The sequence below is a fragment of the Varroa jacobsoni genome, unplaced genomic scaffold (genome assembly GCF_002532875.2).
Source record: "Varroa jacobsoni isolate VJ856 unplaced genomic scaffold, vjacob_1.0 contig01943, whole genome shotgun sequence".
Taxonomy (NCBI): domain Eukaryota; kingdom Metazoa; phylum Arthropoda; class Arachnida; order Mesostigmata; family Varroidae; genus Varroa; species Varroa jacobsoni.
Window position 1 is genome coordinate 1 of NW_019214725.1, and position 66999 is coordinate 66999.

Consider the following 66999-nt stretch of genomic DNA (forward strand, 5'->3'; position numbering starts at 1 on the left):
AATTTTCTACGAACGATTTTACTTGCTTTCTATCGAAAACTTACACAGACATTCAAACAAAATGTGCATATATATATATAATGCTGTTAACGGAGCTATTAGCAAAGCCCGTTCAATTTGTTTGTATACCTCATTGTTTGTCATATGTCGAGTCTTGTTAAATCAAAAAAGTTTATGGCATAACAGACAAAATACGGCAATGAAGTGTTATTCCGGACACTTCAATCGATATGCACAGTAGCTATAGCCTACTCACAAAAAGAACAAAGACAAAAGAATTATTTTCAACGATTCCGCTGATTTCGGTGTATGACTCCCAGCGGAGTTGATGTGCTGATTTCGCAAAGATACATCATTAACTGAGTTAAAAGATTACATTGAGGGTTGCTGCTGTCGATCGTTATGAAATGTTCTCACAGTTGTTTGTTGCTAACTTAAATTGTAGATTTTGGTATTTGTTTTAGCTCATATTTGGCCAATTCAATGGGGGACACTTATGCTTTCCATGAGTCTTTAACGAACGCGATTACCTTTTTTTTAAATAGTCAGAAATCCTGAGGTGTCTCGGCCCTCGCAAAGCAATTAACGTTAAAATGTAGATATTGATCCTTTGTAGCTTTGTCGTGGCATCGATGAATTAACATCGTGTGCTATGGTCTGTATCGATTCATCGTTAAAGTTTAATAGGGCTCGGTGCTTGAAGTTTTATAAAAATTGTGTAAGTTAGTATTTTTTTCGATTAATTATGTCGAATGGGTCTTCCTTCGGGTCTTAAGAGGCACGATTAGTCACTGCATGACCTATAATACCCTAGTTTTCTTTTTGCTTTTATGTATTCTTCCTTGTTATTCATTCCAGATTTAGCCTACTGAACGTAGCTTCTCTCAACCAATGACTACGCATTAGCATAATTACGGCCGGTCATGTGAACGTAATTTAGGTCTACATTGATGTTAACGGTACCTAATCCTTACCTGGCAACAGGCTTTACCGATGTGTCACAGTCACGCGTATCGGGCTTGATTTCTAGAATAGAACAATACAGCGAGTTCTATTCTGGTCATTATTATCATACTACCAAAGAGTTCATCTGTATGTATTATGTAGCCGAGAAACTATACGAAATACAACAGTGTACCCCACTCACTGGCAGCCTCATCCATAGACTAACTACTATTACGCTACGCTGATGCATCGCTAACCGAAAAACTGCCTCTCACAGTTGCAGCACTCCCGATGGGAACTGATGCCGATGTCTGCAAGGTGCTGTGTTGACCGGACGTAGGCGAAAACACCAGTGGAACTCAAGATGACAACGAAGAAGAAAAGGGCCCATTTAACCGATTCTGTTTGCTCGGGTTGATTTACTTACCTCGCTTATACGGCGCCGATAGATTTTCTGTAATTAGTCATCAGTTACACTAGCGGCGGCGGCGGCGGCGGCGGCGGCAGCAGCATCTACGAGAGCGCTAACTCCTCACTTCATCTGCGGGGCAGGAACCAAGCTCGTCAGACAAGAACGACTAAGTGACCATGTCGACCGACGCCGTTCGTAGGTCCACTTTCTTAAACCGCATACAACAAACAGATGAACATTGTCGTGCGTGGTCACTTGTGATGTCTATGAGCGCCCGAACAGAGAACAGACGAGAGAAAGCTAGTTTTACTATAATTTACCCGCCGAAAACTTCTACCGGATAGCGCCATTTCCGGTGATAGGTCGACCTGTCAGATAAAATGAGACGTAACACAGACCGATAAAATGCAAACATATATATATATATAGCACAGCAAACGCGGTAAGGGTTTAAACTCAGTAAATAAGAGGTAACATAAGCGAAATAGGCAGCGGAGATATTATCATTTGCTTAAAGGCCACCTAATCAAGGAGTCTACCTCAGCTTACTAGCATTTCTATTATATATGATATATGGATGGTCTGCATACCTTATATATTATAGGTGGCCTCAAGTAGAAAAGAGAAAGCTGCGCCAAGTTTGTATTCGCCTTGGCCTAAACATTTACAGTGAATCTGTGGTTAGAGCTCGCCAACGTGCACACATGCAGGCACGATATATGTCGACGAAGCACGATCATTTTTGGACAGAATATCCAGCGAAGAGTGTTTTCGTCATCTGGAAATTAGTGGACGGACATCACCGAACGCTCGGTAATAAATGCTTATAGAAGCATCGGAAAAATGGGTTGTTTCTCTGTTGTTTTTGGCGGGTGAATTAGCAAGGCTCATTTAAACAGCGAAACAGAAATTCCAACCATACAGCAATCAGGAACAGGTTTAAATCTGTTAAAAAGAAAAAAGAAACACAGTGCTACGAAGGAGAAAAGTAAAAATATTCTAGGAAAATATATGAATGAGATAAAGAAAAAGCTGAATTTCGGTGGCGGTATAATGCAAAACGCATCTATCAGAAAAGTCATTATCAATAGATATCTTTTCCTGCCACTAGCCGCGTCTATGGCGGGTCATCTTGACAGGTCACCTACGGAAGACCTGACGGAAAAAAGCCGAAGTTTGAATATCAGCACTCTTTGCTTTTATTTTTTATTTTTGCATTGTCAAATTTTACGCGTGCGAAAAAAAAAAAACATTTCATCTTGAGCAAGGTCAAAATAGCTTCATGTATTAAAGCTTAGTAACTCTACAGACCTGATGGTATAGGGGACGCATCGAGTTTTGTCAACGAAGGCCGGAATATTGCGGGCTCTGTTCAGCAGAAAATGCCACAACCCTAATTGTCAAGGTCATACTTTCTCTACGCTCCGCTCTTAATTTTTCTCATATAAGCGATAGAGAAAAAATATGATTCTGCGATGTTTAACAAACAACATCAGCAAAAATGGATTAAACCCGTGAGGGAATCGACTTTCAATGATCTTTTCTGGGGACGTTATTAGCGCCCCGTTCCGATGGGTAAATCATTTTAGACAGCATCCTGCGGCAAATATACTGTAACAAGCTGTTTTGAAGAACCTCCGCATACTTGATGATAGCAAGGTAATCCTTCCGATTGTAAGCAGGAGTGATTTCTACTGAAACCGACTGAATTAATTCGCGATGGCCACAAACACCGTTGTCTGAATTAGTGCTTTACCTGTAGAAACCTATCGGTAAGTCTGTTGATCGGCGCTTCGCTAGCTTAGCTCAATATCTAATCGGTAAAGCGTCAGTGAGCTCCACTGAGTCCTTTTTGCAAGTTTTTAAAGTTCTTCTGCTTCAACGACGCTAGCAACAACAACCATCAGACGTCAGTTGCATTGGCATTACTATTATAATAGCTAAATAGCGTTCCACGGCGAGGTGCATCCCTTTCCACATTTTGAGCTTATAGGTTTCACTATAAGAAAAATATGAGTCAAGTCAAAATGAGACCGCGCCACTGCGTCCACATTCTCATGAGATAGTGGACAATACGTCTATAACCATCTCTAGCTCTTCTTAAATAAAAAGTATTGTCAGCTCGAGAAGTTTTCAAAGTCAGACAGAATAAAAGGCGCGATCACGTGTTTCGTTACACACGCATTGTTTTTATGAGGACTTTTTCATTATTGATCTGTATTTTCAACAGTTGGTTAATGCTTATAGTTGTCCATTTTCATGATACAAACGCTTTTTCGTCACGTGAACAGTCGTGAATTCTATCCATGCTTCGGACCGACAAATATTGGCGCTTCATTGACTGTCGGGATTGAACTGTAGGTAGTTTATCCTACCCCGGCTTTTACTATATCCTTGACGAACCTTTGATAGGTGTTTAGAAGATTATTGCCGCGAATAGCACAATATATACATCACACATAGAATCCAATTAGGGGCGAAGAGCAAACACATATTTGTACGTTCAGCAGATCTTTGCCGTCACCTCTAGCAGACGTTCAAGCCTATACAGACGACATAGTTTACTGGCGATTACGCAACCTTTCGCTTATTACTTATTGACGCGCTTATCATTATTCTTCCAGTACTATGAGAAGTACTACTAATAATGCGCTTACCTATCGCGGCTGTTGTTATTGTCGCGATTGCTGTCATTGCGTTCACTTTTGATCACGAACTTTACTGTCGCTTGGGTAGTTCTCCCCAAGCTGACCCATCCCGCACAGCCATCACTTCTATTCATTTCTACTGTACCCTTGTTTAAGCTGACCCCCATCCCCCAACTGACCAACGCACTATATCCTGAGGAACAAAAGGCCTCGTTGTCAGTGCGTGTTACGACCATCATGTCGGTCTGATCGGCTCTTCGTGAAGTTTCAAATCTATTGCCACTGTCCTCGCTTGCTGCTGTTATTACTGCTGCTCGATGTTCGTCCATGTCGAATGACAATTATTACCAGTTGCTGTAAACAAAATTGCTTCTCTCTCTCGTCTCCCGTCTTTACTGCGAAATATCAAGCTAACCAGGCCAACCATCGCTGATTTTCGAATATTAGACGACGGCTGAGATAGATGCCGAGCTCGGACCGCATGCGGCTCTCTTCATCTACCAATATACTGCAGGTCTGACTGTTTGTACGCACGTCTGTGTGTATGGGCATCTGTTGCTGGGGTAGTTGTCAGCGTTTAACCGACTACTAGACAGCGACAGGAACGCCGGCTCGTAATGGCGACTTTTTATTCACCGTTTTAGCATCCCCGCCCTTTTCCCTGTCGCGTTCTGTTCTATCGACACCCTCAGATATTCCTTAAAGTTAACCAATCCATCATAGCCTTTCTAGATTAGACTCTCCAATCGTACCCTGACACAACACACACAACGAGCAAACTTGAACAAGAAATATACTGCTTTTTCGTAATACCTGTGGATATTGATCGACGTTTATTGGTTCGTTATTGCTCCTGTCAACTGTTTGTAGGCATAGATATAACACTTGAAAGCTACCGCGCTGGGTCGACAGCATTGCATAATCTGGGACCCACTGCCCCGCCCTCGTCGTCTGTGCTGGCACTTTTTTCTTGCTAGGACTACTGCGGCCATAACAGAAATCGCTCATCTATGCTTGGATCGATCAGACTAAAACAAATCCACCGTAAGCGACGTTGCCGTTCTGCACCTGCCTTAGATTAACTAATGCCACTAATACAGCTATAACACTCAATTCTTTTCGAGGACCTATACAATTAACGAGATTGAGCCCTGCCCAAAGTGAAGGCCGAGCATGACCTGCTTCGTCTTTGTTTTCGTCATCCTTAAACTTTGATCGATGGCAAAAAACTTACGGGGAACAAGTCCGCTCGGTTGTGCTGCCAGCCAATGGTTATTTGCCGAACACTTACTGGACATGTGGATGTCGATTGCTGGACTGACCCAGAGAAGCGACGGAATTGAAAATGATACGGGGCAAAGGTAGAGAGCGGCTGCTACAATAAGGCCGTTTCATAACCCGGAAACTTCGTCCACATCGTAGGAAAAGCACGCTTTATAAACGTGATCGGTAGAACCAGCTGAAATTGAAAAAAAAAGGTGCTAAGGTAAATTATCGTACATATTATTGTGCTCTAGCCGATGTTGTTCACCCGATTTCGATGTCAAGCTCAAAATCATAGCGGGAAGTACTGTATTCGGTAAATTGCTACCCTTGAAAACGATATAATAAACTTTTAGACCAGCTGCGATCTACCATGTCCCTGTAACGATTACTTAGTAGGGAACAATACGCATGTAGCTAATACAAAGGATTTTGGATTATACAAAGATCTTTAATTTGAACATCGTCGAAATTAAGTTATGTCTATGTGTAGCCAGAACTCGGCTACCAGCGTATGTTGATCAACTTAACATGGTATGATGAAGCTACTGCCTGGCAGATTCATATAGGTTAAGACATATTTTCATGAATCGTAAACCATTAAAAAGATGGCCCAAAATATGATTCAGTTTAAGATGACACCCACAAAACGGGATCATGATGATAGGTTATTGGAATACAGCCGGCTAACCTGCATGTCACCTGTATGACCTTCACGGGACACAGTGCAAGTTTTTAAACTTCCATTGCCAATGGTTTAAATCTTTACCGTCTTCTGACGGAACCAACAAAAATTAAACGAAGACCCGTATTTACTGCCGGTAATTATTACACCTGCACAATGGAAGACGATCAAACGTTCGTTCTCAATTGTGCTTAGCAAGGTTAATGTCTATTCCGTCAATTCGCGATATGCTATTTGAATTCAGCCTAAAGTCGATACTATATCAACAGAGCATTCGATATAAGGGGCTTAATTACGGAATGGCCTACTATAGCGTAATAAGATGTCAAGGGTCTATATAGATTTTTTTTTGTCCGTTAACTGGCCTCGGATCGTACAGCGGGGTCTGTTGCATTGTATGATGGATACAGGATTTGATTATTGTATCTGCAAATGTATATATGTACTATCTACAACATTCTATACTATTCGGTACTATCTACCTAGAAAGAAGCCAAACAGGTTATATATATAACGAAGTTTAACAAGTAATAGCATAGTCATGCCGACATCGGTGGAATAATACCGTGAGGAACCAGTACACAGCTCCATTTACGCTTTTCGTGACCAAATAGACTATACGAGTGATACAGATTATATCTACAGTTGATATAGTAAATGTCGATTACATTTTTACTAACGAAAGCGTCAAATACTGTAGTTGAAATGGCCAGCAATCGACATCGGGCCATAGCAATGTAAGCGTACGCTGAATACAAAAGTTTGAGAGTTGGTCTAATAGAATCTGTCTTTAGCCTAACGGACTGTAGCACATTAGATCGTCGACGCGTTCTAGCTCGTTTCGATCCGTCTGCATAAGAAGGATCCCGTCGAAAGCTGCACCGTGCAGCCTAATAGTGCAAGGTCGTCGTTTCACTTAATTACAATGCGATCTAATAATAAATAGCAACGGTGATCTTTATGGACAAGGCGAAAATTGGTTAGTGTCATTGCGGTGCTCTATTGTCGTTCCATATAATGATAGATAAGAACGATGATGCAAATGAACGCTAAAACAAAAAACAGAAACTGGATAAGAAGGACAAACAAATATGGCTGGTACATTTTATTTCGGTAATACAATGATGCGTTTGATGTAATAAATCCGTGCTCTGCTCACAGTATCAGGTGCATAACGAAAACATGTCCCCTGAAACAATACCAATACCATAAGTTAAAAAAAATAAAAATTGGCATGTCTGGCTAAACTTAAAGGGCCGTACTTTAATTTGATGAGAGACATAATCAGATAACTTCCTCAGTCTGAGGTTAAGGAAATTTTAATGGGCACGAATAATATTATTGCAGGGATCAATCGGCTTCTTCAGAACTGCAGTACTTCACTCTGAAAAGTTCATCTCATATATATATATATATGTATATATGAACTGGTAAATTTGGAAATAATAGCCCTAACATAAGATTTGAAAAGAGTCTCTTTATGTTTCCCTGGTTAACATATACATAATAATAGCAATAATGCACAAAAAGCAAATCTCAAGATTTGTCAATTTGTATAGCCATTTTTCCTATCACTTTTTGCGTACTGAAATAACGGTTGTCTCGTTTTTTCCTCAAAAACTTCCTTTAACTGTGAGTTGGAAAAAATGCAAAAGGCCAATATAGCAGGTATTTATAAAAATGCAATTTATATCTACTGATACTTAGTAAAGTGATATCTACAGACATATACAAACACTGTTCACAATGCACTTTATTCGTCAGCCAGAAAACAAGTTCAATCGTATCGTTATCAAATCGCCTCTGTCTCTAATAGAGATATGAAAATACCATTTAGAAATCTCATACCTTAAGATAACCAGCATCGGTTGGCAAGTTCGTTGTCACGTACATCGGAAATTGATTAAAAAAATATGCCTCTGATGAACGACTAGTAGCTCTTAAGCTGCTCTATACTCGCGCTGTAGAACATGTGATCAAAAGCTGCTCCTAACAAACAGAAAACAAATCAAAATTAGGCTTTTGTTAAGAAGGAGCTAAGGTCTTTTTGTGTGTGTCATCGAACATATTAATGAGTTAGGCGGAGGTGCACCGTAGGTATACCACGTAATGATGAAAACTCCCACATAATACCAAAATATGCCATTTAGATTTGCAAGATAATTTATACTGAAACTATTTACTCACCAAAAGTAACTTTCTTCAATTTAAAGACCGATCTATATCAGGCACTTGGCAAGGCGGCACCTAAATATTTATCCCTGTCAATCCTGTATCTTAAAGATCATTAGGCACGTTAGGTTAGGTTTATGTCACCGTAGCTATACAAAGTAACGATTAAGGTAATGAGAATAAGTTATATCTGAGGCCACCAATTACAATCGAATGGGTTAAGTAAGGTTACTGGCCACCACATATTTTAAATCTAGCCAAATCAAATTGTGTCCAGCAAAGAACGGCATAATTTCGAAGGACGATGCGCAGCACTAAGAGACATGATTTTACCAGTCAATGGAAATTCCCCGACTAGACAAGATCCATTCCCATCGTGCTACAAATTTACGTTTAACGTCTGATTCAGTGCTGCTCGAAGGTTTAGGTTTGGTCCTAATAGGGTATTGGCAAATAAGCTACATTTACGTACTGTTCAATTGCGGTATCTACATATACCGGATACGAATCAGCTTTGCTGTTGCACGTACCTTTACCAGATTCACTTGGACAACTATATTGGATAGTACGCTTGTGTCGGACAACGGAATAAAAAAATGTTTCAACTAAACCCAAGGTCGTAATGGCGCTAGTGACGAATTTCAGGCCACTGCAGTAGATCGAGGTGTAATAAATTACGATGCTATTTTTTCTTATATGAAAGTTATATCATCTTTTAGGATCGAGGACGTTTACGAAGAAGAGCTTCCTTGTGCTCTGGCTACCTTCACAGACCTGTTATATCTGATAGTAAAGGATGCCTCATCGATAAGCTGTTTAACCTTCATTCAACATAAAACCTTAGAAACTTGACATTAGTAGTATCCGCGAAACATAAAGTAAATGTGAAATCACGAAGCATCCAAATCCCAATGTAACGATGATGCCGTATATTTGACATATATACAGACGACTTTGATGGCCACCTGAGTCAGTGGGCAATACCCATTGAAACATACAAATTCAAGCATGTCTTCTAATAAATAATACCGAGTACGCCTACACAGATACCGTTCACAGATATCATTGAATACTTCGTGTTGAGCTTCCGTATTGACAGATGGCGCTAGCCGTTAAAACTGTTTACTTCCATTGAGTCGGTTGTCGATAATAAACAAAGCTGCGCGTCTGTCCTGTATATGGCGCTAAAAATTCGCAGATAAACGCTTAATGTTGTCTTATGGCGCTTGACGACATATTTGAAAATATATATATATATATAAGATATGTAAAACGAGCGCTGATGTACGATCAAATATTTAGAGCTTTACTTCAGATTCTGTATTGTATCAGACGACGAAACGAAATGTGTGTACGCAATATTTCAAATCTAAATCACCTCACAAGCAGATACTATATGTCATTAGGCTTAGGATATAAACATGTTGCTACTACATTGCTGGACTATCCTCGCGATGTGAAGTGCTTACCTATGGGCACTCTATTGAGTTCGTCCGTGAATTTAATGTCTCACTTTCTTTGTTCTGGAGTCACAACAACTTTATTATTGATCAGTTTGTATTTGCTGACAGAATATCCAGTTCTCATAACTGTCGTTATAATTAGTTACTTTAGGTTAGTTACTATGAGCAGCTGGCTCGTCGCATTCACTTCAAGCAAGTGTATATCGTTTGATAAAGTTAATGAATACCTGTGATTTTCCTCAGCGTTGTTTTTTAGTAATATTCTATGTTATATATATGTATATATATTCCTTAGTAAAGGCAAGCGAGTTCTTTAGCTTTCGTAAGGTCATAAATGAGGTTGATTTTACGTAGCAAAAAAATGCAGTCTTGTCGTTTTTTGCTTGAAACACGATGTTGGATTTTCAACAATACAGCATTAAATGTCACTGAAATTGTTTAGGTCACAAAAAGCTGTTTTAGGTTGTACAGCTAAGGTGAGGGTCATTTTTATGGTTGAGAAAGTATTTACAACAATTTAGAAAATGCACGTGGCACTAAAAACATCTGTCCATAGTCGTCGCATAGCTGGCCACACCTGTCTACAATACCCGCTACTATACCGTAGAGTATCATTTGTTCATGGACTTCACAATATGAGGTTCTAAAAATAAAGGTGGGTAAGTCACATTTAGTGGACCAGTTTACAATATGATGATTTATAATACACCTTTTATATTATCATTCTTCATCAAGTTAATTGGGCATCGAATTAATCTTACGACGCTCGCCATATTTGTCTTTGATCCTGTTTTACCTTTATTAGGTGCCGAAAATGTGCACATTGACAACGTAGCCGTAATGACATCGAGTAATTATACCCCTGTTTCGCACGCTGATTGTTAATCGATAAGCAAAAGCACAGTATTGTAACCGAGACCTCATGTGTATTTATCAAGTGTTTATAATAGGGAGCCATTTGATTCGTCGTCTTACTTGTATCGTCTGCTCTCTCTTTGTCTTATATATATATATATATATATATATATATATATATATAGAGAGAGAGAGAGAGAGAGAGAGAGAGGGGGAGGGAGGGAGGGAGGGAGAGAGAGAGAGAGAGAATTTTGTTTTGGTGACGGTAATGTCATCGCGTACCTGGTATGGATATACCAATATTTTAAGTTGAATATGTTTAACCAACTGTCTAAGCCGTAGCATCGACTTTGCCTTTGAAGAGTCGACAACAACGTTGTATTATGAACGGTTTATTAACGAGTGATGCGCCACATAAACGAAAAAATAAGTTGACCTTATCTTTGTTGCGGTGCTGCTACAAAAGAGCTAAGTTTGCCTGTTAAGCTGTCCAAGCGTCATTGGAGATAAATATCTGCATTACACTAACGTCAATTAAGCGTATGCAGTATGGGACGTTTTTTTATGGCATATCGGGACATACATGCTGCACAGTTTGTTCTCAAGTTATCTAACAGTATTCATGTCTTCATGTTCACATTTAAGATAGCAAGAACATTCTTCCCAATATAGTTAGTCCTCCCATCCCCCTGAATCAGCAAATCTTCATCCAGCGTTTATCCATGAAACCATTAGAAGCCATTTCCACCGCAATCGGCTCGCGTGGGAAGTAAGAAGCGGAGGCCAGACCTTATAACTTACCCGATTCGTCCCGAACCGCCTCTTTGTAATGATAATTGTTTCTGTCTTAGTTTCACTTAGTTCGTGGCACACAAAGCTGAAGTGCTGAGATCCTAGAGAAACAATGTTCTCTAAAAGTATGAGTAGTTTTAGAACTGGATATTATAAAGGCTTTAAATCATGCAGTAATTGAAAAGCTTGAGACGTCGAGGAGCTGTTCGTAACTTTCCAACAAAAAATACGAAATTTTAAGAATGATTTACGCTATCTGTCAGTAATAGGATGCCTGGCTTGATGAAATGCCGCAAGTTTGTGTAATTTATCAACTTCGCCATATATAGTAATGTTTTCATTAAAAACCATGACTTTTCTTTTAACTTATTACAGATGTGCTTTAATTAGTCGATATCGTATTGAAGCAAAATTTCGATTGCAGCATAGAGAAAAAAAGAAATTTCCGTCAATGTTGAATGTCGAACAGCCACCTTAACTGCTGTTAGTGTAGACATAATCGACGTTCCACAACATTACTTGTAACGTTTTATGACGTGAATTTTCGTGATTCATTATAGATATTTACAAAAAAAAAGATAGACTTTAATTGCTTTACATCAATAATAAAGCTATCACTAATTATAATCAAATCATCGTTACTTAGAGTTATAACCGAGCATTTTATCAAACCTTTCAAAAGCAAATTGATTCCCGCGGCATATAGCATAACTAAAACTTCCAAATTAAACTTCTTAAAACAATAGGTAAGCGAAGTGTCCTACGTGTATAGTAAGGGTATAACATTAGGGTATAAAAAAAGCGGCAGGCTATATTTCATTTTTTCTATATAACTAATGGTGTATTCCGGTTAGTTACGATAACGCTAGTCCTGGTTTCAACCAGTACCAGAACCAATTTGATCGAAAAAAGTATTGATATTATCGAAATGCCAGATGGTCCGACATTTGGTAAAATATCGTTCATTAATTGTATACCTTTACTGTTGGGTTGTCTCTATTTTAGACTAAAGGAAAGATATTCACATGCTTTGAGTGATAGCCAGACCGATGGCGTTCGATAATTACGCTGATCTGAACAAATCGATACTTTATTTTATGACTTGGTGATAGAACACGAAAAATGATTTACGATAAACTTTAATGTATAAAGCGCAATCGAGATACATCGTTGTGAATAAGTACAATAGTGATACTCCACAATGCGAATAAAGGATCAATATCTCAGACTTTTAGTTTTTTTACTTATGTTATCGTCGAAACATAACAAAAAAAAATATATATATAATCGCCAAAAAATTATTTTTTTTCAATCCTATTCAGAGTTTACAGTGTTATTTCACTTACTCACAATAATCGTCTATAAGATACTCTCAAATACTTGATTCCAACATCTTGCGGATCGAATGAAATCGTTGTATCAGTTATAAGAATGCCTACATTTTATTAACGTGCACCTAAGCTAGATCACTGGTACTTTTAACATTAAATGTAAGTATATTACAGAATTAATATTTTATTCGTATCGATTAAGCTCTACGATAGTTGCAATTAGGAATAGTAAAATTATGTATTTTTGTAGTTATTCAAGCTTTATCAATCCGGTGCTTATTATTATCACCATTTTACCAAACATAGCTCGGTTTAAAGACGACGATGATGGCCGCCCTGAGAGCTGTATAGCTCGCTTATTGAATCAGTTGTTTGGGCAATAATAGAAGCCCCTCACCCAAGCTTCGGTAGCGCAGTAGGCAGCGCGTCAGTCTCATAATCTGAAGGTCGTGAGTTCGATCCTCACCCGAGGCAAAAACTTTTTTCTGACAGATTATTTTAAAATCGTTCTTCATGTTCGAAAGACAGTAAGCACCGAAGGGTGTCAATCGTTTTGACTGTGGATTCCCTACTCCAGGGAATAGGATCTTTAGACTGAGATGTTTCTCACATACGCTCAAGAAGGTAGCTGAGTATTCCTATACTTACAGGTAATATACAATATGGGAAACTCCGTTTTGCCACAGTCAAATTGACACTTGAATTATAGAAATAAATTTTTCAAATAACTCAGTAAATGGTCTGATTATCTGCACGGGTCAGGTCTGTTTTCAGTGCCGCGGATTTCCCTTTCACCATACGTTTCACATATAAACCAACAACATTCAATAGATATGAACTCTGAATGAGAAAGAACATTATTTTCATGCATTTATACAATTTACTGAAACTCAAAAATTTCGTTAATATATTCTGGTTGGGTTCGTACACACCAACAAATGGCAGTAAAGAACATTCAGCGAAGCTGATGTAGGATCAAAGTTCAGCTTCAAATTTTTCCGTACCTATTTTAAATCATCAATAATAAAAGAATCAAGGGTGCGCTGCAGTAGCTATTCACTCGTATGTACGAACTATTTCTAAATTATTCCGTTATTGAATAACTAAGGTTTTTGCCTGAAGTGAATAACGTTTAGATTATGTTTATTGTTATTCATAATGAAACGATGTTAAATGCTCCTTTACAAACACTCTATGATGACTATGGAATACGAGTTTTGTTTCTATCTATATACTCCGTGTATTTACGTACACTCTATTCATTTTGTGGTACCGTATATTAATTACAGTAGCTTATAGCTGTACGGCCGAGAGTATCGTGCGCGCTAGCTGCAACGAATATAATTTTTGGGTCAGGACGTGGTCAGTAAAATGGCGTTGGTCGGATATCGATCGATCTCTGGCCATGGACATGGCAGGCTAGTAGTATCTTTCCACTAAAAGATCGAGGTTCAGGGAAGTTTGAGGCTGGTAATTATAGGCTTACATAGGTTCTTTTATCTAGCAGATTCATATAATAGGTGTAATTTTCTCATTTTATTGTATTATGAGATATTACTGATCAAACCTATTTCAAATAGGCACCTCACTGTGCGCAAAATAACGCGGTGTCATTTAGTCAATTGGAGCAAAGCGCTGTAAGCATAGAGCCCTATGGAGGCTTAACTAGCATCTGACAGATAACTAAAGTGAACACGTATTATATGCTGGTAGCGTGACTTGCGCCTTTTTTTTTCCCACTCCTCGATTGTTTTTTCAGTTGCAATTGTTATTCAGTCATAAAAGATCACTCATGCCTAAAATTGATGCCTGTCTTTGCTGTACATTTGGATCGTTAGTAATTTTAAGTCATTACATTGAAGGTACCAACCATTGAATCAGAAAACTAACTGAAACCGGCGTGTGGACTAATAAGTTCAGTGTGATATTTTCATATTAATACAACTGTGGATTTAGTTGGCTCCATTTAAAAAACCTCTATCAACCACCCTACCTTTCAGGTTTTCGCTAAGTATTAGTACACGATCACAGGCTTTCATAGCACACACACCATCGTAGAGCAAAGATCTGTTGGTCACTGGGTGTGATAATCCATTATGTACTGTATTTTTTCTTCATACTATTTTAGATGTGTTAATTGTAAAATAAGTCGAGACTAGTTATGCTATTGTTACACGTTTACGCACTTCGTTACCTGCATACATCATACGCGGCACTGAAAACCATCGGTTTACCCAAGCTGCTTTGACAACGGCGTCTAATCCTATTATAATATGGCTTTAGATATTATGAAAATCACCAGACGGCAATAAGCTCGACAGATCATTCCAATGAGCCTGTGAAGCCGTTAGGCAGAAATGTACTATTATTGTATGTAGTATTAGATGTAGAAATGTACAGATAATCACAGCTTACTGTTAGCAAGATAAGACCACTGTAACGCTGTCGTGGGCCTCGTCGTCTCCATGGGGAGAATTGGCGCGTTTGTCGTTTGGACTGAAATTGGTTGATGACCAACAAATGACCAGCAACAGACAATGTTCTGTACATGTTTTTTTTTTTCGAGCTGATGGCCGGTGCCTGATGCTTGCGCTATGTGAAGTGCTGAGCCGTGTTTGTGACGCTATAAAAACCCATTAGAAAGGGTCGTTGTCTTCGTACATTTATTATCATCAAATCTATTCAAGCCTATTTCGACAAGTTCTCTTGGAGAGGCTACTCAGGTGGAAGATTAACATAAACAGTTCGCAGCAACGATATATGAAGCCATAAAGTAATTGCTAGTACCCTATGTTAGTTATTTAAGGAATTTATTTATACATTTAATTTACCCGAATGCTGTTCTGTTTAAGGAATCATTCCGTACAAAGAGGACATATTTTAATCGCATGATCTGCCTATATTTGATCAACCAGCAACTACTGGGTCGCGGCACGTTATAACAATAGTTTCTGTAGCATACAGAAACGTTTCTATTTTACTCCTATAGGGAATATCAATGTTTTTCATGCACTTCGACTGTTTTCTCACTCTAATCGATATTATGTAATCCATCGATGTTCAACAATTGCCACCAAAATTATCTTGTTATCTAATAAATAAAAGTAATTCGTTTCTAAAGTTTTTTTCTAGTAGTCTTCATTGCATCAAACAGTTGCGGACCTTCGTTGGCTAACCCGAGAGAACGATAATTGCATAACCAAGTTAAAGCAGAAAAATTTAAATCTAAGAACCTCTATGATCTCACCAAATGTTTGCCATTATCAACACTGAAGACACATTTGATCGTTACATACATTTAAATCCCACGGAAAGTTAAGGGTAAGTTTCATTAACAAACTGAGACACGCTTTCCCTCAGCTTTCAGATATAACCCAACTCGCGCACTCTTCGCGCACCCAGCCGCATTAGCCAACATCCTACTGTCTTCTGCTAACGTCTATATGCACTTGTGTTCTGCGGTTGTGGTAAAGACGGGTGGGAAAGATAGTCGTGAAGCTGAACCGGACTGTGAGCGAATATCCAACGTTTTCATGTCGACGGACTTGTCCTGATAAATGTCACCAATTAGGAAGTGGCTCTAGTGACTGATCTGGTAATTGTTTTCGATGTAAGGAGGTTTCATTTACACTTGCTTAGATGGCATGCTATCAGAAACGCTTATCGTTGCATAAGAAGACAGTGACTTCGAAAGAATCCGATTCCAGGTGACAGTGATCAGTGGCGCTCATTCAACTATGGAACGTTTTATCTTCAAGTTCTGCCTTGAGCTATTTGCTCACTAGGTGTTATGTTAGGTAAGACGCTCGACAGGCGCAAATAACGATCGGACTTCATTAAGACAGTTGTTAAAAGATAAACGTACATCGATTCTATATTCGGTCAACAAAAAGATATCACTGGGACACTCAACTGTTACAACTGTCCGTTACACGGGTAACCTTGCCTCAATGTTGACATGTAATCTTAATGCTTTAATGTTAGTTGTTGTACTAAATATTCAGGTGCGTCTCTCTCTCTCTCTCTCTCTCTAAATTAAATCCGTTTGCCCCAAAGAAGTTTAATTTAGTCACTTACTTATTTTGTTATTGTTTATAATCCACGCTGAGATCAGGTATCTTGAATTCATGTAATGTTGTTTGAGACTTTTGCTTATAATATTAAATATACCTACCGTCCGCATAGGTTCGAGTCTAAATGCGGGACGTATATCCCGCCAGATGCTCTCGTTTCAAACTCGTATACTCGGTGCTAATAAATAAAGCACATGCTATCATGCCAGTGCTTATTGAAAAAACTACGCGCTCTATCCGCTATACTAATGAGGGATTCGCTAGTTTATATAAGCGATAGATTGAAACAAACATGTTCTTTCAAGTACATGTAGGAGTGCCATTTGTCATTAGACTTCTATAAGGCCCGAACAATTAGTGGATAAAAAAAATCAAATCATCCAAAAGATTGATGGATGTGAGCTCTAGTATGCAATTGCCCTTTATGGATCTAGATTTGATAAAAGTGTTGGTTTTCGTAGAAATAACGAACGTTTCACATTTTCATAAATTTATCTTGTGTTTTTGTGTATTTACATGGACCGTGAAAAATAAACGCGACTGAACATGTTTTGTATCATTGCATTTCACGGATAGCCGTGTTTTAATTATAGTATTATTAATTATTATTATATCAGTATTATTAATAATTATAGTATTATTAATTTTAAAAAAATTTCAAAAATATGTATGTAGATATATATATATATATATACATACATATATATATATAGTTACAGTGACACATAAAAAATGTAAGGCACATTTCTCGTTTTGCGCAATTCTCTCATATATGCACTTACTTGCATAGACCGTACTCATAAGCGGGTTAATCTATATAAGTTGTTTGCAGTAGTTTACCTTCTGTAATATCTTTATTAACAGGGTGATACATTTGCGAAATTAAATAGGTAGAATAATGGATTGCTAGTTTATTTGACTTATGTACAAGCTAATTCAAGTATGAAACAAAAGCACTGGTAACAAAAAAGAAATGGTAGCGAGTGTTTTTTCATTGTTTTGTTATTCCGAAACCTAGCCTATAAAAAAAGTGCTAACTTAGCTATGCGTTGCAAAGATCGTATAAGCAGTAATAATTTTTCTTATTAGTTATTGAGCAGTTGAATATTTTAAACCAAAATCAAACCTGTCACTGAGTGCAGCTTTTTTTTAAATAAATCAGACATCATTTACCTCAACTTGACTAGAAGATTTTTAAATAGAAATCGACTACGTTTATTTTTCGTATTGATTGGAGCAAATGCTTATTGGCTGCCTGTTTTCTATAAACCCAGAACAATAGAGTAGCGAAACTTTCCGCCATCATTACTGCCAATTCTATTTCATACATGTGTGCTTAAACGAATTAAAAAAGCCATCGCACAAATTATTTCGTTTTCGTGAGTTGGCGATTGCATCGATTTTTCATCAAGTTCTACTTTTCACTCTTGCCTTCGCTAATCTCTTACACAGGAGGACTTTACGCTTGTGTAATTTATCATTGGTTTCCTTATAGTAATCAACATTAGCTGGTTGATCTTTACATAACTTCTGGGTTAGTGCAATACCAAGCGAATGGAGTGCTTGTCCTCAAACGATTAATCCGTTCTGAGCTGCGTTTCCGCTACAAGTAAAATTATGAACGGCACAGGTCGGTTCCTTTTGGGTGTTCACGCCTCCAAAAAAAATAAAAACAGTTTCCATTGTTGACTTAGTAATTATCATTGTTTCAAGGACCTATTGAATTAGAAAGTTCAATACGAGCAATATCTGGAGGGACCGAGTAGATGAAAAGATAATGACTATATAGATGTTACTAATCGGATTTTTATTAGAGAGTAACATTATGTGCTTACGCACTTGTCTGAACCTGGGTCACTCCTGGGTCTTTGCGATCAGCAGGCAAACACTTCATCGCGATACCACGATTTCAGTTGCTTAAAAGTGAACTTAGAATGTGTCTAATAAGTTGTAGATTACTTTAGTTCTATTAATTACGAGGCAGTTTCCGTTCTAGTTACAGAGTATTATGGCGAAATAAATCTATTATCACACAAAAAGCTGACCCTGTCTATGATCTGGTATGGATTAACCAGCAATTGAATATATGCGTGAAATGGCTACCAGGGAATAACATGCTGGCCTAATTATGGCATCGGATTCAGGTACCTTAAATTGTTTTATAGCAGGAAAATGCTCTATTACAGTTACTATTGATAACTAAGATCGGGCAAAACTATCGCGGTAATCATGAACATGTCAGATGATTTTTGCTTGCAAGCCTAAATCGCAGCTGGTGTTTTACAGTATGGATAAGGCTTGTCTATGCTTTTAAGGCTCTACAACGTTTCACTAACGGTGTCCAAGAGTTCCACAGTCGAAAGCCATGAGGCAATCTAGGTACTTAAGAATAGAGGAGGTTAAAACCTTTCAAAACTTACACAGGTGTAAAACCTCACGTTATGGTACTTCGTGCCGACAGGCTTGCATACACAGGTGCTATGCGCCTGTCTGAACAATGCATTTGGCACCCACTTTAAAACGGTTTCCGAAGCTTTTCTATTGAGGACATGCAGACTCTGGTATTAAATATCAGGAATATGGTGTGCTTGAAGAATTTGATCTAACGTAAGCGGGTGTTTGTTGATAAAACACATGATAGGAGCGCAAATCGGTTTTATATCTGGAGTGAATTTTTGATCTGTACGATCATTCGTAAAATGTTCTTGATGACGACAATGAAGCGTATTCTTATGTAAACATAGAGAATAAGCCTAAATAAATCAGTGTGCTGGCTATTATCAAAGCTGTGGCACAAAATCGGTCAGCTAGTTATTAGTTTCAATTTCTAACTGATTAATCTATAATATGTTTCAATGTTCCTCTACCGGCGCGCATTCCGTCACTAATTTCATCTGTTTAGATAAATCGACCTATTAATTCGCATGAGAAAATGGGCAAGAATCAAATGGTAGCTGATGGGAAAGAGTTCAGAGCGGTTGCGTCTCTTCTCGTTTTGTGGGTCGTTCTGCCATTAATCTAAACCATAATATTACGTCGCAGACATCGTTTCGGCAGTTTTCTCGAGCTGGCCTGCTCAGGGGTCCATTTGCCAGAGCGTCGGTCGCTCTTCGAAGTTGCTCTTACCCAAAACGGTGCCACAGTCGAAATCGGCGTCATGTGGCCAGAAAACTACCTATCATAGGGCTTCTCGATATTCGCTGGTTCTATACGGAAGAGGTGACTGCAGCCGCTGTTGCTTGTAGTCAGCAACATGGCGTTGCTGTGCGAGCCCAAGCGTCCAGTGTGGCGTCCGCGCGTATAAAGCTTCCGATCAGCGAGGGAGAGCGAAAGAACTTAGTAGTAAATGGACGTAATCGTCATTCAGCTGGGGTCCATCAGTCTGCTGTTGGCTGCTAGCGCATTGATTGTCCATCCCTCCGTCTGTTCGTTTTGCAAAGCTACAGATGACAGCAGTTGCAACAGGCTTAACGATATAAAGCATCGAAGTGATCGTAAGCAAGATGGAACTTTCACAGTTAAGTCAGATGAAACTGGACGATAGCTTGTCGACTGATACCGGTGGGGGCAATAGTCATTCGTTATTTTAAGTGATATTAGTGCTGTGTGCGACAGAACACCTGAATACCGTGTACCAATGCTGCTTTTGTATACAGATCGTCGGATCTGGCTCCAAACTTAGATGAGAATGTAATGCCTGTACACAGACGTTTCTGCTGTTAAAGGATAAGGAAGTCGGTTACAGGTGATGGGGCTGAACGAGTAGTTCTTGCGGTCATTCTCCGCTGAACATTAGCGTTCACCTAAAATAATAAGCGTGATATCGTGCACAATCGAATCTGGCAAACTAATACTGCGAATCGCGTTGAAGGTACGGTCATCGTGTGCTTGTCTGTATTCAGAGCCGATAGAAACAGCCAAACCTTGAAGAGACTATTGATTGCGCTGACAAAAGCTTCGTCTGCTTTGTCTTAGGGAAGAGAAACAGCTGAGGCTTAGAAAATCCTATCAAGTGTCAGTCGATCAAAGATATCTATATTTCTATATGAACGAGTGGAAGTACTTGTGTTGTGAGAAATTTGTTCTCATAGTTGTCCGAAGCAAGCGTTTAATTCTACAGTGTTATTCGTGTGTATTAGCGTGCCGAGTGCATGTATGTAGTGGACTTGATGCCCTGTAACAGATTATTTTTAATTCCTAATTTGGATCATATTAATCGGATATTGTGAGCGATACTTAGTGCTCGACGAGGTGTGCCCTGAGTGTGGAACTGAATCCGTTCTTATTATAGAATTATTAAGTAAATTATCTAGCTTTGTTTAGTATAGGAGTTTTATTATTGATTAAGACATTTGTTTTTGGTGTGTTAATGTCGCAATTTTATTTGTGATAAAAAACAAGATGCCCAGTTGTATCTGATGCGGCGTTCGACATAATCCTTTCGACAACGTCGGATGTACCCACCTTAACGTGACACAATGCATAATGACTACAGTAAGTTTAGGCGTGAAGTTTAGTTAATTTTTAAAGTTGATCCCATAACGATTACAATAATAGTGACGTTTCTTAGTTATTTAGATAAGTTTTAAGCAATGATATTGGCAAATTGGCGCTTTATTTACTTGATTAACCGAAAGACCGTAAATTGTTGGTTATTGAAAAATTAGCCGAACTCGCGCTCTTTGATGCGCGATAAAATTCGCAGAAATGAAGAAGTACGATTTACGCGAAATACGCAAGAACGTGAGCTCGTCAAAGAACGACGTTAAGACGTCGTCCCCAGATTTCTTACTTGACAGCTTAATATAAAATCACCATTTAGGAAAGCCGAATGAGAGACTTCGTCTTCTATCATTGTTTTCTTAAAACCTTTTGGTCTACTGACCGTTGATGTAAAATTTCTGTTGAAATCATTTAACGACCAATTAGCCAGGTGACGGAAGTGTAGAGGTACTTGGCCAGAGATAAAAAAAAATCAGCAAAGACGAAATTATATAGTGGTAACTCGTCTTGAGTAAGGCAGAATTTTTGATAATAATTATAAAATTGCAACTGAACTGGGTTTACCGCACTTATTACTTGCACCGAATTACTGTCGGGCCATAGCAAGTCCTGGTCTTGAAATTCTGTTTAATTGACATTTTTTTTAATAGATACGTACTTGAACAGTGTTTCTTTTCCAAATTTGATTTTTGAAAATAAATATGAATAGGATTTTGAACTAAAACATTTCAAAACAATAAAGCCCCTTTGTCTGCTGCTTAATTTCTGTTGGGCAAAATCCTTTATAAATATGACTGCATGAATAACTGCAGCATGATTTTCAGGTAGTGAAATGTGCTGCGACGATCGTATCATTGTAAGCTACTATCGATGGCTTCAGAATGGGCTTAAACCAGAAAAGATCGGTGAGTGGGGTCATTTCGATTCATCAGGCTCGATCGATGATTCATCGATTCAGCTTCAGCAGGTTAAACATCAGATTTCATTGCATTAGTAATGATTGTATTTTGAAGATATGCGCATTGAAAATATTTTAATTGCTAATGCAATGAGGCTAGATATTCTAACGCCGTCCGGGATTTAGAACCATTAAGTAACTATATAATGAATCAATATACGATAAAGCCTATAAACAGTATTGATCATCCATAAGTAGGTGAAAATTTACTCTAAAATAGTGAGTTACTTTAGACACCTCTCACCTGGCGTGTTCAGCTATGCGCCACTGTTAGGTGTAGTGTTTGTTATCTATGATTCTTTAGCACACGTGTAAAGAACAAAGTCTTAAGAAAGATTAATTGATGTGAGGTTTTTATGATTTCTGCGGATGTCACGTGGACTTTTGACAACAGAACTCTACTTTAGTTATAGGAGACTTAACTTTATGACACAATTGGCAATCATACACAACAGAGCACGAAATTAACATACGAACTGTGTGCAGAATAAGTCGTCGGTAGACTTCACAATAATCATTGATCACAGGCCCATGGTTCTTCTAATGTAAATTTGGCCTAGCTTCATGAACGCGCGGTTCAAAAAAAAATATCTCATCTTCTCATGCACAATGACAATCAAGTCGTACATAAATAAAACGTTGCATAGTTAGTAAGGCAATCACCCTCCGTCTCCACGGGTGAGACGAACGCCAAGACTTGTTACACAAATTATATTGAAAAATATGCAACACATCCAAATATCTGTGTTAATAGTTTATCTATTTAAAATACTTAAAAATAGTTTATCTATCTAAAATGATTTATTTATTCATTAATTGCATCCTGGATTAACTGTAATTGTTTTGTTGTATTTTAATATTTTTACTAGCACATTTGTTGTTATTATGTTTACATTCGTTCAAACACGGATCTCCAACGCGAATTACCAGGCAATGTTGGCTATTTCCATGATAAGGATGCGGCTGCTATCAGTTGAAATATTTTCTTGTTTAACATCTAAACGCGTTTTTCTAACTCGTTGATATTCAAGAGGACTATCTCTTTACCACAGAACTACAACTAGGGGTTATCAGCGAGTTACCATTATGATGCTGTTATTTCATAACAAATTTCCTTCAGTGCTCTCAGCCACTGTATCTAGAGCACCCAAACGAATGTATAGCGCCATAATACAGGAAGCGATGTATTAGGCAGTGCCTTCTGTATTAAGTAGTGATGTGAGAAAGACATGGGTAAATATTTTCTCTAAGAAAGAAATCTGTGGTAGGCATGTGTTCTTTGCGTAACCCAGGCGCCCACCAACGTTTAGTCTATAGCAGATTTTGTTAGCGTACAGAGCGCGCTGCAAGTTTGTTAAGTATAGGTAGTAAATTTTTATTGGTATTATAAGATTATCATGAATATGTTAATATCAGTTACTTGGTATGCTGTTAACGACCGGGTGCGTTACAGATCGATACTGGATAGAGATCTGCAGGCCGCTAGAGCTCTATAATCCACCGTTTGTCTTTCGTATTTAGTTGTCAATTGTTCAAAGGTCAAGCGGAAAAAATTGCTTCACGTAAGCATGGTCTAGTAAGACTTCTAAGACTAAAGACTTCTAAGTACAACAAGAAAAACACACAGTAGGTCAGTAAATAAATTTTCTTCAAAAACGGATAATTATAACAGACTTCCTACTTACGATTGGAAACGTCTAACGTACTGATTATATTACAGAATTCTAATCATTTACTTATTATCATCACATCTATTCATCAGCAGAACTTATCCGACCGTTTGTTCTGTGGCGGTTTCCGAAAACTTTTTCAGCTTCCGAAATATCACTAGTTCGCTCGTGTGAAAAAAGTGCTCTTTACTTCGTCTTTATTTTTGCATTTCAGTGAACACACAGTTTCGACAAACGGTCTCATGCACTAATATCTGCTTATCTACTCATTCAAGCAGTCAATTATTTTATGTATAACACTTGCTATACCATCAGTTGTAAATGGGTCACTTACTTGCATTGTTGCTGCGTACTGTAGATATGTAATCAAAAGTCAGAAAGACACCAAACGATCTTTCTTATTTCTCCCCGTTTCTGTGTTGTATTGTATTTTATACGTTATATATGCAGTATTCTAGCTGGAATTCATTTTTGCCTTTTAGCGCAATCAAAAAGATCGTCACCATTCTTTTTGCCGCTTTTTTTCTCCACATTGTTTTTAACCGGAGCTTTCTGCAAGCGGATCGTTTTCAGTTAATCACGGGGCCGTTTTTCGTGCCGGGCCTACATGGCCGAGCCGCTCTGGATTGAGCTCGACAACAGCAGTAATCACAGACACAGTTTGTGCCACCATGCTGTTATACGTCGCCGCCGGCCTACGAAAAAGCTAGCTTGAACAAGATGGCATGTACGAGTAGACGTCCCGTAAATGTTCTGGCCGTCCAACTGTTGTTGTTGTTTACCTGATTATTTTCGGAGCTCCGATGTCGCAGCAAACCATATTCTGCTATTTTGCGCCACTTTCGGATACCTTTCCGTTTTCTTGGTCGCTGAACTACTCCACATGCCTCGGTTTGACCTGGCCAATCCCTGCAGTCCGGCTTTCGGCTTTTCTATCATTTAGACGGCCATCTGCGGTACCATGATCGTTGTGAAGACTCACACATTTAGTGGAATATAATAGGGGGGTCTGTCTCTTTTATATAATGGTAGGAGCTGACAATGCAGCCGTGTAGCCGCATGCCGTATTTTTAGCTCTATAACACAACTATACAATATGAGAGCTACAATCCGGTTTGGTTAGTTCTGTCTCGATTTAGACTGCCGTTTGTCAATGCTATTGCGACCTATCTAGTTGAAGTGATTACGGATTGGCCTCGGACGGTAGCATTACGGCCAGGCTTTTACATAGTATGTGAGGGTACTGACGACAAAAACGTCGTTCTGCAAGTTGTTCTATGCCGATATTACTTTGGAGAGATATTCTAGGATTCTATCTAGTCGAATGTCAAACCCGCAGTGCGAGTGAAACCAGAGCTGAATCATTCTATCAACAATCATTCATTTCGAGTCTCTGTTGAGATAATATTTGAAGCAAACGTTCTGAAGCTACGCAATCTCGAACATTCATATCTCGACTACATTCCGCGGTTTTAAGCTTACCGTGTTATTGATAAATGAAAAATATCCAGGTTTTAGGAGGCAAAATGCATGAAAGTCAGATCATGCGAAAATCGTAACTCGGTCAAATTTTCTCATCTGTATCTATTGTGCACATATTATGAATCGTTCTCGATGTAAACGAAACAGTCGATATGGAAAGATATTAGTTATGAGATGAATGTCTCTTCACGGGATAATGTAGTTCATCGTTAGTCTCGCAGAATAGTGAAGGTCTGTCTTAAATGTAAATAAGCCCCAAAGCAAATCACATTGTATAAGTGCAGTAAACTCGTGGTAAGCTTAATTACTTTGATCATATAAGAAATAGCGATTGTAGGAAATACCTATCGCGGATTACGATGGCCGAATCGGAGGTGGATCTAGCTACTTGCATATGCAGTTATCTGGGTCACTGATTCTGACTAGAATGTTCTGGTATTGTTATAGCGTGCTAAGTATCTTTGTCTACGTTACAAATTTATATTCTGTCATTTCATAGTCGAGCGTCTGAGCACCAGCATAACGCCGTGATGGCAATGATGGTCTTCACGGTACGACGGTTCATGAAGTTACAGCGACATAATATTGATGACTGCACAAGCTTTGATAAAATCGCTTACCTCGTTACCCACTGTTAGCTGTTTAAAACTTCAGTAGTAGATTAGTGCAATATTTGCAATCGCTTAGCGGAATTATTATTGCCCAGATATGAGCTATTCTGTTTCGCCATACTTAGAACTAAAAGATCAAAAGAAAATAACTTGTTAAAGGTTGTTTGTTTCTACGTTCCTGAACAGTTATTTAATTATATATATAAACTGTTTATAAAGACAATGTTTTGAACATTTGCCTCGAGTAAATATGCACCCTTTGTGAATGTAAAACTATCAATGGAAACTTGCATATATCTTTAGTACTCTTTGCATTACAAAAAAAAATGCTGATTATTCCTCCAAATTCAGATTTCCAAATCTCTAGATAGAAGACTGGGACCTGTTAATATCTTATCCTTCGTCGAAAAAGAACTTAAGATCAAGTTGACGCCCAACATTCTTAGTATACTAGCTTGATTAGAAAGCGATTTCTTCTAACACAATTAGAAAAACGTACTTAAGACTTTTTGATTGGACCTTCCATTTATTTGGGATAGTGATACGCTATATTTTGACTGTGACATCTGTTCGCTTACTTCATACTGGACGTAAGTAATTCACTTCAATTGAACGCAAGTGTATTGAAAAACGCAAAAAAAAGCCGATATGTTATGTGTGTGTTGATTAAATAGATGTTATTAAAACAAAAATATATTGCTTTTTCAAATGCAAAACACAACTGCTTTCGAATCGGCAATTCTGTGCCTTTCATCAAATTTCTAAGTCGTTCTTTTCAAAGCAGAAAGCATGCTTTTGATATATCAGGATGAGCTTTTAGCATTTAGGCTTCGAGGAATTTTCAAATTTGTATCACTGATTTTTTGAAAAATCATTAAATTATATCCACTAGCCTATTATTTGGCTATCTTCTAACCCGAATCTAGTTCTTCCGCCGTTTCTGTCTCTGAGTGACAAAACAACAAATGCATTTAATTTAAATATACAAAAGCACAACAACCTGCAGCAATATTAGCACTGTGACACCAAAAAGAAATGGAAAATCTATGTGGAAAAAACGAAGCAACTAAATGAGATTCAACGTTCGCACTAATAATTTCATGGCTTTTTCGAGACGAGCCAATAACTGGTTGGCTACGAATTCGAAGTTATGCCTCCAGGACACCTACGTAAAGCTCTTGATGTCGATATGCCGCTCAATTGTCGCGTCAATAATGTACCTGTAGAAAAGAGTCATATGTATATACAAAACTAACAACACGACTTAAGTTCTCTAAAGTAGACTTTGTAACTAACGGGTCGACTATAGTTTAATCGAATCAAATCGTATAAGTATAATAAGTCTAACGAAAGGTTAGTTAACAATAAAGCAATAGATTGGATTAACGGGATCGATTGGATATATTCAGAACTATCAAAGACTATATAGAGCAAAGATTGTGTTCTACCCGCTGGCTATATAGCCACCTTGAAAAGATCGCAATTTGAATCGAGGCGTTGCATCGTACTTTGATACCGACGTTAAGTTAGACGTCGTGATTTCAATCCTATAATCATCGCAGATATTTCACTTATCTTTGATTTTATTCTCATTCTATATTTTTCAGATGTCTCTTTGATCACGCATCTGATTCTAGGTTTCTGCGTCGTGAAAGACGATGGGACTATTGGAGAAGGCGAAACTCACGGGGAGCGCAGCTACAGCGCGGTTGTGGCACTCAAAAAGAAAAATCCCAAACTTAAGGTGTATGCTGGTTGTACATAGATAAGAAAGTATGGTACTTAAAAACTATTGGCTTTCTCATTAATTTTTTTAATCAAAATACAATTCTTACCTTAGTGTTGAATGGTGAATTGCCTGTTTTGTAATTATCTTGTGTGTTTATTCTGGTAGAAACAAACTTAGAAATTGTTAATGCTGAAACCCAGTTATGCAACGCTGCTGTGTGTTTTAATTTTCACTGGTTTCTATTCCAGCAGTGGGTCTTGGTGAAATATACCCCTACTGCAAATAGAAAGTTACCAGCGCAAATAGTAACCAGCGGATAGCATTTTGACATTTTTTAGTATGACACATTTGTTATTGCTTCTCCATTGTGAGACATTGTTACGAAAAGCGGTTTAAGAGTTAATTTAGGCGCTATTTCTGGCATTTTAGGGGCTTGACTCACAAGTTCAAGTACAATTCAGACATTCTTGCAGGTTAATGTACTGCCGTTTAAATGTGTATATGTTTTCTTCAGCTTTTCTCGTAGAACTGCCTCGTAATTTATACCAGCTTCGTCTTTCATTATTAACACAACTCATTACAAAATACACCATTCACCTGCGGCTAAGGCACTGGCTAGCCTAATAAGTTATGCTATCGATTTCTTCAGTTGCTCTATTTTTGTCTTTCTAAAGTTTGCTTTTTCAAGTACTAACATCTCAGACATCAAACAATTTCAGGTCCTCATTTCTGTTGGCGGTGGGGGTAATCATGCAGGTTTCGTTTCGATGGTAAAAAATGATGACCTATTGAACAGGTAAAACACTTCACGTAATTTCTTTTTTATCGTAAAGCATACTTTATGAAATGTTGCACGGGGTGGACAGCAGAGCTTATTGAATAGACAGACAATTTCAAAGACCTATCCTTGTCTCCTATCGAGACCAGAAAGCATTACACCGAGAACACGCTTATCCATTTCGATGGAACTTTACTAAGCCTACATTAATGGATAAACGTTACAAAGCTGTATGCTTGAAAACATATGCGTTATATACTTACCGATGCTACTCAGTAGCAATGCTTAGGTACCTTGGTATCCATGTTCACGCTAGGATAAACGGCCCGGATACAGTTACGTCTACTTTATTTAAATATTCTTGGCAAGTGACGTGACTCATTAGTCGCTCGCAATTTACCTGCGTCAAGGCTGTAAATAATTTATTTACGGTCTATCGCAAAGTCTAAATGGAGAGAGATACAATAACATTTTCTAACGGAAATGTACCAGTCAATTAAAAAATATTCAACATTACACCTACCGACGCTTTTTGTATACGTGCTCCTTCCTGTGCCTGTCGAAATGATCAATCGCTGAAGGAAATAATTGTTTTTAAAATAAGAGATTTTCAGCGGTGTAATGGCCGATGATGATGTGATATCGTTTAAACATTAAAACTTATAAAAAATCTCGCGAACAGTTAAATTTTACAGTAGGGGTAGGTTTTATCTTAATAACATGTAACTTCACTATAAGCTATATTATACATATGTAACTTAAAAATATTTTACTCGTGTTAGTAATAATAAAGATGTACTTGAAAAAAAAAAATTGAAAAACATATGTTTGAATCGATGACAACGTTTTGCTGCCTAGTTACTGTTCGCCGCCGTTCTCATTTTCACGTGGGGTGTTTTTAACGAACCATGAGCACGATTCTTGTTAACTGGCAACAAGTGATTTGAACTGCTGTTTACGTCTGTTCTCTATAAAGATTTGTGAATTCGGCGGTATCGCTGATAGAACAGCATTCATTGGACGGCTTGGACCTTGACTGGGAATTTCCATCAGGGTCACGAGAGAAGACTCGTTTCGTGGTACTTCTCGAACATCTTCGAGATGCGTTTGACAAACATCCAATGAGACCGATTCTCACAGTAGCCGTTCCAGCCCAGTCGCCCCTCGTCAATAGTGGATACGACGTACCGAAAATTGCCAAGTAGGTGAAAAGGAATCACAACACGTTTCTTAGGCAGTTGGACGTGCCAGAAAATGACGGCTACACTAACTCCGTTTTGTAGAAACAACAATGATCCTGCTTTTGTAATCCACCAAAGAATAGTTGATGTGGAACGTATGTAAATTGCATGGTTGCTTCGATTGAAGGAAATGTAAGATGCAATTGATGGTAATTGATTAGGTAACGAAAAATTACTAGGAAATATTAATTTTCGTGCGCATAACGTGCTGCGAATCACAAATTATAAATCTCTTTGTTTCAGAACCGTAGACCTGGTATTAATCATGACGTACGACCTTCACATGTACAAGTGGTATTTGCCTTTTACGGGTCATAACGCTCCTTTAATGCCTGGTAAGAAGGAGTTCTGCTATTTCAAGACGCTAAACATACGGTATAGGTGAGTGTTTGTGGACGACTACGACATACGTCAGTTTGTCATCGTTCTATGTATCTAGCGATAAAGGCAAGACATTTCTAAATCAAATATTTAATAATATCGTCATCACAGCTCCTGCATATATATCGTGCTCAATCAACCGGCTGCTATTTTACCTAAATTACCATACATTTTTTAAAGTTATATATGTAAAGAATGGCATTGAAAAATATAGCACCGTAATGTCAACGAGCTACCTCTGAGATAATATAATGCCTCCTTTAATCAAAAAGTATTTTTTTGTATTATTATTTGCATTTGTTGTTTCAGTGCGAAGATGTGGGCGAAACGAGGTGTACCGAAAAAAAAGCTTGTTGTGGGGGTCCCTACATACGGCCTCACGTGGAAACTTCTATTCAAATGGTGGAGAGGTTCTTGGGCTCCTGCTGTTGGAATCGGCCCCAACGGAGGGTACACATCTTATCCAAAGGTAGGTATCTGAACGTATTTACCTTTGTCCTATTTTACGATCAAGCTTGAGGTCAGCATACTGGAGTACAACAAAGTTCGATCACAGATTATTACGCGTCAGTGTATGTAAAGAGTTAACTAACGGTCCCATCTGCATTAAAAGGTCTTGAACATGCTCTCAACTAATTCGGGTCGCGCAAAGTGGGACAAAATCTCCCACACGCCGTACGTGATCACCTCTGATAAAACGTGGATTTCCTATGACGATCAGGATTCGATACGAGCCAAAGTTAAATTCATCCGTGAAGCTCAGTACGCTGGTAAGCTTTACCCGTAACTCACGTCGCCCATTAATATATGGGAGCGACAATATGCAAGTAGACCTAATGTATATAGCATATCAAGGTATGATATCAGATAAGTTAAGCAAACAACGACCTACGTTCCTGATAGAAATGTCGTAGAGGGACTATCTTGAGCTATCTTTTAAGAATGTCACCTACAGCCTGTTAATATATTCATAGTGGCAAATCAGTACAGTACGGAGAACAGCAAATAAAGTGCCATGCTGTATTATAGAATTCCTCCGTTGTTATCTAGCGTCAGACATCAGATTTCGTATTGTAACGTCCCAAACAATGCAAAAATTGTCTATTGATTACTAATACTTAACGTTTTAGTTTACAAATTTGCCTATATTTGGAGGCATAGCTGAGCTATCTGTTGATCTTTTAATGATTTTTTGACGGAATCGTTTTGTGCGAATTTTTAGGCGTAATGTGCTTCAGCCTGAACTGTGATGACTGGGGTGGGGAATGTGGCCGCGAGAATTTCCCTCTTCATAAAACAATACATTCTGAACTTCTGCTCACGGATCGTCTTTGAGTAGCGGCCCCGACTTCGCTTGAGGGTTAAGCGAGCATGGGCAATATAGTAACGTGGGCTAAGAGACATCGGAGACATTTTTTTTTAATTTCGTATTTATTCGAAGGAAAGTACTTCTCTCTGCGAGAAGTTTCTTTCTTTTGACAGATAGAAAATACAATAATAATGCGGTCGGATGCGCAACAAATTACACCCGAACCACCCACGTCAAAAAACCTGAACACGTTGTAAGGCTAACGTAAGCCGCAAATCGAACGAGCGTGCAAAAATTACTCTAATACTTACTTCAGGGCATGTTGGCGGCAAACTATCTATTATGTAATACGTAATTCACCCACTTGCCCAACTGAAAGCTCGAGCGAAAACATAATCTGGTTCTGTGAAGAAAAATAAGACAGAATGGAGATGGTTAGAGTTTTTGCTGAGTTTCCTAGATAAAATAAGGACGCAAAAGGGCCTTCGGCGATATCTTGCATCTGTAAGAAAGGCTTGATGGCTTTAATAATTACTATATATGTCGGTAGGTGAACATTTGCTCGATCAGTTTGAACTAGCTAGATGTACATCGAGCAAAAAAAGACTCGGGCTCGTTTTTAGCTTGATACAAGCGTATGTGAAACACTGAGAATGATATCACAGGACTACGTGTATCGATCGTACATTAATATGGAATTTCGCTCTTTATTTTTGAAATCACTTTGTGTCATTGTGAAGATTTTTGTCATAGGGCAAACACGTTAGAAAAGATCATACCGGTACGGTTTTTAAAGGAGGGCACCTAATTATGTCTTAAGTGGCTGTAGTAGAGTTTGAAACGAAAAACCAGAGGTTAAAGTATGAAAGCGCATATATGTGCATTGTTTAACATAATAAGAGCCTATATGTGGCCAGTAAAAATCTACCGATTTAACTATTTAAGTATCGACTTACTAGCTACCCACCCATATCGTTATTATGGTCATCCATAAGATGCTGCGTATAAGGTTATACAGAATCTAGCCAGAACTGTAACATACAGTATATTCTTCAAATACTGCACTCTCTGGATCTCGGAGATTTCGGTAAAGTCACATGTTTGGATATGATATGATTAATGATCGTACCGAGTAATGGCAAAGTGCGTCATATCTTTTATATGCTTCAATAAGAAACCATCAATAATTATAATTCCAATGTTTTCAACGACATATCGTCCAGTAACATTTCTTGAAAACACTAATATACTTTCACACTCAACGGATTTAGCATATATGCGATATAGTGTGTTCAATGTATTATGTACATAGAGAAGCCATAATTCTACAGAACCAATTTATGTTAGCAACGAAATGGCGGTTCATCTTGTAACTTGACGCTCCCTTCTATTGTATTTTTCATTATTTTATCTCACATACGGAAAGGATGCTATTATCATTTTATCCTTATAATCATGGCGAAATGCGCGTTCCTGCCTGCACGTATGTATACTAATAGGTATACAGCGAAATATATACGAAGTGTCTATTATTCACATAAACATTTCTCAACTATTTACTTTAGCCCCACTCTACAGGGTCTCAATGTCCATTATAAGATAATATGGTAATGATGAATAAAGTAAACAACAATGAATGCTCGCTGTGATTTTGGAAACGTGTCAGATCATCGCTTCATTACATTTTTTAATCGAAATTTTTGGTGTTTACAATTGATGTTGAGGTCGTATAAGACGCAATGCATGAATAATAGTAAAAGTAATCTTAATCATTTAAGCAGAACTGGTTATCACTAACAAAATTCAAAGCTCGGCAGTGGTGTGCTTCTGGAAGTACTTGAGCTTATCGTTGGGGTTTGGTACAATCTGCAACAGAGCACAATTTACGACCCGTTAGTATGAAGTTCTCTACGGGACTTTCAATGAGACATCCTTATTCCATTATGCCAGTTTGTTAGTACGATTAGACATCGTATACGTCCTAAATTTCCTATTACGTCTTTCACACCTGCATATAATATGCTGCCTACCCTCGATGTTAGGTTTGAGATGAAAACATACTGTTTCATATCGAGGACTATTGTTCTTTAGCAGTTTAAAATGCATGTGTTTGACTCAGCTGTTCATTACATTTATCAAATCTGGTTTTTAAGATTTCAAATCTGTTTATGACACCTTTTTAGGGCTGGTAGCGTTTCTATTCTTACCGTATCCTTTCCGGGTTTCCATCCCGCGGGGCAAACTTCTCCATGCTTGTCCGTGTACTGAAAAGCCTGTACTAGTCGCAGAGTCTCATCTACCGATCTTCCCACAGGCAGATCATTCATTGTGATCTGTCGCAAAATTCCGTTAGCGTCGATGATGAATAAACCGCGCAAAGTATGGCCAAGGTCTTCTAGATATACGCCATAATCCTATTTCAACCAAAAAAATGAACTTTTAATGCCCAGAACGTTCGCTTGAAACACTATCAGTATCAGCCACGTGTTTTTCATCTTTGTAAGACGCATACACAACAGACCCCATAGTAATCATCCAGATTAATTCATCTTTGTCGAAAAACGCATCTTAAATACATACGTTTAAAACAGCTTTGCATTATATGCTACCCTACACTATGGAAAACAGTCTAGAAAACAACACGAGTCTAATGTTGATTTTCTTCAAACTATGCATTCTGCACACGAATGCCTTTATTACCTTCGAGATTTGGTGAGAGAGATCAGACAAGAGTGGGATCTGGACATTGCCAAGTCCTCCCTTTTCACGAGCCGTCTTTGTCCACGCCAAATGAGTAAAATGAGAATCAACTGAACACGCAATGACCTCGGCGTTAATCGAACGGAACTCCTTTATGCGATCGGAAAACGCGACAATCTCCGTTGGGCAAACGAACGTGCTGAAATGAGTCCGAGGAGTCCAACAATAATTACCAAATAAATTGTGCTCCAAGCGAAGTTTATCCATGCGATAAAAATTAAATAGGAAATTTCTTCTCAAACCGTAACACAAAAGGGATTAGAACAACTATTTTAGCCAAGGAAGTTTACAATAATAGCTAGTTTGAGATAATATTTCGCTAATGGTTTCCAGACGAAAAGCAGGTTTGTAGGCTAGCTATTCTTTAGGGGTATGTATTGACATGTGTGTCTGGGAAAGGCCGAATTTTAAATCAACTTGGTTTTTTAATAGAAAGCTATTATGACACAAACTTTTCTAACCTACTAATACTTACAAATCGAGGGGATAGAAAAAGAAGACGACGTATTTGCCCCTGTAGTCGCTCAACTTTACCTCCTTTATTTCGCCATTGACGATCGCCGGTGCTTTGAAATTTGGCGCCGGTTTTGAGACTAAAAAGAACGATATATATTCTCATTAAATCATTGAATTGTGCAAATTACCAGTGCTACCACCACGACGGGGCAGCTAAAAACACATTCATATCAATGTTTAGCATGCAATACTTATTTAGTGCATATGTTAACTACAGTACTTTAGTTATTCGATAATCGGTACACCGCCGACGCTCTTCCGCTGTCAATAGTCAATTTAAAGTGGGATCCACAGGGATACATACAATATCCACTTATTAGAGGCGTTATGGAAATATGAACTGTCACAGAAAATACCAATTATGTGTTATTGCATATTATGTCCTACTACTGATCGGAATCATTAGCATTTTTCAGATCGCTCGACAAGGCCGCATGTATCTTAAGAGTCGCCAGCTTTAAGGAACTGAGATAGCCTTGAATAAACTGGGCGATTTAGTACACGTCCTTTACTAGAACTAGAACAAAAGCGTCAACACACGAGCTAAACTCAGTGTCCAAGTCACTCCGGAAAACCTAGTTAAATATAGATATATAGCACAACCGCAAATAATAAGCACTTACATGTCCGCTGTTTCATACAAAATATCAATGCAATTTTTTAATTCTATTGACTGATTGGGCTTCACTATCGAAAATAACTGATGAATCAATGAAATAATTAAATAAAATTAAATGTCCGTATGTTCCGATATTCGACACGCAAATTCGGGATCATCATTTTTCCTTATTTCTGTTCAGTACTACTTCAAAAACTGCAAGAGGAGCAGTCTTGCTGGGCTTACTGGGATTACCAACCTATTGATCCGGGCCTACTCAGACCGCTGTATCAGTTAGTCTTTATAACAAACCTACTATGGCAAAATATCGTCGGGTAAATCAATGGCAAATGTAGGACTTTTATTAGGAAGAGAATAAAGTTTCAGCCGACTGTTAGCTTTCTCACTGCAAGCCTCTTTTTTCATTTAAAAAAAAATTATCTAATTATATATCTCAGCCTTTTTAGCTGTTGTAGCATGTTGTAAATGGCAAAAAGTCAATTATCTACTTACACAAAACAGAGTATCAGTGCATTTTGAAGTGTTACAATGAATGTTACTTTGCTTAAACAATTCCGAAATGTGATTCCTGTTATTCTTTGAGGCATTTCTACAGACATCAGCTATGGCTGAATGTGAAAAATCTTCGAGATTTCTTTTCAAAGGTAAAATGCTTTTTCTTCTTTCTCTTCTGTTTGAGATCACTACTAGTTTTTGTCCAATGACGTATTGACACAAACCAAGTCAACCTCTCATATTTTCGATCGATTTCATTCAATGAAGTCTTTCTTGTTAAGTTTTCAGTAAGTCTACACTTTCTTAAATGTTTAGCAGACCGTCGGGCCTGTCTCACCCGCTTATATCGTATTTGTAGCTAAGTTTTTCGTTGTCCCGACAAGGCCATCGCTTTCTTGAACAACAAACACCTTTAAGAATGATGTCAATTAGCTACAGGTGGCAACCCTTCGGTTCATATGACCTCACTTTGTGAGATGCCACTTTCTTTGGCAATCCACGCCGTTGAAACACCCGATTGTCTATAGGCGTCTGCCTGCGAATTACGGCTGCATGTCAAAGTGGAGATCAGATAACATAGCTTATTAGACATACCACTGCTTAGGCCGACACTGACTGAGCTTTAGTTTGAGCAAAAAGTCATAATTTTTCTCTGATGAAAAACTGTGTTTCCTGAATTTAAATTCCATACAGAAATACTTCGATGTGAAACAAATAATATTTACTCACACACAAAATTACGATCAACCATCGTTTAAAAATAAATGCAAATCCTGTTATCGTTATGGGGATGTAAGATGTAATGTAAAGGATGAATGTAAGAGAGCAAGAGGGTTATCGGTGCTCGTAGACATATTCTAGTTAAACACCAGGGTTCGCTTAACATACCATAACCGAAAACGAGTATAGGTAAAAAAAAAGATTCTGTTCAAATAAAACACATTAACACCCCTTGGCTCAGAAGTCTTTCATTTTTAAGCTCCCTTATAATAGAAGCCCATTTTAACACTTAGTTTTTTTTAATTTGCCTTCTGTGCCACAGTCGATTTGGCATGGTCCTTGCTGAGTGAACATTGAAAGGTAATAATGCTCACTTTGTGCTTTACTCCAAACGAGATTGTGTGTTCCTCGTCGGATTGCCTCCTGGGGATACACTTCTCCGTCAAGCGACGACGAGCATGACTGTCCATGGGCACCAATTACTGCAAAAGCAGCAAAAGTTATCACTTTACACATTTTTACAAAGTTTGCCCTTGAATTTTCCATACTACTAACCGAACGCCACAATCTCAATGCACATTGATAAACTTTTGTCAGCTTCTATCAGTAACGTTAGTTGAGTACACGTTTGTCGTGAAGTAATTGTTGAGAGAAATAACAAGAACTACGAATGGAGTTGCGCTGTAACTCAGATCACCAAAGCGAGCACAGGTAACCGGTCTTCCTGGCCGCGATTGTTCAGCCATTCAGGCTCAGGGCAGCAGACAGATACTCGGATGTCGCCTCTTTAGCCGTCGTTTCAGCCGTGAGCGTTCGCTGCAAACGCACGCGGAGTTAGCGGAGTTCGATGACTACGGAAGAGAAAGAGTGCTCTATTTTAGGCGGCTATAACAGCTAATAACCCTGTACTGATAAAACATCAGATAGGGTGCTGTGTCGATATCGATACAATATGGCGTGTGTGTGCTCGTAGAGAAGACAAGCTGAATAAGTAATTACAGCGGAAGTCGAAAATGAAGATATTGAAACTAACGGCTATCGATCGACAGGACCGATTCCTTTATGGCTAATGAACGAACGACTGCTAATAACAAACAGCCCTAAAATTATTGATAGGAACAGCGGGTGCGTTTCTGGAATGATTCCTTTGTTTATCAACGCTGACGGAGGGTTTTACAAAATATATATGTAGCGCCTAAGCATGGAGTCCGTATGGGCTATTAATGGCATGCCAGCGATATTTTGACCTAAGCAGGACAGTTTACCTCTAATTGATGGCAAGAGTATGATGAAAAAATTCAGTATTTTATTATATATATTATATGTATATTCCCATGTGACTTGTAGTCACTCCGACATATAACAGAAAGAAAAATAGTTACGACAACTAATGGTAAATTAATTATTTTTCCGCGTATAAAAAACTTAGTGTCTCCAGATATTAATAAGCAGCGTTGCAAAGATTTTTATGAGAATGTTCGGAACATGTCCTGATATAAATCATCGCGTCGCATAAGTACTAGCTAGAGTACAATAAAAGTTTAAGTACGGAACCGCGAAAATCCAGTTCGGCTTTATTTATAACATTTTTAGCTGTACTTTAATGATCGAATTATTATAAATCTAATTAAAGCGGTGCTTACAATTGAGACTGCCTAATACAAATGAATAAAAAAATATTTAGTAATTAACCTTTTCTCTGAGTTTTAAAACACCAATACTCTTTTTAGGTTATGTTTATTCTATTGGTTCGCTTAGAGAGGCCTTAGCTCGGACATTTTTGCGCGACGGCTTGACGTGGATCTATTAAAGGCCGTAGTTTTTGAAACTAATAATGGAAAAATGATTTAGTCTACTAACAGATATGGCTTAAAGACGACTAGGCAAAGAACAAGAAGTCGATGGTCTGTATTTCGGTTAAAATTAACCTTATAACTTTTTAAGCATGCTCGAATTGCGCGAGTGATAAGCAGGCTAGAACACGTCTTTAGAAATGATTAACAACGAAATCGGCTAAGCGTAGGCTCAACGTAAGCGGAATGTGTTATTTTTTTGTTTCACTGTTCTCTGTATTTAAAATTATTCAACCATAAATTAAAATTTCCCTTCTAAATTCAGTAGCTCCCTATGGAACTAAAACCGACGGTTTGCTATAATAAGCGTACTAAGCCTTGAACAGCGCGTGTACTTCTTTACTCAAGAGCTTTATTATTTCAACGTACATGTATTTATTAATGTTCCTACATTTTTTTAGCTGTAACTTAGCCCACTGTTTTCGCTACTTAGTTACTCCCATTAGGCCATAGTAGTTTGGCCAGAGTATTTTGAGAAGTTAGATCTAACCACTACGAGACACAACAATCAGGACTTCCTTTTAATGCTTTTTCCACCTTCGCACACTTTCATTAAAACAATTTAATCAATTTCTGGCTATTCTCAAGAGAGGCCAAGTAGTGCCCTTCGTTTAACCTTTGTCTCGTTCGCGATTGTCCATCCTTTTAACGCTGAGTCATGCGCAAGTGTGGTTTGTCACTGTTATCCAGAAAGTGGCAAACAGTTCCATCATCCGTCTACAAGTCTCAGTTATAATTCACCTGTGAAAATACGTAACGTTACATAACCGGCATTGGTCGCGCAGTTATATAATCGTTGTTACTGATATTCTGTTCCTGCTGTATTGCATAATAGTGTACCGCCATAGGGTTGAGTAGTGTTTGATTAAATGTGGTGGCCTGCATTCAGAAATGTGGGGGTTTTACAGCGCCATGTGATTCAAGCTGAAACGTACGTGTTAGCATCTAACCGATGATTATCGGCTGGTAAATTATCCAAATTGTCTTATTATCCTTCTCACGTATATACTCTAAGAAGATCACTCAACGATAGGCACAAATGCGAATGATAAGACTATGTGCTAGATGTCAGCTGATGTGCTAATACATCTAATGGCTGCCTGTTAAGTATAAGTAACTACAAATCGTCGTCAGTCGATACATCCTGGAACAATCTGGGCTTGCAAGTCTGATAAAATCAATTATACAAGTGGACGAAACTTTTCGGGCCGTAAACCTGTGATCTCGTGTTAGTAATAGTAGACGACTAAAACACTGAATTGCAGAATTCACCAAGAGGAACTGACGTGGCAATTAAAGGCCGCGAAACCATAGACTTCTTCCCTTTCATAATTTCTCAAAATCGATCTCTAGCTAGGACAGCATGCATTGACTAATATTTCAAGCGAAAGGGCCAATGGTTTTTACTTTTGCTGCATAATTGTTATAAAGAGGCTTAAATGGAGGTTGAAACAACAACATGTTCGGTAGGCTGAGTTCAGTCAGAAACTTAGGGAAGCTGACGCGTCGAGGCATGTCTTCTAGGCCCTCATTTCAGTTAGAAGTAAGTGAAAAGAAATTCATTCACACAAATTCAATGGACATAAGTAGACACGTATACAAAGCATTGGCATGTCTCTACAGCACAACAACACAGGTGTTTCTGCAACGCTGTTGGCAAAGCGTAAACAATTCCTAGCAGTTACGAACATGACTGTAGTAGGTAGTACCTTGTCATACTGTGGGCTGCTTTTACTGCAGAATAAGGATTGATCAAACAAACCACAAAAAAAGCGTAATTATTACAAGTGATTTCATCGTTTTCCTGCTAACAAAAACTTCCCATTGGTGAGAACAAACGTTGGAAGCGCGACGGGCACCCAGATCAAGGAGGAAAATATTTCGAGGTAGCCATGACGCTATTCAGTCGTAACACGGTCATAACGTCATCGGAGTAACAAAACGGATACACGTATAATAGAGATGGTCAAGTACCTGATTATGCCTGAAAATACGCTGGAAGTTGCTTAAAACAAAATAAATACACAGCAGAAGACTGTTTTACAAATTCTGACTATCGTTTTTGTCGTCTCGGCCTGAAGCCGACACAATGCTCAAGAGTTTATCCGAAATGTCTGTACAAGCGCTACTAGTTTTTTATTCCATTTGTTGCCTGCATACAAGGTAAAACATACTGCCCGTCGTAGTGCTAAACTCTTTTCGAGACGAGGTTTTATCAAAATAGCAAATGATTGAATTTTGATATTTGGATAAGGCTGAAGTCTCTCAGCGTCAATATCGCTGCTAAGCGTCCATGGCACCTCGTGAAATGGAGACAATTTCGAATATGTTTTTCTGTTCTGATCTTATCCAGCTCAATTATTGTGGCATCAGTCGCGTTTTCTGGGGAGCAGTTATATTTTTCATTATAACTGGCAGCGAAGAATGCCGTATCCGTTAGTTTTGTTACCAGTCGAGATTGTTCCGTACGACTAAATTGCGTTTCTCGTTTTGTATTTTTCCGTTCAAGTGCATTTAGTGCCCTGTTAAGTCCACTTGTGTTCATCACAAAGACTTCAAGCGCTCACATTTTCATATAAAGGAATAATAATAGTTTCCATCGCGATATAGTTTTTTTTTTTTGCAAAACCATTGCCTAGAAAGAATTGTGCCTAATAGAGATCTATCGAAATTTTGAGTTGGACTAGGCACCTATGGGTCGGGACCTTAGGATTCGAATGGTACACGATTTTCGGGTAATGGCTGGTTGCGATACGCTAACTTAAGGCCATACATGGCTGTAGCTTCACTGTCCTGTCACATTGATAATCTGTTAATTAAAGGATTAGCTGCATTTTACCGGCTTTATTTTGCCTCTACTGAGGAAGCATTGCAACGCACATCGACATAACGCTAACTACTGAATCAGGATGTGGAGATTTTCATTAATCAGTATAAATACGATTTTTTCGTCGCATTTCCATACGATTGGTATCGGCAGCTCCCATTTAATTCGGCCAATATTGATAGGGTTATTATCGTTGTTCAGTAATCTAAATCTGACCACTTGTACAATGAATTTATTGTAAAATCGGTTACTGAAAAATCATCTGTATTTCAAAGAAGACCTTTCATTATGCCGGCCTGCCATCATTACGTTTTGCTCATATGCCATTATGAACAAAACGTAATGTTGTACAAATATATATTTGTTAACCAAATTGAAACACGTCCGTAGCATTGCGGTAAAGGATATGGCAAGCAACTTCCACTGTGAAGTATATCATGCATAAAAAGTGTTACAATATTTATATTGCCGGGTTATGACTACTATGAATAAATGAAGTAGCTTACTGGGTTCACTGAACGTTTTAAGCTAGTTTAAACTAAAACATGATGCTCGATGTAGAAGCGAAAACGGTACTTTGTTATATGGCAATGTTGGACTAACTACCGTTCCTGAACTTGCTCTTCTGATGGATGAACGCCATCAACTGATGGCGTAAGCAAAAAAAACCACGGCTGACCCGTGTATCTTAATGGTATTGTCGTCGCGTAATAACGCCAGCGGTGATCTGTTGCGCCTCGATGCAAGTCATCGATGTCAATTCTGCATTGTTCGTCGGAATATCAATGGCTGTTGTAGGACGAAGTTATCGTTTTACTTTAAAAATTAATTTTCTGTATTAAATTTTCATTGTCGGCTGTTATCTGCATTGGTAAAAAAAAGTTTTCCTGTATATTTAATTAACTACATTAAACTGCATACATTAAGTGAAAATACTACCTAGCTTAAGTGATTAGACCGAACGGCTTGGATAAAATCAAGGGCCATTTACCGGCCAAAAAAGGGTACGAAGTGATCTGAGAACGTGCAGCACAACGCAAGGAACAAGAAGTCGCCTTTCAGGCTGAGTGTTCGCCAGACGGACTCTTCTGACTACGATTGCTGTTATTAGATCAATTAATCAATTAAAATTTATTGGTTGAAAAGCGGCTCTCAGAGGTTGAGGAAATTTGCTCTTTTCAGTTTGTATTCATAGATCCAATGGTTTCACTACAAGGAAATCCGCTAGATGACTGATAAATAGAGGTTCTCATAATGAAACTAGCGATCCTAACGGCAAATACATCTTGCTATTATTCATTTCCTGACATTATCTTTAAAAAAAACATGGCAAAAAAAAAGTTGAGAATCCAGGTGTACACCTCACACAAAAAAGTACTATAGCAACTCCGAGTGCTGAAATTGAAATAGTTCTCTTGCAGGCAATCTGCAGAGATCCAATACCGCGAAAGTCCGTGTTTAGCGGCGCTGTGTATAATGTACTAGCCGCTATGAGGATTTGTCGTAAGAACGCGAAGTAACCGATAAGCGATATACAAAGTCTTCTGTATCTCTAGAATTCATGCTGAGGTGTTGCATCTCGTGTCATAAATATATAAAAGAGGGGGGTGAGTCCAGAATTATCCTTCCGCGATTATTCCCTTTCCGTAAGTTGTAACAAGTTGCCGGCCTTTTGTATATGAGTTTTTCCTCGTAAAAGGATTCAGCAAATATATATCCTAATTCACTCGATTTTAGCACAGCTTTGAAAGTCATATCATTTCTTCTTAAGACCTCGTATGGCTCTGACGTATCACTGGATTATATCCTTCAACCTTGTGACAAAATCTTTGCAGGAGGCAAAAATTGTCACGCTTTAGTGATCAACATTGAAATCTCGCAGGTAAAAGGACGCTGTGTGCGTTATAAGATATTTTCACGCGGAGTTAATATAGTGTGCTGAGACTGGTACAACCCGTTCCTGCAGTGTTTGTGGCCAAGTGCCATCTATCCTGTTGTTTTATCGGGGGACTTCAACACGGCCGCAATCATGGAATCAATTCGACAAGTGGCTCGCAACCTCATCGAAAAACAGGATTATCGTACAAAGGATTTGCCGCTCGTGACGAATCCCTTCTTCGTGTTCGGCTCGATTTTCGGCTATCTTTACATAGTCCGCAATGGTGAACGCTGGATGAAGAACCGCGAACCTTTTCAACTCAAGCAAACCATTCGCGCGTACAATGTTTTTATGATGCTGGCTAACGCATACTTCTTACGCATCGGCCTAGCGAATACATACTTTGGTGGAGGCTATTCATTCTTTTGTCAAGGCATTTATGGAAGGTAACGTTTTTAGACTGTGTTACTAGTTATATATTTCGTATGGTCAAGTCTGTAGGTCAGACGAAATAGTATTAAAAAAAAAACTGATATTATTGTAGGCCCAGTAACAACGGGAAATTTGCATTTGAAGCGCGCTACTGCAGCTATAAGACATTGGTTATTGTCCCACTTCACGAAGGGAATGGCCTTAAAGTGAGGCTTGCCCATCAATAATAAATATTGCTTAATATTCTATAAAACTATAGATATTGTTCCGGAGAATTTTGTTGTAGTTGAGAGTTTCGCCAAAGAATGGCTGTAAAGTAGCGTAGGCTCCGCAAACAGTATTTCCCCTTTTTTGCGCTTAGAGCAAAAACACACATATATAATAAACGCTTGTGGAATGATCGAAAATCATTTGAGGTAATGAGATAAATAATAATAACTTAGGTATAGGCTACTTAAGCCACTGAACTAGTTAATAGTTAACAATAAAAAGTTGAGATTCGTCAGGCGCGAATTTCCAGTATAAAGATGGAATTACTCAATAAATTCTAACTAGGGTCGGAAATTCAATAGTAGTATACATGCCAAGTTGAAAAAAGAACGTTTTTACATATTATTTCAATGCTAATTACGCTGGCAAGATATTAAACAGAACTTTAAATCTAAAACGTCGTATTGTACTGATTAGATCGAATATTCGGTCAGAACTAATTAAGCTTTCAACTAAGCTATCTGGTAATATCACAGCGGGCGCTTAAAGCAGCAATTATTCGGCAAAGCACTCGCCTGATATCGAGGAAAAGGATTACGTGTGCTTTTTAATACGTTTAAACAGCATACCCCCGAGGGTTAATCGAATAACCCCCAATAAATAGCCACCACAGCGCCAAAATATTGTAGATCAGTTGTCTCTATATTACTCCAATCAATATGTAACTGCTAGTTAGTAATGACAGAGCACAATCTCTTAACCTTACCTAGAACGTTTCTAATAAAAAAAAATTATTCATTTTTAAAGTTCAAGCATAATGAACTGGAAGCTTTGATTATACTGCATCTTACGATGGAGTACCCAATGAACGACTGGAACTAATTTGTTATTGTCTATCACGGTCTGCGCAATGCACTCACCTATTATTCTTTTTGACCTATCACACAAGGGCAGACAAAATGACTTTTTTTGCTCATGCCAGATTAAGCTGACAAGGAACACGGTGTAGTGAGACTATTAACGCACCATTTAAGCCTCTCCCCTACTTTGAAGGCACGAGACTCAAATTTCCCTCACCTACAATAAAAGGACATTCCACTTGTGCGATTTTCCGCCTTTCCAACTTAAACTCAACTTAGGGGCGCTATGGCTGAACTATTAAGCTCTTGTTGTGATGTCCATTTCGTATATCTTAGATGCGAACATTATTCCGCGTGCGGTTTTGAAACAATACGTTTCGCATTGTACCTTTACAGTACGAGGCGTCGAGTTTCTATGGCCTTAGGTTGACACCAATCTCCCTCTCTATATCGCTCACGGTGGTAGGTCTTTCCCATTGACTATGACTCGTCCTAAAGCTCTATAGTGCAAAATTAGCTGGGTTTTAACTTGTTGGAAGCATGGCAAAATCCGGTTCCCTTTAATAGGTCGATGGTGTTTGCGTCTGCCTATCGCTTGCCGCCCTTTTTAGGCTCATTCCGGTCCTTTTGACTGGATGAAGTGGGGCCGAAGAACCTAATTAGGACGATAACTACGAAGACTGCTATGTTTTTCTCAAGCGCTTACGTACTAAGCAGTTCGCTCAGGCTACAATATATCTTTCGTATGATGCTCATTCTAACGGTAATACGGCCCTCCTCTTATACGACGGTTAGTGGGAATGGTAGGTGATACATTAATGATGCTTCGTACATCGTATGCTTACACTTAAAACCGAAAATTGTAGTAGAAATTCTTTTTCCGCTCATCCAATTTGTCCCAGTGTCCCCTCAACTGTTGTCCTTACAATTAATTGGTAATTCATTCGGTGAAAACCACTTCTCAGATCCATCGTTTTCTTTCTTCTGTGATAACAGCAAATTTTTCCAATTGTCAAGTACATACCAAGTATACGCGTCCGATGTCAATTGATAACAATCTCTCTCACCGTTAGCCATTTATGCCGCAGCTCCTCTGCTCAAGCCGCTAGCCTTCAGTCGCTAGATCACCTTTATAGCGGCCCTAGTAGAGTGCTATGAGCGGAATAGAATCTGAGCACGTTCGTTTGCACGACAGTTTGGCGTCGATGGTTCATGTAATTATTCTATTAACGTACACGGACAACTTAAGTTTGCCATTAGTTTTATCAGCACTTGTTGTACGTTTAATTTTGCCTATTTCGGTGAGCACTTTTCCAAGAAAAGTAGAACCACAGTTTGGATTTATGAACGTGGTTGTTACAACTCTGTCGTCGCAGCTGGCATCCTCTTATTCGATTAAATTTAAGCAACTGTTCCTCCATTTGCCGTTCTGCAAATGGCCACGTCCCTTACACACATGTCTTTCCCAAGACATGCAGTCTCCTTCCCCCATACAACATCTTAGCACAGGTAAAGCTGTCTACGACGCTTTCCCATCCGGATAGCGCGATAGCTGTCGAGGTGCTGGTTTTTAGCGTTGTTATTGTGTCAGATGTTTCACTTTGGTTGCTGGGGGGTGAAGCCGATTTTAGGTTTATTCAAATTAGGATTGCAGTTACGACCATATTCTACCTACTTGTTGTTATCTCAACTGTGGCTGCACATAAAACCTAGTGCTTCTTTAGCTTACAACGTTTTGATTTCTAGGCCCGACTATTACTAATCACCGGTTCCATGCTGTCTTGAAATAAGTTGCAACTGCTGTTCCTGCTCATATTCGACTAGCGATCACTAGCGAGATCGTTAACATCGTTCAAACCTAACCCATCGACCATTGCCTTTTTCGTGGCTCTACCGAATTTGCTTCGTATTTTGTATTATCATTTGGTGTCCTATTCTGTCCGTAGTAGAGTACAACTCAACTAGAACTAACTACTTAGGTACCACTGTTGCATCACGAACTCGGCGTATAATTTAAAGCTTTCTTCCCTTTCTTTTCATTTGCTCACCAAATGATTAAAGGACGACCTGTTACGATGACACAACTGTTGGAGGCTTGTTTACGCGTGCATATAGCCACTGCTCTAAATGCTGTTTGTCGGATCACTCTCATGTACTTCGAAACCTTTGCACTGATATATAACTTTATATATATACATACAATGTAATCAATGTCTTCAAGGTGCGAAACATCCGCCCATTTATCAAACTTTCCTTCGATGTTAACATCTCTTTAACAGAATACGATACGCGTGTTGCATAGTAATGAGGGCACGATGTATTTGTCTGAATGCTGACAGTAGAGAAAATAACAACAATCTAGTCAGGTCTTGATTTCGAGTGATTTGGCAAAATGGTATGGGATATGATTCAAGCTAAGGTTAAACCTTCTGGCTTAGCCAATACTATTATATTAAGCGTTATATTTGCGATAATAGTATCTAAATGTTTGGTACCGAACGGTTATAAAGAGAAAAAACCGTCGATGGCATTGCAAGCGAACTAAAGCGTTCGCTTTAACGTCGAACTTTCTGTTATCGTTAATTTTGCCTGGAACAAGAGCATATTAATACTAAATTTGAGTTAGCTACTCGCGTACCCATTTTTAGGGTAAACTTTGAAAAAAGAGTTATTCAGAGACAGCCAATGTCACTACTGCTATTTGGATAGTCACGAGAACGCTTCCTATCCCAAATCTACTATAATTCTCAACGTTTCTAAACTGGAGTTTCCAAACCAACTCGATTCTCTCCATGGTGGATCTTCTCACCGTGGCAAGTCCTGTAGCCAATTTTTCTATCTTAGGTAAAACTTCATCCCGATTTATTATGTTTGACTAATTAGTTAAAAACCTATGATTTCTTTGTTCTTTATTTAGAGCCTTTTCATGACTAAAGAGAATTTCGCTGTTGGGATCATATGTTCAAAAAAAACCTTAAAAATATTAATATAACCTTATTTTCCCACACAGAATGTAACGTACGTGTCTGGAGATTGTTACGATATTGCTTTGATCAGGGCTAACATAATCAATAAAAGGTATTGTTTTGTCTACTTTAGCACCTATACGTTAACGGGAGCGGGAATTCTATTAACAGTCACTCAAATATCATCAGATGTTCGGCTCGAATGCTATGAAACATTAAATAATCGTTTAACAGTATATAACCGTGTTTATAATACGCAAAAGACGTAAAAAAAATTAGGCTTGTTCTGGGAAGTTAAGTAAACAGCGAAATGCTGATTCTCATGCTGGTATTATCATTTTTGCAAGCAAGTGCTACCTTCTGTTGTGGGTATGATGAATGTCGAAAAATAAAGAGATGTTACTTGAAGACATGCATCAATCCATGCAGCTGATTCCATTTCGAAATAATTAACTACGTTCTGACAGCTATCCTCGCAGACAAGTTCTGCGTGAACAATAGATCTTAGTCAAGAGTTTTTACAGTTGTAACTACATGCTAAACCATTTATGTGCACCCTTTATAGATGGTTACGGTTTTCAGTGCTTTTTTTCTTACATTAATATATTGATTGTTCGAATAAACTACTGAGAAGTTCTGTACCACCGCTCATTTTCTTCCAGCGGCGGGAGAGAGGGTTGCCAAGATGGAGTCTGCTATGGCGCGTATCAATGTTACAGGGTGCCTGCCCTCGCCACGACACGCTTATTTCTTTTCTAAATAATAACAATCGCATTAATAGAGGATGCTGCCTAAGTTCCTATCCGTCTTGAAGCGCTTCGTTGGGTCGGTTGCCTCGACGAGCACTCTTAAACTCTCGATAATAATTATTTACACACTAATTTCTGACAACTAATTAGTCATCCTGAATCACAAATGATCATAAATTAGTTACATGCTCAATTGTAAAATAATAATTTTGAACTCATATCCAATTGCCACCTCTGTCTCCATAGAGATCAAATATAAGCTTGATTGTGAGACCCGCAGATTAGAATTAAGACGTTTACAATTCCTACCTTTTTGCGAGTTTATAAGACGTTCATTTATACTTTTTAGTATTTACTTATCTTATTTAAATTATCGATGACTAAAATTGATGAGCCTTTCGCATTTCAAAAGCTTGGCTTGCTATTATACTTGCCTGTCTTTAACCCAACGGCAACGTAATAGGGTACGACACAACTCAGCTTCACTGTCGCATTGCTTCAGTTCCAGACCATTTGAAGTCATTGTTTTATCTCCTAAACTTCTAGCATACCCCCTGGATACAACACTGCTCCTAGTTGAATGCTTCCTTTTACGGGCTTCATACAATTATTAGATTGTAATAAATTTCAAGACGACTCCTTCGCCTGAAAGCTTCACGTCAAAATGTTCAGATGTAACGTTGACAAGCTCGTCGAGCTAGTTTGAGATTCACTTCACTATTAAGTGTGTACAGTTACTAACTTATTTGTCCGTGATCCAAAAAAGATGGTTAGTCATCGAAGCGAAGTCTAAAGAATATGCTAGATGCAGAATGAACTCCCACTAAAGCCTTTGTAAAACGGTTTTTATAACGTACGCCATGTGTGATCTAGCATTACAGTAGAACAAAACAGCTTTTTTGTCGGATGTTTTTTGTTAAATAGTCTCGTTCACTTAATATGACACATCTTCTAAGTCTAATCCCTATCTCGAAAACCTAATCAACTCATTTAAACAGTCTCCTCACACACAGCCAATTATATACTTTTAAGCCAATTAATCCTTATACACAGCCAAATATCCCCGGATTTTAACTTTGGAAGAGGCAAAGCAGATGGGTTAGGAGTCGAGAATGGCTCTGAACTCGAGGTAAAGCTGCACAATTAAGGCACAATTCGCTTGTGGAAAAGAGAGAACATTTTTAAATGCTACATGGAACACTGAAGGGGTAAAAGGGAAAACGGGCAATAAAAAAACCATCTTACACATGTTCTAACGTAATGTGATGAATATAGTTCGTTTATTTTTTTTTAGCTCCAAGCGCTTTTTCCGCACGCGCTTCATATATGACTCGACACACTTACCAACGTTGCAACATTGCTAAATGCTTCGAGCGAGACTACCACTATTAATAACCTTTTCCGATTTTTACCCAGAGCGAAGATCAGGACGGAGCACACTGACTAGGGAGAGCACCCCAGTTGTTTTTTTTTTCGCAGTTTTTAAGACGCCAAGAAACTTAGTGGGACCAAACTAGGCAACCTCTAGCCAAAAAAATTGTTCCTAGCTTTATGCACTCGCTGCGTTCGTGCCCTGTTAAGAACGTGTCCTGCTCTTCAGTAGAAATATACGCAGAACATCAGAAGGAACGGCATGTAAAGTCGTTATTGATACGTATGTCAGCCACAGCTGCACGTACCAAAATGCCCAAGCCAACCCTATCCCCACCCGTGCAACGTGATATTATGCCGAGATTGAGCTGTCGTGCAAGTCCATACACAATCTGCTATAAGTCACGTGTGGCGAATTTAGGTGGCGCACCGCACGAGTGCCTAGTGCTGACTAGCATGATAAGACTACTTGTATCATTCCTCTCTAAAATCTCGACATAGAAGACTCAGTATTTCTCGGTATATAATAATGCCTTTCCAAGTCGGACTAATTCAATATGTACCATACGAGAAGGGAGACTAAATAAGAAAAATATTAAATCGATAAGGAGAATTGTTCTGGCGGTTTTTCTAATTTGTTCTCGTTTCAAATGCAACTTACCCTGCACCAAAAATGCTTTAGGTGTGTTGTAGAATGCCTTACGTTTTGTCATTAAGCATTGCTAATTAGCCGTCGGATCAGTCTAGTGAATTTACGAAATTACGAAACAGAATATAAGTTAAGTTTAGCAACTTACAACTATAGTTTACAAAACGAGAATTTTAATGGAACTATCCAACTATCGTCGAACGTGATATTCGCTAGACGTACGTTTTCAAACCGACGTTACTCATACTATTACCCTTGCTGTACTAAGACTCACAATCCATTCCAACAATTGTAATTGGAAACATATCGATATATAAAGGCTTGTCAATTAATTGTCAAGAACATTGTGCATGGAACCCTCCGTTTCCTCACGCGCGATTCACCCTAGATAATCTGATGCACACAAAACTCTATCTATCATCTATTTATCTAACAAGATACTTAAGGCACATTTACGGCTATTCTATTGCGTCCTACATTTGTGACTTGTACTCAAGCCGTAAAAAAAATTCAAAATTGACTTTCTACATGACGAAGTCAAACCTTGTTACACTTACACGTGCATTTTCATTAAGGTAAATGGCAATAGCACAAATAATTAACAGCTCGATTTCCTCAAATTTCCTGAGATGCCTCGTTCAAGATGTTTCCTTATTTGTTTAGCGAGTCGGTCCGCTTTAGAAAACCAAAGACCAATCTGAAAGGTCTGTTTTACCTTTCTGGTTCCTTTTCAGGACGCTACGTAATCTGCTTCGTGCATCGATATATGCAGCATAACAAAAAAGAAAAAAGCCAAGTCTAAAGCATGCTCCTCCATGCTAATGGCGTTACAGAAGCGAGATCGATGATAAAATTTTGCATAACTTCCTTCCTGTAGTCTATAGTGACATCTTTACTTGCTTTGATAGTTTTCCTTGACGAACGTCAACTAGGTTTTTACTGAAGCTGATGGATCACAGGAGAGGACAGGGGGTCGCGTTACGAAACTGGCATAGTAGACCCTGCTTTCCTGTGAGCGATTCACTTCCACGAGTAGCCAGGACCACGAGAACTAAAAAAACTTCAATCCAGTGTCTGGCTACCCGTGATTTTCTGCCGTGGACACAGCGTTTCAAGTTATATCGTTCGAATAAAGATTCGGGATTGACAATTAAAACGTTGAATTGATCCAAAACGGCAGATAATCATTGAAAAGTGGCAATAATGGAGAGTATGCGCCTTCTTTTGCGTAATTTAATCACAAAACGTGATCCGCGAACCAAAGATATGCCGTTGTTAGTCAACCCGTTATTCGTGTTTTGTGCTCTTGGAGGCTATCTCTATGTGGTTCGCAACGGCGAACGCTGGATGAAAAACTATCAGCCGTTTGAGCTGAAGAACGTTATTCGAACGTACAATGTTTTCATGATGCTCGCTAACATTTCGTTCCTTTACGTCGGCCTGAGCATGAGCTACTTCGGTGGCGGATACTCTTTCTGGTGCCAAGGAATTACTGGCAGGTAACTTTGTTCTTTTTTAATAGACTTTGTATTCTTGTATATGCGTGTATTTGGATTTTCTCTTCAGTTGCTCCCATTTTATTTCAGGCCGGAAGGCTTAACTACACTTACTAGTAATAAGCTTTTAAGAATAATTTTTGGAAAATATCAGTGATTCGGTATTGATTAAATATAGCTATAAATCCATGTGTATACATTTGTAGTATAATGTGTCTTTTTATACAGGAATAATATTTTTGTCAGAGTTAACTGATGAAGAGCAGCCCAGGTGTGACTTTTTTAACTCGCTCGAAAGGCAGCTCGTCAATTTTTTCCTCCTCGAATCTTTTAATACAGACTGGCACAACGGTGACAGAGCTTTTCTCAGGCATGTTCAGTTACCATATCTTAATTTCATACTGTTTTATAGTAGGATTACTTTTTTTTTTTGCCACTATAAGGGTAATTCATTCACCCAATGAAAGTGTTTGTATATTTTTGTCAGAGCTATCTGCAAATGCCCAACATACAAAAATCCAAAATTTAAATAAACTGAACCTCTGTTAAGGCTGTATCCAAATTTCATTCAGAAAGCGACGGTTCTACTTGATCCGCTGTAATCTAGAATAGCTGAGCTTTCTCGCGAGAGACCGTTCATACCTAAGAGTAGATAATAGAATGTTCGTCAGATAACACCCTGCCACTACTGAAGTTTAACTTAAAAAATCAGACAAATCAGAGAGTTTGAATCGAATACATATGCTTCTTAGCTTGACTGCAAGTTGTAATGAGATTATTAACATTTATATATATATATATATATAATAACATTATAACCATTAACAGTCAGTAGGATTTTGTCCATTGATGGTTGGTAAGAGACTGCCACGATCCCAGACACATAATGTATCTATTGGTTTCCTTGCGTAATACGAAATCCTTATCGAGAAAACTGAATGAGAATGTGTAACGCCGGTATTCGAGAGATAACGAGAAATAAAAAAATGACGATAAAATATATTAATAAAATTAAGAATGATATACAATGCCTTTTGGAGCCGATAACAAATGCATGCATGCAGTTGGATCGCTTTTGACAACAGTTACAAGTTGAGCTATAGACTTCTTGGCAAAAAAAAGACCATTTTGATCGTTTATTAAATAAAAGCTCAAGTTTTCATCGTCACAGAAATGAACATTCGATTTTAAAATTCATGTGCTAATCTTTGTTAAAAGCTGCTTCAACAAAAGTCAAATTATCTGATAATATCCGAGGATATTTCACTGAGCCTGCGCCACCATGCTTTTTGCAACCTTATCGCTGAAAGAAACTACGTAAATCCTATTGGGAACAGGCATTGTTTACTAGTATATATATATATATATATATATATATAAAGAAGTCATTTTAGTTTAAGGGTCTTGACTTTACTTTTTTGTGACTGGCAACCACTGATTTAACAGATGTAGATTTTGCCCACTATATATATATATATATATTATAGACAAGAGTGTGAGAAATGCCGACCCAGTGTTTACTGACAACAACGGTTAGCTTTTTATAGTAAAAAGAATGCCCCTTTTATGTTTATTGACTGATTACACAGGAACGATGAAAACTTCCTGTGGGCCATTAGTGTGGGTTGGTGGTATTTGCTCGTGCGTTACCTTGATTTTCTGGACACGTTCTTCTTCATTCTGCGAAAGAAATTCACGCATGTCTCGCGACTGCATGTCATCCACCATACGATCGTCGCATTCAACGGCTCATTTTGGTATCTCTACGCGCCGGAGGGCCAGGTACAAATAAGTTTCAAACAATGTTTTGCTGGAGTAGTACTGTGATATAGTAACATATGGAATCTTGCAGTTAGTTCTAATTGTAATAAGGGCAAATATTTACTTTGGTCATAAACTTTCAGCCGGCTGCGGGTCTTTTCGTCAATGCCTTCATCCACGTGCTCATGTATGGCTATTACTTCCTAGCGACGTTCCCGGCGATGAGGCCTTACCTCTGGTGGAAAAAGCATCTCACGATGCTCCAGATTGGCCAGTTCATCTTCTTTATAGCACACATGTCGATTCCACTGTTCTACGACTGCGAATTCCCGCACTACCTGGTTCACTTTGCCATTGCTCAAACCATTCTCATTCTGAGCTTATTCATTAACTTCTACATAAAAGCTTATGTCACGCAGGAGCAGAACAATAAGCGGCATCCACGAGTCAAGCTTGATGTTAATGGCAACGTGTACGAATTAGATAATCAAGTCTGCTCCGAAAAGATGGAGTAGAGTCGAAGAAGGAGATCCTATTTAAGATGAATCGTATATGTAGATAGGCAGACGACGAAAGATACCCCCTGTTGGCAAGTTTCTTGAGAGCTACATCTGGCATTCAGACACGTTCCAGGACGTGCTTACAGCTTTAGTGACGAAAGGCCAAATAATAAAGCAACATGTTTTGCGTCGTAGTACATTGCAAAAAGCTAAGGCTTCAACAGTGCAGTGGAGCCCTGATCATGGCAATAACAAGTGTATGTCATTTTGTACGTTTGTAGCACAAGAGAACGGAACGGAAAAGGCCAAACAAGACGTTAGGCGCCGTTTGTCGACTAGAATGAAGTACGACCAATGGTGTATCGTATGCGCAAAGAGAGCTAACTATTTCCAAACTGTTTATATCTCTTGATCTAGAAGTAGATCCAAGAAGGGAAGGTACGAGCGGACGGCGCAAAATTTGACGTGCGACTTACGAGTGGCAATTGCTTGAGCTGCAGAGCGCTAGAAGATATAACAAATTATATGAAAATGGTATATATTGGAATTGGCTATATTGTTTTTATAATAAAGGACTATAGTAATTAAAGTTATACGTGGTTGATGTCTTGTTTTCGAGCATATGGGATGCAGGCTCGGTTTTCGAAATTAATCCTATTGTTTTCTCAGTTTGATTCAATTCAATTCGTTAGATTTTTTCCAATCATATTTGAAAGCTATTAGGTTTTTTTTCAACTTTTCAACAATTTTATAAAATGCCAACCGATGCATAGTTGAGCAAAGTAACTAGTCAGTAATTCTGTCACGGTAAAAAGATCGTTTTTCTAATATAGAAGATTCCTCCTGGCATAGCGTGAGAATGTTTGAAATGCAGTAGCTACCGTGGTTCCCTTGACTAACATCAAAACATTCTGTACTAGGCTTAAAAGTAGTACTTTGTGGCCTTACTACGAATGTACCACACAGTGTCGTCTGCTCTTTATTGCAAAAATCTGCATATGTCCTGCTATTTCAACAAATGGAAGATGAGTACCCTTCAACTGTTAGGAGACTTGTATTTTTCGACCCTAGCATATATAAGGATGCTTTCTCTCCTTTAAGGCGCATCTTACTCCACCCATGTTTATCTGTTTGCTTCTATTTGGTATTCGAAATCTATCTCTTTTCTATAAATCTGTTGAAATTTCACTATGCAATAAAAGGTGTTTTGCATTGAGTTCAAACACCAACGGTAAATGTTTCTGGTGAAAAAAATATACATCTAACATCAACGTTATTTTGCCATTTGTTAAGGTCAAGCAACAGTTGCGCCATCCTTTAATACTGTGCTGTCTGCATAGGTAACTCGATGCAAAGTTCGAGTATCTTGTAGCTAAAGAAGGTACTCTGACTCAGTTAGCCATCCGAAGTCGATAAAGACCGCTTAAAAGCAATCCTGAAGGAAGACAGCCGGCAAAACGCGTGAATTAGCCGCGAAAATAAGTTGAGCTCAGATGATTATCGACAAGCATTTTGAATACACATAATTAACTTTATCTATATATATATACATATATACATAGCTTATAATTTTAGCATAAGCGTCTTATGTATTGGGTAAATAGCGTCTAAGAGCTTCACATTGCCTCATCTCGTCCCGCCCTGAATAACACACAGCCGCAATGACAGCCATCCGCATAGAATTATTAAGGGTGAAAAGAAGTGATGGCTCTACGTCTATAATATATGAGATAGGTCGTATTTCATTATCGACTTAAATACCTATTATATAAACCACTTCTAACGCAGCCAACACAGAAGCTTAGGAAAACGCGCTTAAATTCTGCATGCGTTTCAACGGGTGTCTCATTAATTTCTTGAAATTTTGTTGTCCCATTTAGCTCCACTATATACTAATACACACATCTGCATTAGTTACCCGAGAAAACCGCAAATCTTTTGTAGGTGGATGGGTGTCACAATTTAGCGCGAGAATATTCGCTGCCTTTGATGTTGGCCATCGAACAGCTGACTCTGATAGCGGTTGCCTGTTTATATATACATCTATATATAGTTGCTGAAGCTAATATTTTCATAAGAATTTTTGTGTTTTACAACATTCGTTACTAGGAAAAATGCTGTGCACCCTCTGTAGACCTCTACGAGACATTGTTTATAATTTAAATCCAAATTTAAATCAGCAAAGCTCCAGGAAGGTAGCGCCAATCAAATTTTGCCAACTAATTATATATGGATTGGCATTCGTAGCACCAATAATGTCGTGTAGAGAATCATTTTCATACACTTTCGGTACATGTAGATGTATATGTCGATGGAGGACACGTATAAATTAGGGAAGATACTTTTTATCTTTTGATATACACTCCAAGACCAACTGGCCATTGCTGCGTTATCTACTTGTTGGCCGTTCTGCTCACAACAGTTTCAGTGTACGGGCAAGGAAACAGCCATGAAAAGCACACTTACGTTGGTAGGCAAGTGACACAAAAACGTTCTAATTAGCGTTCGTTTAGATGGAGCACCCATTTGACTTTAATCTGTAGTTGGAACTGTGTTGAACAACATGTGGAAATACTGTCTTGAAAAGTAGGCCGTGTCGAGATCAGCGACTATCAACCAATACATTGCCTACGGTACCTTGGCTCTTCCTTTGTATAACGCACGTAAGAAATATAATTTCCTATAAAGGAAAAGCTAGTTCTTACCAGCGACTTATCTGCTACTAGAAAAAAAAATTAAACGCAGCTTAAAAACAAGTTCAATTATTTGTATTTATGTATTTTCAAGAGGTACATTGTTCATGCTTCTGTGGACAAAAAGACTCTCTAGAAAGATTCTGGACCTACGCTTATAATCAAGAAGCGTTTCAGTGCTCCCTGGTGGTAGAGAGATTAAGCGTCGAAGTGAAATACTGAGTAACTTTTTAATTAATGCTCGTATGTTATGCTTTCAAATCTTCAGCTCTTTAAAGCGTAAGCTTTTTTTTTTTGAAGTCTGACCAGTAAAAAGCATTTAACTTATCCCCATTCTATTGGCTCGGTTGCACAGTTTGTTTGAATTATGAAAGTGGCGCGCTTTCATAGTACTCTTTCCACATCGGCAATTTCTCTCCTGTTGGTATAAAACGACACCATACCAAACGCAGGAAGTTGACATCTACCCCCGTGACATAGTAAGTTTGTTCGATTTTCTACTTTTTATCATAAATCCTTATCACTGCATGTATACGTAGTAGTTAACTCTCTGATATACACAGTTTCAACAGATTTTTTCCGTACGACCGATGAGGCAACGTACGACTAAGCAACCGTTAACAATGTCAGTTGCCACTTGATTTTTGTAAACAGAGAAGTGCAGTCAGCCATTCAACGACCAGCAGCGGCCGCTGCCTAGTCACAACACAAGTGCCGCCACTCAAACAAACAGAGAAAAAAATCGATTGTTTCCACCGAATTTGACTTGTTCGGCCAGTCGCCGCGTCCCCGCCTGGCGCATGGTTCAGTCTTATTCACTTCGAAAAAATATTCTATTTGAGCCTAGTACAGGTACGCGTGCGGGATTTGTGCTCCCTGTGCGGTTAATCTGTCCGCTTCTGTTGTTGTCGTCATTGCTTTTGAGCGCGCAGGGCTAATTGCGTTTTCGCGTCAGACGATGGCTCCGAAGAAGCAAGCGGTCGTTTTGCCGACCGATAACCTAGTTAACGATGGTGCTAAGGTGGTTTGGAGGATTGGCAAATGTATTGGCAAAGGAGGTTTTGGTGAGGTGTATCTATGTGAGCAGAACAGTGGCAAAGCAGTGAGCGTCTCAGCGCCGTATGTGATAAAAATTGAACCTTCAGGAAGTGGACCCCTCTTCGTCGAAATGCACTGCTACATGCGAGTCGCGGGCAAAGACCAAATTGCGGCCTGGGTATCTCAGAAGAAGCTGGATTACCTTGGCATGCCCATCATGCACTCGAAAGGCACGTACGAAGTTAATGGCGTTACTTATCGTTACATTGTACTTGATAGGTATGCTGGTGATATGGAAGGAATCTGGAAGCAAAACAACGGAGTGATGCCAGTGAAAACTGCATTAACAACGGCCATTCGTGTTCTGGACGTGCTAGAGTATTTACATGCCAACAGTTATATTCACGCAGATGTAAAGGCGTCTAATATTATGCTGGGGCTCAAGGACCCCAATAAGGTGTTTCTACTGGATTTTGGTCTGGCTTGCAAGTTCGAGAGTAAAGAGGGTGATCACAAAGCTGAAAAACAGGACAAGAAAAAGATGCATAATGGGACCATTGAGTACACATCGAGAGATGCGCATAAAGGATTGGATACACGACGTACAGATATAGAAATTTTGGGTTTTAATCTTTTGCATTGGCTTACAGGGAGATTGCCCTGGCTCAAACTCATTAAGGACTGCAAAGCTGTCGCAGCGGCTAAGGAGGATCACATGGCCGATGTCAAAGCATTGGTAGTCAGCTGTTTTGGAGCGCCCAATAAGACCATGATTGACTTCATGACAGTAGTGGCAAATATGGGATTTGCCGATAAACCGGACTATGATAAATTGCGCAGCATCCTTAAAGATGGTGTAACTGCGGAAGGACTGAAATATGATGGAAAAATTAGTGCTAGTTCTGATAAAACCGCCGTCAAAAAGGGGCGTACGCGAACTTCGGCCGAAATTGATTCATTAGAAGACCGGGTAGCAAACTCGCCGGTGCGGAAAGCGCGCGCGATTTCTAAATCACCGGCTCTAAAGCCAGCAATACGTGGCCATGGCAAGTCTCCCGTTTGCAGTGCGCCCGCAGCTGCTAAGTCACCCGTCCGTAAGACAAGTAGGGATATATCCCCAGCTCGAAAGGCAGCCGTTGCCAAGTCTAGTACCGCCCGTAGGGCCGGCAACGTTAAGAAAAAGGCGGTAAGCACTACAACTTTCCTCAGTCCCGACTCGGCGTCATCAAGCTCAAGCTACGAGAACATGACGCCGGCCATGAAAGCCGTTTACGAGATGAAAAAGAAGAAAGAAGCGCTGAAAGCTACTAAAGTTGGCAAGGTTCGCTGACTTCGTAAACACAAGCAGCATGCTTTGGGTTTCCTTTATCTTGTCGTCTTTCAATCGGAGATTCACTCGGCTATAGCATACGTGTTGAATTTGTCGAACGTAAAGTGGCGATATTTCAGTTAACGTTTGATCTCTTACTGAAGGAGGCAGGTGACACATGAACGGCTTGTTCCGTGTAAGATTGTTATATGAGCTTGTTATAATAATGGGGGCTTTTTTAAAAAAAAACAATACTAAATCTACTTGGTTTTTATAACAGTAGCTTTCCGAAGATTATAGTTAACATGACCACTATTATCGGCACAATAGGCGCGTCCCTATCGCACTAGATTATCTGTATTATATATGAATGTATTTCACAACATCTTCTCATTGGAAGCCTTTTGTCTTTCAATGATTACTGTGCATAGAAACATACATAGTTATGTATAAAAGGCAATTAACAAAATCGTTATTATAGACGTTTATTAGCAAGAGAGTGATGAATATAAATGTAAAAAAATCAGGTTGATTATTACACGATGCTCAAAAACAACGATTAGTGACAGTGACGAAACCGCACACGCGGCAGAGAAAAGGCGTGTTCATGACGAAAAGACTGTGAATTGTTACGCTTAGAGAAGTGTGTGTATCTAATTTGTGAAGGGAGCGCGTGGGAGTTCATTCGAGGAAGATGTTTCGTTAAGAATCTTGGTTCTTTTGGTAATGGCCTTTGAGGACTGAAAGAAAAAAGCGAACCCTCAGCAGATAAACATTTTGTAAACTGTCTAGTAAACGTACTCAACAGAACAACAATTACTAGATGTGAAAACAGATAACGTTCCGAAGAAAGACCTGCCTATATACTTTTGGTAGTAACGATACTTCGTCGTATTCTGTTTCAAGTCAGAACTGGGTTCGTTTGCTTTATCTGCAATAACGAGCTGCATCACTAGAGCTATGAAATTTAAATCGCTACAAACGAAACCAAATAGCTAGTATTAATAAACTTAATTATTAAAGCAGTGTATTTACTTGACTTCGATTGACAAGAAATAGGGTCAAGCAAATTGATATAGTTCGCCCTCTCAATAAATGTCATCCTATGCATGTAGGGCTCAGGCGTTATCTGACAGCTGTATTTGGTATCGGTACAAACAAGGTAAATCAGGTTTGTTGGCGTTAATAACCACCAATAAACAAGTGTTCTACAACTGATTTGAGGGTGGTTGGTCGATAAGCCATGATGAAATAATACTAGCGTATTGACACGTATTTTGGATGTAAGTAGATATTAGAAATAATCAAGTATACGAGTAAATGAGTCTAGTAAAAAGTGCTGTGGGAGTTTTGCATACTAAGAGTAAATGCGTGATATCTGGAATTCGATTAAAAAGGATTCTAGCTGATTTTTAATTCATTTTCCAGTGGGAAAGTTGCGATCATGGAAGTTAATACAATACAATTGCATCCGGCGTGCACTAAGCGGGTTTAGTACGCTTTTTAAAATCGTGCGTCATAATCTAAAAAGTACAATATCATACATATGTATGTCAAAATGAATGCAAAAGGGTACGCACTATATATAAATACAATGAAAACATCAAATACATGAAATAAGTCAGCTTCTAACATGATTTTCGAGTATCATGATGTATGGAAATGCGAAATTCCACAATCTTCAATAACGAGCTGGCAAGCCTTCTCTTCTCTTCAACCCGAAAATTGAAACTTTAATCCAGAGTTTTGCTTGATCAAACGATTTAAGCATTTTCCGTGTCTCTTTATGCGTGCATACTCTTGGCCTGTCTCTACAATGGAGCAGTAAGTGACATGTCTGTGCTTTGAGTACAAAAGCGCGAACAAATAAACTTTGTCTTGAGCAATGCTCAACGGCAATATGCATAACCTTGGTCTGCAATATAGTATGCTGAAGTGGGAAAAAATTGGCTAAGAGATCTCCATGAAAAAACAATTCGAAAACGTGTTAGGCAACGATAGGAACATATGCGGTGCTTTATTATGACAAATGTATCTCAATAGATATTAAATTTCCTAATTAGAGAGGAAGCATAACAATCTTGAGACTACGATTTCTTCACTATATTCTTGCGTACTTGTAACAAAGCTTATTTATTTAGAAGGAATATGCAGTCATCAGGATGATTGTCCTGTTTGGCGTCCATTGTTTTCTCTAATCATTTGGAGTGTTTAATAGAATAAACCTAAAGCAAGGTGGCATGCTTTCCTGTAAAACGATATAGTTGCTAGGCGCCTGTTTCATTATATTTTGTACCCTACACGAAAGTTAATGAATGATGCTTGACTGTGCCATAATGAGATGACGTTTTTAACAAAACGTCTAACATAGAAACGAATGTTTGGGACGACGTACTTAATGATTCGTATCTGTCTGTTCGCCTTGCATTTGCGTTCTTGAAATGAAGCAAGAGTCTTCATCTAAAGTGCTCGTAGAAAGTTCAACCGAACGATCTTATTGTGTTCACTATTTGCATAATTTTATCACTACAATTTTATCGCGAGTTCAATAAAATCATAATGACATTCATCTAACAACTGAAATTACTTGATTTGAGCTTCGTTTTTAAATCCTTAAAGGTTTCAAAGCCAGTTTATCACAGTCTATTAGCTAATGTGGTGGCTGTAGGTTCGAATCCGAGCGTAGACACACTTTGGTTCGTGCTGGGAGCCGGCCGCCTAAGGAGACGCCTACTGGCCGTTAAACTCAAAATATTTAGCTCCCAACTTCTAAAAAGCCCGACTGATTCAAGTGAAGGCATATATATCAGCCGTAGCAGCAGCGTGTGAAATTATCAAAGCTATGAATGTCGCGAAGAGCCAACGTTCTATACTCATTGTCCACTTCGAAACGTATCAGTATTCACGTTAGTTTCTCTTAGGTTGAAAAGCAAACCTTTGATAGAATTTTATCGTTTTCATAAATAACGGATTGCTTAAGGTTGCAAATTGTAACAGACCTTCTTTAACAGCTAAATCAATTGATTGATAGGTATATGCCATTGAGCTACGATCTTTGTTAAAGTAATTTCTAACAACGTTAGGCTAAGTTCTGCAAGTGAGGATTACAGCAGTGTGCATACATGAAAGATTCATTCAGGTCGGAAGAGTTGCCCCATGGAAGTCATCTGTACCACGAACAGCAGAAATTAATTGTCATCTCTCCGTGTACAGTGAGTGGCAAGTCAAAGAATTTTATCTTCTATGATATTATGGCATCTGTCCGTGTTGTGTTTGTGTGAAATTTAGTGAGGTGAGACTCGGCAATCTCATTTGTTTCCGCTTTTTGTATTAGTTATTCCTTCCTAATAACGTTTATATATGAGAGCCTATATATATATATGCTTAATATATTATATGTAAAATATAGATTAAATTTTCTAGATTTTACTATTAAACATCTCAAGTGCGTTTCAAGCTCAATCAATAATTATAGTTCACCTAATTTAGTAATTCTCTTTTACAGCTTAGCTTAGGTGTCCCTTTTAGAAAGCGCTTTATACACTATAGTCTTTATAAAACTGTGACAAAGTTGTCATAAGAGAATGAAAAAATATTTCTTCCAACCATTAGAAGTTGACTAGCCTAAATGATGACCTTATCCCTGTAAAGCAGTATTATTCTATTGTCATGTTTGAATCATAACAATGATTCTCCTATAATATCCTGTCAGCCTACCCTTCTTCCACTTAACCATTCAGGAGTCGTTCCTTCACTGATCATTTACGGATGATTACTAAAAGCTATAGATGCAGCGCGGCTATTAAACTGTAGATGTTGGTAACTGCCACTGTTTTGTTCTCTGCTATCTTTTTTCTTAGTTCTTATTGCTACAATGATGCCACACCTGCAAATCGATCATGGGAAAACGTTGTAAATAGTCCATTCAACTAAGGGCCAATTTCCAGTGTGGAAATTATTCGGCACACGTCTATGTGGCGCTTATATCGATTATGTCTAGGTATATACCTAGGCGCAGTTTTGCCCACAAAGTGAAAAACTGTCCCGCTAGTAAACATCTGCTTTTTCTAAACCGTTTTTTTCGTACCACTTAATTTACTTCGAGTTTATCGTTCAAGGGAGCGTCCTGCGTGGATATTGACACTACAAAAAACTCTTAGAAACAATTTTAATATTAGTACCAAAAACATCAAGTGGCTTTTTCATGTGAGGTATCGATAATTCTTGCTTGCGTTTATTCTTGTTTTTTTTTTTGAACGTAGAGACTGAGCTCATTTTATGTGGAGAGATGATACTGCGCCGGCATGACGCTAAGGGGACTAATTAGAATAATCAATGTCATCTTTGTGTTGCAACCTATTGCCAAAACATTTCTGAAGTGATAGTCCATTGTTCTGGAATCGAAATTATTATTTGGCGCTTTCAGCGAAGGTTTGCCGACCACAACGATGACCGACCTTTGGAACGCGACGTTTGAGCAGCTTGATATCCTCCACGGTATCAATATATCGTCAAATGACAAAAAACTGGCACGTATATAATATACCGACTATCACTTGCTTCTGGAGTCGAAAAATCCTACATTTTTATTCTCAGATGTTTAAATTAAAACTATGTTTTATCTATTACTATTGTTAGCTAATATCCACTAGTACAAGTATAATACTTTAAAGCTTCATAATGGTTATTGTTATTGCTAATGCAACGCAAAGTATTCAAATTATACTATGCTCGCAAAAATATGGTTTATTATCTATTTATTATTATTTAGTATTATGGTTTATTATAATAAGAAATGTTTGCAATGAAAATGATATGTACTCTTTTCCTATGTTTTTTTTATTATATGCTGCTATTTTAATGATCAAGTTTCTTATGGCATCTTGGTGCCGAGCAAATCATACCCGTCTATTTAAACAAATAGTTTTGTTATTTATTGGTTGAAACAGGTCAATGTAGGAATGCTCGTACTGAAAACCCTATCTGCAGTAGTATCATTAGCAAAGAAGCAAGTGAATCAAGAACTGCAGGGTGTCGAACCCGTGTATCTGGTAGCAATTACTGCATTTTTCTTCATTCTGATCGCATGGATTCGCAAACTAATCACTTACAACGGTAAGTTGATCAAAACTTGTATGAATTTGACGACTGGGTACATCAGCTACAATTAAGATTTCATAACTTAATTAACTGCTTCTATGCAGGAATACGTCTTGAACTATTGTCAATCCTGGCAGTAGGTGAGCTAATCACAAATCAACAAAAAAGATTAAATCCCTTAGTAAAAGTGGACGAACCAGAAAATATTCTTCGAGACAGAATACAAAAGCAATAGTTACAGTAAGTCGTATGTAAAGATGCACGTGGCTATATTTCAGAAAAACAAAGAGCGTACTTAAATTTGATTATAAAATTAGCGGCAGCAATTGTAATAATTATATATTGTAAAAATCAACATATCGTTATAATACACATACATACATTTGATAAACGAGTTTTTGAAGTGGTAGATGGTTCATGCATGAGAAGCAGAAAAAGTGAATTCGCAACCCGCGCTGGTTTTGATCACTTACTTTCGCTAAACTTGTTCCAAACCGCACGTAGATCAAAGCTAGAAATTACAAGTTTTACGCCCGGTACTTTAAGTTTACTCCGGTTTAAAGCTGTGGCCGGCTTTATACATCACACGATCTAACAGCCACTTCATCACGCTAAGCGATTTACTACGATACGTTTTGACACCTTTTTACAGGTAAAGCTAGTATATCTCTAAATAAGATAAGCTATATTGAGTTATTTTTTTATATAACTATGAGCGAAAAAGAAGCACTTTTGTATAAATATCGCGCAGACAACAGATGCATAATTTACAAGTTAGTGTCATACCGCAATGTTTTACGTCGCGTACATGACGCTCTAATTAATTGCGCAAATATATGAGTTTTCAAAGTAAGTTGGCATTTATAAAGGCAGTTGGGCCATTCATTAGTTCTGGTCATCTTATATCAGCTTATATCAAGTTTCTAGTTCTAATTTTCCTTCTTGTGACTGTATTCTCGAGCTCTCTTTAAAAGTCTGCATAATTTAGGTGCTAATCTCGAACTAATTTATCAGTCATCGATGAACTCGATAATGAGTTAATCTTGATAATAAGATTTACAACAACAAACAGGACGCAACACTGCACCTGCAATTGACTAGGACAAATATCCATAGTTACCAAAAAAAAGGAGTTCCATTCTAAATAGAAGTAGATGAGCAGTGTAGATAGATGCTCTTTAAATACAAATAGTTTATAACTATATATTGTTTAGTAAGTGCAAACCTGTTTTTACCAAAGCGTTGACCCAATTTTTGCCCTACAGTGCACCAAACTCACTTCGTCTTTATTTCTTTTAATCGTGTATTACACGGTGAGTTGCTTTTAGTAAGTTCTGTTAATGGGTAAGGCGAGCTTGAACTAGCACGTGTCTAGATTATGACGATTCGGGTGCTGCCTTACAACAGACTGGGTCAACGTTGCTTGACCCTAATTTTACAGTGTAAATTGCTGAGATACCTTGAGTTCGTGCGTGTTTGTGTGTGTCCTATGTCCCTTTATGTACAAAATTAATAGTGTTGTCTATCTTGTACATTCCACTTGATGAAGGATGCAACACATTAACAAAACAGGAAATAAACTTCGATATCGATTCAGAAGTTATCTCATGTCGATAAAAGGAGAAGAAGAAGCTTTAGGCGAACGTGCGGGAGCTCATCTCTAAAAATTAACTTAAAACTTGCGTGAAATAAGCTCGCAGTGAGCGAGCTTTTGATACAAATGGAAGTATTTTTCGAATATTCTATTGGAGAAAAACTATTTTTGCCACTGATATTCACTGGTATTCAGCACAGATATAAGATTTGCAAAGGGAAAAGATGTTTTTAGAAAGAATTTAAATAGCTATCTTTAGACTGAAATGCTATGCACCAATCCACATATAGCACTGTAAAGTCAGACTAAGGGAAACATTTAGATTTTGAACGGAACAACAGATTTATTGCATTTTACTAAATATCCTACCGACTTATCACTTTTATTGTGCATACATTAAGCTAGTAGCTGATAAACTATGCTGTAAAAAATACGTGTATATCGTCTTTTTATTTCTGCAAATGCATACTCCCAGCAAGTGAGCATAAATGGGTCTATGTCGTGATCATTTATAGTTACATCCTGTGCAAACATTTGACGACATTTTATAGCATTATGCAAAAAGATTTCAAAGTCGAGTCCTATTGTGAAAGGTCGTAATATGAATGAATTATATATATAATAAAGTAAATAATGTAATAATACTAAACAATATATGTATATAAAGGCATTGATGTACCCACGGAGGTAAACGAAGTGCAACGGTATTATGATTTTATTAGAGAGGCAACTCAGAAAGCAGAAATTACATGATATCAATTGACATTTTTACCTTTTTTTTTTATCATTTGAATTTATGGAGACTGGGAATTGGGTTCAATATCTTAATAATTAAGAAACAAAAGATGTACAGTGTTTGCTACCGGAATCGATTGTGTCCATTTGAACAATCTGACCAGCTTTATAGCTGACACTTTTTCCCTACATATAGACGCGTTCAACCGCACACACACACACACACACACACACACACACACACACACACACACACACACACACACACACACACACACACACACACACACACACACACACACACACACACACACACACACACACACACACACACACACACACACACACACACACACACACACACACACACACACACACACACACACACACACACACACACACACACACACACACACACACACACACACACACACACATACACACACACACACGCACACACACTCACACACATACACAGGTAGAAGGTGGTGGCAGACGAACAGAAAGTAACAACCATTGGCCAAGGAGACGATGCTCAAGACCCATATTCTGTCGTCCCTCTATTA

The 66999-nt window shown here is 38.4% G+C and overlaps 5 protein-coding genes, 1 long non-coding RNA gene and 1 other non-coding gene across 22 annotated transcripts; 5 read left to right on the top strand and 2 right to left on the bottom strand.

The window, feature by feature from the left end:
• Window positions 1-7043: 7043 nt before the first annotated feature.
• LOC111272292 (uncharacterized) lies at window positions 7044-29323 on the bottom strand. Of its 4 annotated transcripts, XR_015315681.1 has the most exons (5): window positions 28634-29323; window positions 24105-24721; window positions 8141-8229; window positions 7802-7942; window positions 7044-7142 (listed from the first exon to the last, which is right to left on the bottom strand). It is a non-coding gene; the product is annotated as an uncharacterized LOC111272292 (long non-coding RNA). The 4 variants fall into 4 exon arrangements; XR_002687440.2 differs by lacking the exon at window positions 28634-29323 and having other exon boundaries at window positions 8141-8223; window positions 24553-25034; XR_015315682.1 differs by lacking the exon at window positions 28634-29323 and having other exon boundaries at window positions 24553-25034.
• Window positions 12968-13040, top strand: TRNAM-CAU (transfer RNA methionine (anticodon CAU)). The gene has a single exon. It is a non-coding gene; the product is annotated as a tRNA-Met (tRNA).
• On the top strand, window positions 16001-32938 carry LOC111272288 (chitotriosidase-1). Of its 7 annotated transcripts, none has more exons than XM_022853655.2 (10): window positions 16001-16176; window positions 16274-16363; window positions 21967-22047; window positions 27471-27607; window positions 28312-28388; window positions 29347-29571; window positions 29855-29992; window positions 30302-30461; window positions 30606-30762; window positions 31215-32938. In XM_022853655.2, the coding sequence occupies exons 2-10, from the start codon at window positions 16357-16359 to the stop codon at window positions 31325-31327; spliced, it is 1095 nt and encodes a 364-aa protein (XP_022709390.1). In that variant the 5' UTR covers window positions 16001-16176; window positions 16274-16356; the 3' UTR covers window positions 31328-32938. The 7 variants fall into 7 exon arrangements, with proteins under 7 accessions (XP_022709390.1, XP_022709391.1, XP_022709393.1 ...); XM_022853656.2 differs by having other exon boundaries at window positions 16001-16161; XM_022853653.2 differs by lacking the exons at window positions 16001-16176; window positions 16274-16363 and adding exons at window positions 19714-20510; window positions 21041-21133.
• Window positions 31970-45872, bottom strand: LOC111272291 (peroxiredoxin-4). 6 transcript variants are annotated; one of them, XM_022853666.2, is made up of 6 exons: window positions 45540-45872; window positions 36786-36893; window positions 34537-34654; window positions 34002-34200; window positions 33509-33715; window positions 31970-33167 (listed from the first exon to the last, which is right to left on the bottom strand). In XM_022853666.2, exons 1-6 carry the CDS (start codon window positions 45547-45549, stop codon window positions 33105-33107), a joined length of 705 nt encoding a protein of 234 aa, XP_022709401.1. In that variant the 5' UTR covers window positions 45550-45872; the 3' UTR covers window positions 31970-33104. The 6 variants fall into 6 exon arrangements, with proteins under 6 accessions (XP_022709401.1, XP_022709399.1, XP_022709398.1 ...); XM_022853664.2 differs by lacking the exon at window positions 45540-45872 and adding an exon at window positions 38881-38920; XM_022853663.2 differs by lacking the exon at window positions 45540-45872 and adding an exon at window positions 37109-37334.
• LOC111272289 (very long chain fatty acid elongase 5) lies at window positions 42814-54559 on the top strand. Of its 2 annotated transcripts, none has more exons than XM_022853660.2 (3): window positions 42814-43416; window positions 53293-53485; window positions 53608-54559. In XM_022853660.2, the coding sequence occupies exons 1-3, from the start codon at window positions 43121-43123 to the stop codon at window positions 53977-53979; spliced, it is 861 nt and encodes a 286-aa protein (XP_022709395.1). In that variant the 5' UTR covers window positions 42814-43120; the 3' UTR covers window positions 53980-54559. The 2 variants fall into 2 exon arrangements, with proteins under 2 accessions (XP_022709395.1, XP_022709396.1); XM_022853661.2 differs by lacking the exon at window positions 42814-43416 and adding an exon at window positions 51156-51706.
• A 2588-nt stretch (window positions 54560-57147) lies between these two features.
• On the top strand, window positions 57148-60032 carry LOC111272293 (nucleosomal histone kinase 1). The gene has a single exon (XM_022853669.2). It carries the CDS (start codon window positions 57616-57618, stop codon window positions 59023-59025), a length of 1410 nt encoding a protein of 469 aa, XP_022709404.1. The 5' UTR covers window positions 57148-57615; the 3' UTR covers window positions 59026-60032.
• Window positions 60033-61688: 1656 nt separating this feature from the next.
• Window positions 61689-66782, top strand: LOC111272294 (uncharacterized). Its single transcript, XM_022853670.2, has 4 exons — window positions 61689-62216; window positions 63431-63533; window positions 63954-64119; window positions 65654-66782. Exons 2-4 carry the CDS (start codon window positions 63453-63455, stop codon window positions 65719-65721), a joined length of 315 nt encoding a protein of 104 aa, XP_022709405.2. The 5' UTR covers window positions 61689-62216; window positions 63431-63452; the 3' UTR covers window positions 65722-66782.
• The last annotated feature ends 217 nt before the right edge of the window (window positions 66783-66999 follow it).

Excerpts from the sequence above, each read along its gene's own strand:
- LOC111272288 (XM_022853653.2), top strand. Across the intron at positions 22,048-27,470 it reads GCTTAAACCAGAAAAGATCG|ATGTCTCTTTGATCACGCAT; the intron begins GTGAGTGGGGTC and ends TATATTTTTCAG. Across the intron at positions 27,608-28,311 it reads AGAAAAATCCCAAACTTAAG|GTCCTCATTTCTGTTGGCGG; the intron begins GTGTATGCTGGT and ends AAACAATTTCAG.
- LOC111272293 (XM_022853669.2), top strand. The coding sequence starts at position 57,616 with ATGGCTCCGAAGAAGCAAGCGGTCGTTTTGCCGACCGATAACCTAGTT.
- LOC111272291 (XM_022853662.2), bottom strand. The coding sequence starts at position 36,957 with ATGGAAAATTCAAGGGCAAACTTTGTAAAAATGTGTAAAGTGATAACT. Across the intron at positions 33,716-34,001 it reads TCTCTCACCAAATCTCGAAG|GATTATGGCGTATATCTAGA; the intron begins GTAATAAAGGCA and ends TGGTTGAAATAG. Across the intron at positions 33,168-33,508 it reads GGAAACCCGGAAAGGATACG|ATTGTACCAAACCCCAACGA; the intron begins GTAAGAATAGAA and ends GCTCTGTTGCAG.
- LOC111272289 (XM_022853660.2), top strand. The coding sequence starts at position 43,121 with ATGGAATCAATTCGACAAGTGGCTCGCAACCTCATCGAAAAACAGGAT. Across the intron at positions 43,417-53,292 it reads TGTCAAGGCATTTATGGAAG|GAACGATGAAAACTTCCTGT; the intron begins GTAACGTTTTTA and ends CTGATTACACAG. Across the intron at positions 53,486-53,607 it reads TCTACGCGCCGGAGGGCCAG|CCGGCTGCGGGTCTTTTCGT; the intron begins GTACAAATAAGT and ends ATAAACTTTCAG.
- LOC111272294 (XM_022853670.2), top strand. The coding sequence starts at position 63,453 with ATGACCGACCTTTGGAACGCGACGTTTGAGCAGCTTGATATCCTCCAC. Across the intron at positions 63,534-63,953 it reads CGTCAAATGACAAAAAACTG|GTCAATGTAGGAATGCTCGT; the intron begins GCACGTATATAA and ends TGGTTGAAACAG. Across the intron at positions 64,120-65,653 it reads CAAACTAATCACTTACAACG|GATGCAACACATTAACAAAA; the intron begins GTAAGTTGATCA and ends CACTTGATGAAG.